Source organism: Uloborus diversus, chromosome 4 (genome assembly GCF_026930045.1).
Source record: "Uloborus diversus isolate 005 chromosome 4, Udiv.v.3.1, whole genome shotgun sequence".
NCBI classification, from domain to species: domain Eukaryota; kingdom Metazoa; phylum Arthropoda; class Arachnida; order Araneae; family Uloboridae; genus Uloborus; species Uloborus diversus.
In genome coordinates, this window is record NC_072734.1 from 14566468 (window position 1) to 14638556 (window position 72089).

The 72089-nt window shown below is 33.0% G+C and overlaps 1 protein-coding gene across 1 annotated transcript; it reads right to left on the reverse strand.

The window, feature by feature from the left end:
- Nucleotides 1-247: 247 nt before the first annotated feature.
- Nucleotides 248-43967, reverse strand: LOC129219844 (proline dehydrogenase 1, mitochondrial-like). Its single transcript, XM_054854153.1, has 13 exons — nt 43652-43967; nt 40887-41082; nt 37930-37967; nt 37698-37841; nt 32229-32293; nt 28093-28283; nt 21729-21810; nt 14031-14123; nt 9061-9207; nt 6022-6117; nt 3981-4177; nt 1935-2023; nt 248-481 (listed from the first exon to the last, which is right to left on the reverse strand). Exons 1-13 carry the CDS (start codon nt 43965-43967, stop codon nt 276-278), a joined length of 1860 nt encoding a protein of 619 aa, XP_054710128.1. The 3' UTR covers nt 248-275.
- Between the last annotated feature and the right edge of the window lie 28122 nt (nt 43968-72089).

Genomic DNA, 72089 nt, shown 5'->3' on the forward strand with positions numbered 1-72089 from the left:
ACATAGTATCTTCCTTTAACAGGCAATTTGCTCATTTAAATTAAGGTATGAAAATGAATCAATAAAAACTAAATGCATGCTCTTAAAAAGGACTCAAAAATATTTCCATCTGCAGTTTTTCAAAAAAAAAAAAAAAAGAATAAATCGAGATATGAGCTGAATTATTCTATTATTACTTCTCTAAAGCTCCTTCATAACATTTAAACGTATTTAACACTATTGATGGCTGGTTTATCTTGGATATCCATTTTAAAGCAGATTTTTTCCTTTTACTTTCATGCAGGCACATAATTTCCCTTAGGCTTGTAAAATATTTGACCTGTCAACATTCTCCGTATCAATTCTTTCCTCAACAGATTCAACTCTTTATCTACTTTCTTCAAGATTCCATGGTTCTCCAAAGCACGTCTTGATAAGTAAGGCAACACTTCATCAATGGGGCCGTAAGGAACATATTTATACACAGAATAACCAGCCTGACCTAGGAAATAAAAATGCCAACAAATTAGCCATTTTTGAGTATTGAAATTTAATAAAACAAAGGGCCAGGGGAGGGGAATATTCTACTTAATAGGATGATGTGATTTAACTCATAACTGGAGAGAAAGTGATCCAACAGACTTTTTTCCACATTTTTATTTCTCTTTAGGTATTAAAAAAAAACTTTTTAAAAATATATCGCCAATCTGTGATACTTTCATATAAACTAAATTTTTAAATCCAACTTTTGATAAAAATATATCTCTCTGATCTTTGGCAGGCCCGTCATTTAGTGTGGGGAGAGGGGGGGGGGGAGGTCAGGAGTCAGTGGGTGCCAGGGGGTACAACTGACCCCCTGGCTTTGCAAAATTAATGTATTTATGTATAAGAGGGCTTGGTTTTTTTTCCAGAAAATTTGCATTGAGTACATACCCTTTGACCCCCACCCCCCCCGGAAAACTTTGAAATGATGAACCTGGATTTAGGAAAGGGGTTCCCAACCCTTCAGGCTTTTTGTCCCAAATTGCACCCTGATGTAAGGTGACCCCTCCCCCCAAATGTGATCAATACAAGTAGCACAATCGGAATTTAAAACTGAAACTGCTCAGGAAAGCTGATAGTGGTGATTTAATTGAAGTGCAGATAATTTCATACACAATATTCAATATTACTACTCTTGTGTCTTGTCTTGTTTCAAGTATCTTTACATCTTGAAGTACGATTATGAAGCCTAATTTTGTTATTATTATGTTTCAGTTCTTATTTCATGTCATTTTTAAACCATGTGACTGTGACTTGTCGAATTAATACAGTAAAACCTGTCTACAACGATACTGTTGAGACCTAAAAAAAATATCGTAATAGACAGGTTATCGTTATAGACATTTTGATTATTCATGCTGACATTTTAATGGGGCCAAAAAAAAAATGTAAAAGACAGGTTATCTGTAAAATACAGGTTATCTTTATGTACAGTATCCTTATACACAGGATTCACTGTAGTTATTTCAGGAATTTCGAGTTATCTAAGTGGTTAAGTCTACATTCACAAAAATAGTGGAAACAACCTTTGAAGTTGCATTTTAAACAAGTAGTACTATTTGGTAGTGTGTGAAAAATCTGTATGTGTATTGAAAAGCACACACCGTTAAAATGATATGATATTTAAAATACCTATTTTTTCAAGTTTAATGTAATACATTGACTAACACGTGTGTAATAGTAGTGACTAAAGGATGTTATTTCATGTCAAGAGGGCTCCAGGCTCTAATAATGTTTAAAAAACGTATTTAAAGTTCATAAGCAAGTTTTTTTACACTCAAATTATGAAAAAAATAATCTTACTTTGTAGAAATATGGTAGAGTTTGGATCTGATTAACTAGGAAAAAAGAGGGTTGACCATAAATTATGTAATTACAAGAAAACAAAGATAATCATGAGTAAAAGTACTTACCAAGCAAAAAACTCACTTGGTCGCACATACCCAACAGTTGACCAAAACATACAACTTTATGCTCTGGTTTAATTCCAAGTTCTTCCATTCTGTTACAGAAAAAAAGGGATTGTTTGAAATTGCTGCACTAAATGCTGAAGGTAGTATTTCAAATATTATTTATAAATGCATTTTTAAACAAATGAAGTAGAATATTACTTAAAGCATAAATACTTAAAAATACATATTGATTCAGTCACAAACTATTTCATCTGAAGTTAAAATTTAACTTTTGAGCTAAGCAAATTTTTAGGAGCTTACTTAACAGTTAAATAAATAAAACATTTTAAGAAAAAGAAAAATGAAAACAAAACAAGTCATGGTTGCTTTTTTGTTGTTTGTTCTATTTATAAACACTGTACATTTAATTAACAGTTTAGACTGATTATTTTATATCTATCACATGTGCTATGCAATTTTTTTTTAGCATAGCTTGATAAAAATTAGTTTAGTTTTGTAAACCTCTTTTGAATGTATTGACGTTTTCAGACCATTTAGCAAAAAATTGTATGAAACAATCTTGACTTTGAAACTTTCATAAAACTTTTTTAAAAAAAGTGAATACGTAATTTTTATTCGCCTCAAAGCAACAGTAAGATATCTAATCCTCGAAATAACACTTAAAATATCTTACTGTTGCTCTGAGACAATGACATCTAGGCATTAAAAATATTTTCCATGCATGTTTTAAACTTTTAAAACCTCGTTTACAATTCAAACTCTTTTCCAGAATTGGAATAACACTCGGTTTAATTTCTTGTGAACAAATATAAACTCGAAACAAGTTCAACCCAATATGTTAGATTAATGGATTCTGTTTGAGCTTTTTTTTGTAGTATTCTGTGTTCTTTATACTTGTTTTTTGTTGTAGATGTTCATAATTGGTAGTTAGGAATAATAATATACAGTCGAGTGCTGACTTACGCGAGGGATGCGTTCCAAGACTCCTTGTGTAAGTAGAAATTTCGTGTTGTGGAAAAATATATGTACAATTGTTTTAGAAGAATACCAAAGTTTTTTAGACACTTATAAACACCCCCTCAAACTGCTTTAAAGCATTCCTCAACTGTACACTACAGTTTCTTACTTAAAAAAACTGAACTTTTATTGTATTTAAAAAATAAAAAACTGTTTTATTCAACATGAAATACTTTAAAATTGGAGGGAAAGACTTAAAATAAAACAATACGGGTGCGTACAGTGTGAAGTAATAATAAAATGCCGCACTAAAACAGTACTGTACGGTATATACAGTAACAATATTTATGAGTTAAAAAAATGAAGATAATGATTTATGCTCCATGATCAGATCGTTCTTCTTATCTAATACATTTTTAAATACGGTTGAATCGCCTTATCTTTTATAACGTTTCAATTTATGGCAACAGCCCCTATTCCTGATCTCTTTAATTCTACAATACAAGAGCAGCTTCCATTTTCATAATATTTACTTTGATAGACTACTCTGCAAGCTTCGATATTGAAAATAAGTTCTGAACTTTTTCGGATATCTTTTTGTTCTGACTTTTAATTGTATGTATGAATAATTCACTCATACTTATTATCGCGCTACCGTCGACGTTTTGTAGTTGTTTAGTCAGAAACTTTCTTTTTCTTCCGATCTTCACAAAATTTAGATGAAGGTGCAACTAAGGTGCCATTATATTTCATCAACTTTCATATTTAGAATGAAAAAAATAAATAAAAGGTTATTTGCTGCACTAACAACACAATGCATAGACTAATTTGGTGTGGGAACTTTTGCTGTCAGTGATGCTTTTTGGGATGTAATAACACTCACGAAATCAATATTTAGTAGCCAATAACGAAGACCATATTTCCTTCCAAAAAAATTGTGTTCTGGACGAAAAATTCGCGTTAACTCTAAAATTCGTTATTCCTGAAAAATTTTGTGTTATAGCCTTTTCGCATAAGTCGAATCACATTGTAGCGGGAGTCGACTGTATTTAAAAATTTTCAGCAAAGTTATTTTTTCAAAAAGCTTACTTTTTAACAGTAAAACGAACAGTATCTTCATTGTGCGAGGCCACCATGACTCCTATTTTCTTCTCTGCTGATGCTGTAAGATCCTCATGGATCTGTCTCAGAACCTCACTGAGAGTTTTGTGGTACATTTCAGATGTAGCTTCATAAGTGGGATTGATTGGGTCGGGATATCCAATCTCTTGAGCTCTTATTCTTTCCTATCAATTAAAATCAATTATTAAAACATTCTTAGATAACTTAAAAGACAACAAACTAACGAATTAAATCAGGGTCAGTTGAAAATAAGAAACTTTCTTCAGTACTTTTCCATTATAGGAAGTAGGTGCATTTTTAATCTTAAAAGACAAGTTATTAAACTGAATTTTCAAAACAAAATCCAACCCCCCACCCCCTAAAGAAAAAAAATAATTCAGAAGAATTTTCTAGTGAATTAAGCAAAGATCTATTGTTAAAATAAATTCCTTTAAGTCTTAGTTTTGCATTTTTATTTATGTGTTTAAGATGGTCCAACTTTTGATGCCTTCAATGCTTTGTTTAACCTTAGCTACTCCATTTTTGAGCAAGAACTGAAATAATCAAAGTTATTTTCAAAGAGATTCGGGCATGAGTCTTATGTTTGAATTTGACAACAATGCTTATTTTTGTTCTTAACTTCATGATACTAAAATTCATTTTACAGGATTATTAAGGAAAATGTAATGATGCAATTTTAAATCAATCCTAATAGCCCCTAAAAGTTTTTATGTATGTAAAATATGACATGTAAGGTATCTTCACAGTATTTACATGAATTCTGTTAATTCTTAATTTTTTTTTTAAAATTAGTTTGCTCAATGGCTTTCTAGACACATATTTGAATTACATAAAATTTTCTTCTAACAATTTATAAAATTTAAATATGTATCAGGTAGTTTAATGCAAGCTGTCACAATGTAAAGCTTCTAAAATGTGACAGGAAATTTATTGAGTTTTCTGATGACGCACACAAAGAGAAAGAAAAAAAAAATCTGCAGGTTTGTTGAGGTTGTGTGGAAAAATTTCAAGAAACTTTTACGATGTCAGAAAGTTTTTTATCTGCTAATTAAAAACTCCCCACATATTTGTTTTGCAATATTTACAAAAAAAAAAAAAAAAAAAACTAATCACAGCTGCAAATAGTTTAAAGTAAGAAAAAGAAAAAAAGCTCTGTCCTTTTCATGCAATTATGTAGATTGTAACAATAAATAAGAAACTAAATGTATACTATATTACTATTTGAAAATATTTTTTGACACTTGCATAAATAAAACAAATGTGTTAGTTTATTAAGTCTGTCCACGAAAAGTTGACACTTGGCTCCTCCTCGCTTCAGAACTTTCCGTTTTCGTGAAGGGGCGATATGAAGAGGAAAGTTCCTTTCTTCCTTCTCTACCTATTTTAAGGAATGGACTCGTTTTCTCATATGATTGACAAGAGTCATTTGTTCGCGGTCGGACTATATTTATTATTCATTATTTTTATGAATTTTGAGTGTGCAGTATACATAAAGGAATATTTAAAAGAGAGTAAGGGGATATGTGTATGTGTGTGTAGGCATGTGTGTTTATGTTTGTGTGCAGGTATGAGTGTGTGGGTAGTTGTGTGTATGAGTGTTTGTGTGTGTGTGGGGGGGAGGGAGTGCGTATGTGTGTGTAGGCAGATGTGTTTGTGTCTGTGTGCAGGCATGAGAGTGTGGGTAGTTGTGTGTAGGTGTGTGTGTGTAGGTGTCTGTATGTATGCGTGTGTGAGTATGTGTTTGTGTGTGTGTATGTGTGTAGGCGTATGTATGTGTGTGTATGTGTTTGTGTGTACGTGCGTGTATGTATGCGTGTAAGTGTAGGATATTGACGCAACCTGGAGATGGCTTTCGCTATAGGAGCAGCATCGTGAGGAGCCAGTCGACGGTGATGCTGCGGAGGGTGCTGGCGTGAAAATAAAATGATAGGACCTCAAAATGGTCAAATGAAAGCAATAAGCAATCGTGATTTCTCAAAAAGATTTATCACATATCTCATTTAATTACCTGCTCCATATAAGCTCCACGGACCAATTTAGCACCAAAATAAAAGCCTTGTCTTTTAGCTAAATTCAAATCAAGAACAACATTGTTGTATGCTTCCTAAAAAAGAGAATAAAATTGTAACAATAATAAATTTAACAGCATTTTATTTCACATTATTACTAAACATACTGAAGTCTGTAAAACGTATGTGATTGCAATTCTAACTGAGAGAAGCATTTTGAATTCCAAATTCAACATGTTTTGAAATGTATGAAATAGTAAGAAACAAAGTACAGTCAGTCGCAATAGAACCAATCCAGCAAAACCCAAGAAAAACTGCGACTCATCGGTAATTTGACCTACCACTAGTTCTTATTTTTAACATTTTAGTAATGGGAGCCGAGAATACTTTCATTAATGTGTAGATAACTGATAAAATTATAGAACATATAAATTATTTTATTGAAAAAATATCCACAATTCAAAAATAAATAAATAAATAAATAAAAATAAAATAAAATAAAAATATAAAAAAATCCTACTTTTTATTTGAATACCATCTTTTACAGATAAGCTGCCATTTTAAGTTGCAACTAAGTTTTGTGATTGGTAAAATAGTAAATCCTCAAACTTTGTGTATAAATGTTTCTTCTTCAGAAATACTTCCATTTTTATCCTCAGACAATCTCTTTGATGGAAAAATCATGGCAAAATTCGATGCTTAAATTAAATTTTATAAAGGCAGAGTATTTGCATCATTCTTTTTTAAACTTCTTAATAACTATTTCTTCAATTTCAATAATCACTTTCTCACTGCGTGTTTCATTCAAGAAGACACACATTTGGACACAGTTAATTACTGACACTTTACTAGCTTTACTACATGCTGCTTCAACAGGTGCTCTTTTGGCTTTTGGAGTCAGTAGTGGAGAAATCACAAGAGAAGTTGAAATAATTTTCCTATTTACTTGTGAGATGTTTTTGTTATTTTAGTAATCTAATTTTGTGTCAGTCATCTTTAAAAAAAAAACTTTGAGTAAAAAGAGGTGAACAAGGAGATATATGGATGATAATCAATATGAACAAGGCGTATCCTGCTCAGAATGGAGGAATTTTTTTTAAAGCAGTTTTTTTTTTTTTAAAATTTGAAATATTTTCCATTTTTCAAGCGAGGCAGTTTTCCTCCCTCTAGATAAGGAGATGAACATGAAGTTGAAGATAAAGACGTCAAGGGATCTGATAAAAAAAATAGAGATGCAGTAACATTCAAGTTTTCTGGCTTAAAATTAACGCGGATTGACTGACCTATACCATCTCAAACTAATTTTAAGATTATGATTACCAGAGTAAGTTTAACTCCAAACATAAAAAAAACCCTATACAGTTTTTTTTTTTTAAAGATTACAACTTATGAACTACATTTGAATTTAGAAAAAAGGTAATAAATCATCTAGAACAGACAACAATCACATATTCATCAATATTTTGCAGGTACTTGAATTAAATGAAAAAAAGCGACACCACAGCTAAAAGTTGGTCTTTTAAGCTGAAATATGTTTATTACAAAAACTAGTATGTTGTGACCATCACGAAACTTTCTTCTATATCTTTCTTATAATTCTGATCCCTCCCTATGCTTGACAAGGAAGCAATATTCCCAACAAAAAGAAAATTACACTTGCCAAAACTTGACGACCATCCCAATCCCCAATTTATCGCAAAGGCAAAGAAAAGAGTGAAAATTGAAAGTTATTTTAAAAGCCTTGCTTGAATTAATTACAAATATTTTATCTGTCAACAAACATAAGATGGCAACAGTTAAAAATTTTAAATCATTGAGATAATATTTCTGATCATTTCCATACAATTAAAATCACGAGAAACAAGCAGACGACAGACTATTACGATTTATTTTTCTTATTGTTGCAATTATAAAACTATTTTTATTCACACAAAAAATTAAAAAAAAATCAGCCCCTCCATTAAGCGATATGTGCCAAAATTGAACCAACATCTGTCTAAATATGGATTCACATCTATTCCAAATTTCATCCAGAACCTAGCATTACTTCTTGAGATAGGGCACTCAAAATGGAAAAAAAGAACGGGTGATTGCGCCATCCCCTTTTCAGCTGTTGACACCAAAATAAAATCAGCTCTTATACCCACTAAGGGCTACTTGTCGACAAATATTTGTTTGATTCCATTCGTTATTTCTTGAGATACAGCAGTCACAATTGAAGACAAAGAACGTTCTATAGCTCAACACCCGTTTGAGCTATTAACACCAAAATTGAATCAGCACCTGTACCTGTTAGGGGCAACATATGGACCAAATTTTGTTTGATTCTGCCAGTTACTTCCTGGGGAATAGCAGGCACGCATAAATCAAGAAATGTCTCATTGCTCCATCCCCCTTAGAGGAATTCGCGCCAAAAACCAATGGACACAAGTCCAAATTTTCGTTCGATTTCATGCGGTAGTTTTTGCTGTAGAGTGGCAACAAAAAACTGGTCACACACACACAGACATAAGACATTTTCCAAAAATGGTCCAAATGAACTCAGCACACTTCAAAACGTTCGAATTTGTCCAAATTTGAAATTCGAAAATTTGCACAAATCAAATATTTTTGTCTATATATTAGATATAGGAGAAAGTAATTAGAAAAAAAAAGAGAGAGAGAAAAAAGGGGAAAGATTTCAGCCCCTGTCAAAGATGATATTAATGAACTGAATAACTCAAGTTCAATTAAAGCATTAGAACTTCAGAGGGAACATATTTCGGTTGTTTACATTTATCAAAATTAAAGATGTTAATGGGTTAAATTTTTGGATGGAAAGCAGGATGAGGTGTCATTGTTTTAAGATATTCATATCTCAGGCTAATCTTGAAATAAGGAAATTTTACTACTGTAGTAGGGTTGTAGAAACTTGGAACAGCTTACCATAAGACGGGATAATGAGCAAGGGGTGGATAGCTTAAAGAGGGCCATTGATCTTCATAGGGGACTTAAGCAATGAAAAAAAAATCTCAAAGCAGAAGACAAAAATTTCTAACCTTTAAGTAGCATTGATAAGTGTTGAAAACAATAGCTTTCTGTTTATTATATTTCCGCATCATTTCCATTGTTATCCTATTGATGGCTGGCTGAAAATATGATTGTTCCGCATCGATCATCACACGCACATCTTTTTCCCGGGCACTCTGTCAAAATATTTCAAGGAATTTATTAATAAATAGGCACATAAAATAACCCAAATGTATCTTTTCATTTCCAAATAACAGTAGATTCATTCCAATTGAAACTGTTTTCAACACTCACAATTGTCAAAAAAGAGCACAGCATTTTATTATTTTCCAAATAAAAATCTGTTTGAGGAAAAAAAAGAAGAGAAAAGTAATATGATCGTGAATCATTTTTCAATCAATTTCAACTGTCAAGAATATTCTTTTTAACATTAAACTATCAAAACAGCAACTATCATCAATATCCTCCATAAAACTATGATACTAGAAAAATGAAACAAAAATAATAATGATCGTTGAATGGCTTTTGTCAGATGTCTGTTCATTCATGAGCTCAATTCTTTTGCTCTGAAAAAGGCTTTCCTTGTAATTCCGAAACATGTGTCTGCAGCAGGGCCGGATTTGGAAGTGTGGAGGCCCCGGGGCAACGAAGGAGTGGAGTTTAAAAATTTTTCATTCAAGTCATTTCGTCAAATAATTTTGAAAATTTTTGAGCTCAAGAAGCGAGAAGTTGTAAGGATGATCTGCAAAGTTAACCATTTTTCGGATTTTTTTTTACTTACTTTATTTCTCTTTAACTCATAGGTACAAATTACAAATTAAATGAATAAAAAAAATATATTGCCACTGAAATGCTTGAACAAATAAAAAATTGATAGTAAATGGATACTTGCAATCAGGGCCTTCTGATACATCGATAATAAAATTATTTTTGTGCAAGCATTCTTTGTAGAAAAAAAAAATGTCTGGGAGAAAAAAACGTAAGATTTGCTGACCCGTGAAAGTTAGGATATTTTGTAAAAATTTTATTGTTGGGGGCCCCTTTGTTGTGGAGGCCCCGAGGCAGTAGCCCCGCCTGCCCTCCCTTAAATCCGGCCCTGGTCTGCAGTAATCTGCAATTTGTAAAATTACACATCAGTGTTTGTTATTTCAATAATATTGAATAAGTACTAGCTACATGATTATGACCAGCAAGTTATTGTTTGAAGTAGTTTAAATTAATGCATACACAGCTGGTTTACTTAAAGTTATTTTCATTTTCTACTTCATTTATTTCCACCAATCTACTTATGATTTCGACTTCTAACACTTAGTACAAAACATTTATTAACAACTTCTCTTACATTACTAATGTAAGAGATTGTGGATATTTTCAGTTCTAATGAACTTTTTATTGCAAGTTTTTTAAAACTGTTTTGTGCATGCGCATGTGCTAAGAACGTATTTTTCACTTCTGTTTCTTGGTCTATAATCTATATCCCAATTTATTTGTCCCAAAAATGTGTTTCAGCACACAATCTAAGAATAATGAGCCTCATCTCATTACTATGCATTACCTGACATGCTGATTGTTGCAATCGAATAAAAACACATTTAACCTAATAAAACACATTTGTATTATTGCTCAGTAGACTTTGAGTACTACTGAGAAAATAACACGGAACATTGTAAACTGAAAGCTGATACTAAAAGCCACACACAAGGCCCCATTAACTCATCAAAAGGCAATAGGCCAAACCCGCTTTTTGGAGGCCCCATTTGTCAAACCTTACAATTTTAGCCAATGGCAGAAACACTTTTAATCCTCTGTGGGCTCCTAAAAATCAGAGGCCCTAGGTTGCAACCTAGTAGGCCAGGGTGGCGACAGGAACTGTGAAAAAAAATTCCTTGACTTTTCCCTGATTAAGTTCACCAAATTTCCCTGATTTACGTTGCCAATGATAATGGCTTTCTTTCTTTGCTATACTTGAAATTCATTGTATGTTTGTATAAAATGCAGTATTTTAAACGTTTTAAGTTGTGTAAAGTTGTTGAACTAAAAATATACTTTAAAAAAATGCTATTTTTTAAATAAAATGGTTAAAAAAAACATATCAAATCAATTTGGGCGGGTGGGGGGGGGGGGGACCTACAAAACAATATATTAAATTTTTCTACAAGGAAAGATTATAGAAAATTTAAAAAAAAAAAATACTTTACTTCCAGAAACCACTTAGCATAAGAATTTTAAGAAACTATTAAAATTACTCTTAAAAACATTTGTGTATTTATGATAGAACTAAAAAGTAATTGAAATTATTTTGAACTAAGTTTTCAAACAGTATAATAATTGTAGCAAGAATAACAAGTAATAGTGAAAGAATAGAATTAATGTAGTTATTCTTATATAACTAATTGACATATTTATGCAAAACAGATGAAACCATTTGACATCCATTCACAGGGAGTTTTTCTCTCATCAAGAACATAGGTTTTAATGAATGAATACAGCATTTTAACAATAAAAAAATTAATACATTTTCTCAAAAAGAATTTTAAAAGAAATAATAACTTTTAAGCTTTTATAGTATTAATTCAAAAACCAAAGATTTCTTCTTGAAATCGTGATTACAGTACGCTAATTACTTCTATACAATGGAATAAAGGCAAAGGAGCTAAGGCATTAATGTAGGCTTCCTCTTTGTCTGTATGGTTGTTTATTTTACGTAGCATTTAAAGCGTAAAAGGAAATTTCAAGCTAGGTAAAATAAACAACCTAACAGACACAGAAGCAATCTTAGGAAGTTCATTCTGTGGTTAATAAGTAAGATTCAATGCTTTGACGTTGAGGAAAAAAGATGCACAAATATGCGACTGTGTATAATCGCACCTCATAAATTTTTTTTTTTTTGAACAGATAATTGGCGGAAAATGTGTAGGGAATTAGAGTACTTAATTTTGTAAAGCAAAAAAAAATTTTTTTCTTCATAAAATCAATTTTCCCTGATTTTTTGTTATTTTTTCAAAATTCCCTGATATTTCCCTGACTTTTCCCTGATTAATAAAGTTCCCTGACTTTTCCCTGATTTCCCTGATCTGTCGCCACCCTGTAGGCTTATTCAGTGATCAGGCACTGGTCATACAATTATAGCAAGATGCTAAAATTAAGCATGACATGTGTCATTAAAGAAACGCAAAAAAAAAAAAAAAAAAAAAAGCCAAGAGCACGAAAAATTCAACATTCAAATGCCCAATGTGAATGGTTTTGGATATATTAATGGAAAAAAAATGCCTTGACCACTGAAAATAAAAGAAATAGCACCATGTTTTTTCATGATGGTGCTGTTTATTGATTTTCTTTATTTGTGGCAGTGCTTGCTTCAAGAACATTTGTTACTTTTTACCAAAATAAAATTTGAACATAAAGAATTAGTTTTACTTATACAATTTTTTAAATAACAATTCAATAAAATTCAATTTAACCATCAACTTGGTTGTATGGGAAGGAACAACATTTTAAACCAGGACATTGTATCCAGCTTGGTTATGGCTATTCTAGATTTATCAGCCCAACAAGGGGGAGACAGCAGCCTCTGGGTATCGTAACCAGACTGTGTTTTAATCCATTTTGAAGTAAATGTCATGAGGTGGATGACATTTGCAGGCTTATTTATTGCTTTTAATAGGCTCTTTAAGTGATTTCAAAACAAAAATGAAAAATATTGATACAAATGAAATTAATGAAGTAGAAAATACATTTGAGATAGCTAAATACAATTTCATTAGTGAAAGTCAAACATTGCATTTTCCTGACTACTTAAAATGATAGACCTGCACTGCCATGGGAAGGTACAGGCAGGGGCGGAAAATAGGGGGGTCGAGAAGGTGCGGTTGCACCCCCAAATGTTTTGAGAAGAATGATAAAAAATGAGCAAATTCAATTTACGTAAATCGCAAATCAATGTTCAAGAAAAACAATCTTGCTGGTTCTCCGTAATGGTTGATGAAACTCAACACATTACTTGCTGTTAGTCAATTATGTGTTTTGTTCCATACTGAGGAAATTCATATTAAAGAAACTCGACCCCCCAGATGAAATGCTGAAATGCCGTCCCTGGGTACAGGGCAGCAGTATCTGCAGAAATGAGCTTTTGAAATGTTTGACGAAACAAGCTTTGGAGTTCATACTAACAATAGAAAAATATTGGAATTTGACGCTTTGCCATGCTTTGCGGAAACTAATTAAGCAAGCTTGGACAATAAAGCTAAGTACCATAAATGATAAAAGGGCAAAAAAAAAAAGAAAGAAATGGAAAATTCGTAGACACTGCCCTTTACCTTTCCAGGTACAAATGCAATACTCTCATTTATAAGAAAAGAAAAAAAAAACAAAAGAGTTAAAAAAAAAAAAATTGAATTCTGAAATTTCGAATTCAAATTATGTTTTCGCAATCATGAGTTGTGGCAGGACCCTACTCATTGGGGTTATTGCTTCTAGAAACGGCTCCTGTTCCGCCAGGCCTGCCCCTCCTCCTGGGCGGTTACTTGTGTACAGTTGTGTGTGTGTGTAGGCCTGTGTGTATGTACATAAGCATGTGTGTATGTGTATAAAGGTGAGCGTGTGTGTAAGACACACACATGGACGAAACCGCCCGTCCAGAAGAAGCAGATTCTAGAGGAAAGTGCTCAGCACTAGAGGAGCCCCACCAGCAGACACCACCGGTCCAAGCTGAAAAAGGAGCCAAACGCCAAGGGCCGTCAAATGAGAACAGTAAGCGATCCTTATTGCTCAAAAAAGGGGGGGAGGGGGGGTGAATGCCAGATTTCAACTTATGAGAGAAGTTGGGAAGTTTCAAAATTCAAGCCTAATTTGGAAAGCATGTTTTCATGAAAAACTAGCAGAAATCTTCGCAGAAGTTACATGATTTAATTTCAATTATTTCTGTTTTGATTCTCTGAGATCTATACAAATTGGTTAAAACTATGTTTTGTTTTGAAGGAGAAAATCAACAAACTCTCACCCTGGCAATATTATGAAGGCGTCTCATCATGTTTCGAAACATTTCCTCTTCTTCATTATTTAAGGCTGCAATTATTAGCTCCATTCTTCCGCTCTGTAAACCAATGAGATCAAAAATGAGTTAATAAATTAATAAACATTCTAAAATGCTTTATTTTTGCAATCTAATAAAGCTTACATTGAAAAATAAACTATTCACTCCATATCTATACCATGCATTTTTTCAAAAAATTTTTTAGAATGTTGCAATTTTTAGTGTTGTTTATCGGCACAGCTTCGTTACACTCTTAAATGTGACAAAGAAGTTTGAAATATTTCTTTAATATTGCTTCCTATAATAAGTAAATGCAGTTTATTGTTGAGAATAATATGTTAGTGATGTTTCAGTTTAATGTTGTGCAATATTTAACAATAATAATTTATGGAATTCCAAGACATTCATGACATTTCCAGGCGGATACAGGAAACCGTTTTAGGGAGGGGGAGGGGCAGACTCAGTAGCATATTAAGGGGGTCTGGCGCCCCTGGCGATCTTCAGAAATTGTACCCCCTCCCAGCATCGTCCCGATGGGAAGTCACTGGAGGTCACTGTGACCACCCAAACATTTCTTTGGGGGGGGGGGACATTTAACTAATTAATTCCCAAATTAGGAGATAATATTGCAACTTTAATGTTCTTTCTTTTTGTTAAAAAATTATTTTCAATGCTGCGCAATTTTCCTTTGCAGTAGATGTTATGTATGTATTCGCGTGCATAATCAAATTTTATCAACTGGTAAAATTGGGATTCTACTCGGCCTATTCAGAATTCCCCCCCTTCCCAAAAATTTCAGGTTTCCCCCCACCATTTCACATAAATTCAATAAAACCAAATATATGTTTTCAATTTGTTAATAAATAGTATAAATAATGTACGTTCTTAAAGCAAAAGAGAATAAAAAAAAAATCGGTTCCATTTTTAACAATGTAGTTATTATTATTTTTTTAACAGGTTAAACTTTTAACAGAATTTGTTTCAAACCATTCGGAAAATGTACAATATACATAATTTACACACTTTCTAAAAGAAAGAAAGAAACCTTAATTTTTTTAAAATAAAAATCAAAGCATTTAAAAAATTATATTGTAATTAGAAAAGCAAAGAAAATGCGAAAAACATTGCTAATCTGAAATTGACTTATAAACACGACCACTTATATGCAGGCAAGATAAAAGTACTACATATTCGCTAATTAAGACCTCCCAATATTTTTTTCAACTGAGACTTTTTACCAGTGGTTGGAAGTAGCGCGCTACAAGTAGCGACGCTACTGTAGTAGCTACATTTTTTAGTAGTTTGTAGTGTAGCGCACTACTTTTGAAAAAAAGTAGAGTAGCGAGTAGTTCACTACAAAAAAAAGTAGTTTGTAGCGATTTCTAAAAACTACTTTTAAATAAAGTTTCCAAAAAAATAAAAATAAAATAAATAAATAAAAAGAAAGAAAGAAAGAAATTAAAAACGAGGATTCAAAAAACCTGACTGATGCAAGCCTTACGCGAGTAAAACTTGCATCAACCAGATTCGTAAGTCTCTGAAAAATACGAGCTGACATCAGACATATTTTGACGCCATATGTTCTATCTGTTAGACGCCATTAGTTTGTTTGGCATCGAAATGTTCACATTTCCCTAATTTTTTCCTTCAGCAGAGCATGGCTTAGAAAGAAAAGAATAATAGATAACTGTCAAGTAGTACTCCGTTTGTGTTTTCTGTCAGAATAGCAGAGAATGTCCCGTGGATGAACATTTTAGATATCAATGAGATTATTGAGCCAATATCCTCCTAATGTGGAAATTACTGTAAATGTTATAGAAGAGGATGACAGGGAACTGCCCTCTGGCCGGCTAACAATAAATATTACAGTGTCATAGAAATGTATAATAACGGAAATGTTTCCGTTTCGTGCAAATATGCCTGTTAAAGAAAAGGTATTAATGTCTTCCACATTTACACTGAAATCTCAACTTACGCTAGGGATGCGACTCCCCACTTAGGTTGAAATTTCGCGTTCAGAAAAAGAGAATTTATACGATTTTTTTTAAAGAACATACCAATTACTGTAGACATTTGTAAACATTCCTCAAACTATTTTAACTCATTTCATAACTTCATTTTTCCCAATTTAAACGTAGAGAACTGAAATTTTATTGTACTAAAAGAAAAAGCTGTGTTATTCAATAAAAATACGGCTAGGGTGCACAAAATCAATAGGAGAGAATGGCATAAAACAGCGTTTCTTAATTTCTTTTATTAGTGGAACCCTTTTTAATGCTCACTTTTTTCGTGGAGCCCCTGGTGTTTCAATAGTTTGCAGCCAGTATTCTGTTTCGGAGAATGCCCCGTTCTTACCTCAAAGAGACTATCACATTAACTATTTGTCATTAAATCGCTAATGAAATACATTTAACTATAGAGCATTTTAATTATTTGAATGATTGCTAATTACTATTTCTTATTGCAAAATACCAGTACACTCCTATTTGTGATTCTGATAAATACTCAGAAATTTTAAAAGGGACAAATATCCTCAGAATTTATGCATGTTGTATGATTGAAATATCTTCTTAATTAGGAAAAGAAATATAGATGTACTTTACCTACAAAAGTGTTAATAATTCACTGAAATGTACGTAGAAAAAGTTTTTAAACTTAAAAATTTTTAAATATCTCTTATTTTTTAACATTTTTTTATTTATTTACAAATTAGAGTTTTTGATGTCACTGTGTGTTCCCTCAGACAGAACTAGAGTAGCTGTATATATAGGGGCCTTAGACAGAACTAAACCATTTAGACCCTCGTGACCAGAACTCCTCCTTAAATTGGTCATCACTCGTTAAATGCTTAAATCGTCCTTTCCACTGCTGCCCTAGATACTTTTCACTCCAGAATCTCCCGTACCTGCCACTATTAGTGGCTTAACCAGTTGCATGGAACCCTGAAGACAGCTCTGAATTTTGGAACCAGACCGGTAACCGAGCAATCTCTGGTCCAGCACCCCCAGAGGTATCGTTTCACTTGGAAGACTTTGTGACACGAGCATATTTAACGTCTCTCAGTCACCTTCACCATTAATGAAGACTGTGGATCTTCGACCAGCGAGTATCGAACCCGGGAACCTCCGGTCACCGATATGCCTTACCGATCAGGCCACCACGGCCTTGCCATAGATACTGGGAGAACGGCTAGTATCAAGGGCAAAATATTTGAAATTGATGTCAAAAATCGTAATTTATGGCAATATTTGGTAATGTTGTAGGAGAGAGATTTGGGGCGCGTTCCAAAAATTTGTTCACCATTGAAGTCACTTTTAAACTATTTTCGGGGATATTAGGGAGTTAATAGCTTCTTCCGAAACTTTTTCAAAATTGAAGATTTTAACACCCAGTTTTATGTTATCTTTGGGGACATTAGCTGAAAAATAGGCGTTTTGGGATTGATCTCGATAAAATTTCGAAGTTAAAACCTTAAAGATACTATTTCATGCTATTTTTGATCAAAAATTTGCATTATTTTAGGCGGGAAATAAACTTGTTCTCATAGTGGCTATTCCAGATGAGTAATAATGCTTAGATTAGTTGCGAAAGTGACAATTAAATGTATTTTTTGAAAAGGCGTTATTTTTAAGTGACAAATTTAAAAGGTGCAGGAAGAAAATATACAAATCTCATGGAACCCCTGAGAGAGCTCCGTGGAACCCTGAGACTCCGCGGAACACAATTTAAGAAACGCTGGCATAAAATAAAACAGTACAGTACGTATTAAAATGAAACACTACAATAGTACAGTACAGTAGACACAGTAATTCGACGCACTTTTCAGTCGTTCAAGAATATCGAATTTTTTTTTTATTTCTTTAGTTGTCCGAAACTTTCTATTATTCCTTTTAAAACGAGAGAAAAACAGCCCGCTTATGTGAAATAATGTTTCATCAACTTCATTTTAAGAATGAAAAAGATGCGGAGTGACGATTTGTAAATTAACAAAGGGATGTTTTGACTAGTGGGGTACTTTTGCTTTCAGTGATGCTAAAAGGAAAGTTGATTCACGAAACTAATATGTAGTACCCACTAAAGAAGGTGATACTTAAGCCTCGCGATTCCCTTCCGAAAATTTTCGTGTTACGGGGTGAGGAATTCGCGTTAGCTCCAAAACTCGTTAGCTCGCTATTCAGCCATTTCGTGGTAGTCGACACTTGCACATTGAAGTAAAATAAGCATTCTTAGTTATGTTTCATATTTTGGATATTTATTAATATTAGATTATAAATACTGGTACTGTTTGGGATATTTTTAGAATTTCTTTTTTTAAACTGATTGAGTGTTGATGTATCAACAAAACAAAAGTCAATCATTAAATATTGTAAGTTTTCAAGATCATTTGGTAAAATTGAAAAATGCTCTTATTTCATTTTATTAGTTACGTAAGAAAGGAGATGGTGTCCAGGTCCGGACCCCTAGCTTGAAACTCAAAATCAATTAACTAGTTTTTACAAAAAATATAAGTGCCTGTAAAATTAACTTCGATAGTGAAAATTTAAGTTTTTCTCATTCGTTTAAAGATGGTTTTAACCGTCTAAATCAATTTTATGTACATATATGTATGTCTATATAAAATTTTAACCAAATTATGACTGCATACTGCATCTATTAAATTTTCAAGTAGCCGAGTTGCACTTCTTAAATGAAATATTCACTGTCAGGAAAGGATTAAAAACTTGAAAGTTGAATTCCTTCAACTTTTTAAATCCTTTCTTGTATCGAATATTTGTCGTAAAAATCGTAAAAAATGTTTGGAATGACCAATTCGCTTGGTAAAGGAATGAAACAATAAATATATAATTATTAGTAATATTTCATTTTCAAACGAGTCAATTTATTAACCTAAACCAGTTTTTTAATTTTTTCGTTCAATCCTCAAACGGTGTGTATGTGTATGCTTTTTATTTATTTATTTTTTAAAAAGTAGCGAAGTAGCGACTACTTTTCAAAAGTAGTTTGTAGTTGCTACATTTTGAAAAAAGTAGTTGTAGTTGTAGTTAACTACATTTGTAGTAAAGTAGTTGTAGTTGTAGTTTGCTACAAAAAAAAAGTAGTTTTTCCAACCACTGCTTTTTACTATTTATTATAATGAGGATAAATACTTGGCTTAAGAAAAACTATACACTTCAAACTATATCCGACACTATATGGCCTCCTCCCCGAAAAAAAAAGTAATAAACCAGCATACAACGCTTTCCACCACCGCTCCCTGGTGTGCAAATTGTGTGTCATAAGTCTTTAGCTAATTCAATGAATCACCATGGGTAACCCCCCCCCCCTTTTTTTTTTGAGGGTTAAGGATTGCTTTATTTTCTCCTCTAGTTTTTTTTCTTGCAAGACTTATTTTTATTGATATTTATAAAAGCATTTCTTTGCTCATATGATCAATTTAAAAAAAAATATATATTTTTTTTTAAAATCAGTCCAAATGCTGCCCTCCTAGCTGCTGCACCCCTGGCACGAGCCACTCTATCCAACTTCTAGTTAGGCTATTGGTCAAGCTGAAGAAAGACCCCCTAAACTAACCTATGGTTTAGGGCACGCAATATTTCTGAAACTGCTTGGGGGTTGATAAAAAGCACCAAATCAGCCAGGAATAAGGTACCTAATTGGGGATAAACATTGCAAATTAGTTTATAAGCAATGTAACCAAACAGTAGTTTAAATATTCACTTTCAAAAATAATTAACAAATTGAAAAGATACTGTCATCGTTTACATTTTATGCATAAAGTGTTTAAACACAAATTTGATGCATACTGCTGTCGATGGCTTAGGAGGGTGGGGGATCATGAGTCCCACGATCCTCCCCTTGTATTCGCCACTGGACATATCATATCACACTCCAGGGTTCCCCGTACCAACCACTAGTTGCGGTTTAACTGGCTGGATGGGGCTCTGAAGACAATTCTGTTTTTTGATTCAGACCAGAAGCCAAACAATCCCTGGTCCAACACCCCAGAGGTGCTGATTCACTTGGAGGACTTTGTGACTATGACATGTTTAATGTGCCTCAGTCACCATTAATGAACACCGAAGATCTTTGACAGACTGGTATTGAACCCGGGACATTTTGGTAACGAGTTTGACGTCTTACCAATAAGGAAAAATGGCCAACATTCATGGCAACAGTTCTATGGATTTTGGCTTTAATTAATTAATTGACTTCCGCAAAGCTTTTATAAATGAAATGTTTCGTTCTGTTTTACTTTTATCCTTCCTTTTTCTTGAACAACCAAGAAGTTTGCTTGTTGATATCACTAAGCCCAAAACCTGGTGTCTATTTCTGACATTACTAATTTCTTTTTTTTTTTTAATGGCTGACAGAAACCAGTCACATAACCCTTTTTAATTCTGCTGACTCACTAATACAAAAGTAATCACTATCTTGATTTTCACACAAAAAATTAAAACTTTTGCCAAGGACTTCAAGGATTTGAAAAAATTAACTATCTTCTAAACTTTGTCATGGGAAAAAAAGCTTACTTCATATCTAAAATGCTATTCTGATACAGGTTAACTTACAAATATTATATCTTTCCGTCATAAAACCATCCAAAACTATATGATAACTCAAAAAAAAAAAAAAAAAATCTAATAAATAGCAGTGATTATTAAAAGATAAAGAAGTATTGCAAATTGTGTTACAAAGTTTAGGAAAGGAAAGAAATAGATAGGGCTTTTTAAATGAAAGACATTTCAGACTATGAGAAGATTTATGGAAGGACGAAATAAATAAATGCCGTCAAATTCGCTTATAACGATCACAAAGGGACTGCTGCATTTGCTCGTTATAATTAAGTGCTCATAAAAAAATGGTTTATTGAAGAATCTTAAAACTTCACCCACACTTGCTTAATCTATTTATTATTATTATTATTATTTCTGTACATTTTCAAAGAAGTTGGTTTATTTGCTTTGAATTATCTCATTTTCTTTTTCTTGAGTCATTTTTATTCAAGAGTTTTTCATGGTCTAGAAAACATAGTCATTTGCACCCCTGGTTTCGAAAAGGTTCAAAGCTTTTATACAGATCAAAAGCCATTAAGTTTGCTAAGAGTAGTTCTGCTTCAAATTCTTCACATTTCTTGTTACTTTCCCTTTTTTTTCATCTGAAAGAGCATGAATTTGAGCTAAAATATACTGACCCAAAAAAAAGTTGAATGGATCAATGAGGTTGGAACAGGCATATTGCCTAATCCTAGGAGCTGATGATAATGATGATATCCTGAGAAAAGTAAGTATTTTAGAAATGATAGCATTGGCCCGTCAGCAAACAGATCATTTTTAAAAGATTCTTTCTTCCACAGACTAAATAAAACGGTCATCATTATATTTTCTCGTCGGCTGAGTAATATTAAGGGAATTTTTCTAAGAAAGGATAAACTGAGCTGGAAGTCAATAGATATTTTAAGAATCATAAGAATATTGCTGGCTTTAAGCGGGTTTGTTTTGAAAAGTAAGCTATGCTGTCATAGATTTAGCATTGTACAAATCAAAATTTCTCATTTCCTTGCTAAATCTGGGCTCTTGTTAAATCAGGGTTGTTTATAAGCGAATTTGATTGCAATAAAACACTTAACACAGGTATTACAATTTATTAAATGTATAACTTGCTGACCTGCAGATTAGGAACCTTGAACAAGTCGGACATAACATAGTTCATATCAACCAGACCGCTCCAGGAAAACATATTCATGAGCCTATCAATAATAAAGTACACATATTTAAAAATTAAAGCGGAAAAATAAAAGAACAATTTATTAGATCAGGGATTCCTAAACTTTTCCAATTCACGGCACCCTTTGAAGAATTAGCATTTTCTTTTGAGGTTTTAATCTTGTTGTAAAAACCTTCACTATTTTTGAAGGTTTTTTTTAGGGCTTTAATCTTGTTGTAAAAATCTTCACAAGCTAATACAATATTAATTTAGCTTGTCAATGTTAGAAATGACAATGCAGTTATCCCCTAAATAATCCTTCACAGTTAATTACTCCTAGACTGTTTTGGTCATCTGTGATCAAATTTATCTTTTAGCGGGACGAGAAATAAACCGGACAGGAAACCAGTATTTTGTCTGAAAACCGGGTCTCCTGGCAAGCCTACTGTTACATTATATACATTGATACCATGGACATTTCGCGACTATCTTCGCTTTTATTTTGAGAGGATAATTGGAGTAAAATATTTGATAATATTATTTCTAAAGTGTATCTGAAGTCATCACCATAAAGAAGCAGAATTGAAACTTATACAGCTACTGAGTTTGTTGTAAGTCTTTCACAAATAAGGAAATAATGATTTTAATTAATAAGTTTTAGTTTTGATACTGACCCCAGTAATAACATATTTATAACAATCAAACATTAATAATTTCATGAAACATTTAAAGTTATACTTTTTCTCATAATTTATTGAAAAATTAAAGCAAGAAAGTAACAGTGAAAATGCAATGAATACAAACTTTAACTTGTCAGCTGGGCTACGGTAACTTTGCTGCTTTAACTTGACAATAAAAAATAAAGTTAGTGGATTATTTTGAACTTCAAGTGAACTCTTAATGTTATTTGATGGTTTGTTTTATTACAGATTAATTTAAGTTTTAATGGAGTTTTACCAGCATAATATTAATACGAACATTGGTTCACAAAACTAGATAAGAGAAGGATAGAAAAAGATTTCCATGGAGAATGTATTTGATGATGAATATGAATAGTTTTAAACACATATGCAACTTTTTCTTTTTTCTCAGTTTGTTAGTTCAACGCCTCCTAAATACTAAATGCCTAACCACTTCTAGCTTTTATCATAGAGCAAAGTGTGTCCATTCGGTACCTTCGCTGCTGCATCTATGGAAGATATTAGAAATTAATAGCTAAATATTTAACAATTTAAATCTGCGTTTGTCAACAGTTTTTTACCCGCGGATCGGAAAAATATTCTCGGATCGGTAAGATTTTAATTTATATATATTTGATAAAATAAAGAAAAAAAGAAAGAGCAATTAAGAAAGAAGTAATTTATTTACTAGCAATGATATTTAAATGTAAAGAACAATTACTGCAATTATTATGCGTTATTAAGTAAACCTTTAAGAAAAAAAAACTATAAAAAGCAATCAAAAAATCAATATAGAATTATTGTAAAAGTTATAATTTCTATTGATTCATTTATTTTTAAAAAATAATTAGAGTATGTATGATAGATTTTTATAAATTTTAATAAGCATTTTTGTTCAAATTATCGTGGACAGGTCTTTGAGCAAGAGCGGACTGGCCCGCCGGCCTGCAGGCCGATGCGTCCTTCCACCTGTGCGCCCTCGAAAGCCCACTGTGTGCCTCTTTGTTTCGTTGCTATTTTTTTTTTTTTAATTTTTCATTAGAACTTTTTTAATTAATTTATTTCTTTATTTTTACGCTCACAAATTTGTGTGACTTCGTTCCTTTTTTTTTTCTTTCATTTTTTTACGATCTTGAACCTGTGCATCTCCGTTTTTTACGCCCTCGAACCGGTGCGTCTTCTGTTGTTTTTTTTTTCCACCATCGAACTTTTTTTTCTGCATTTTATTTTATTTGTGCCTTAGAACGTGTGAGCCTTCGTTTTATTTTTTCCCCCTTTCTTTCTTCTCTTCATTTTCTTGAGCCCTTGAACCTGTGTGCATTTTCGTTTTTTTTGCCCCCTTAAAACCTGTACGCTTCCGGGGATTTTTTTTTGAGCAATCACGATTGCTTATTGCTTTTATTTGAGCGTCCTTGATGTCCTATTCCTTTTTCAGAATAGACCAGGGGCCTCTGCAGCACCGCCGTCCACCGGAGGACGGAGCTGCTCCTCTGATCCTAGCCTCCACTAGCAGCACTGTCCACCGAAATCCCCTCCTCCATGACCTGCATACACACACTCCTACATACACGCACATCTACACACAAACAAGTCCTAACACACATACACACACGTAACCGCCCAGGAGGAGGAGCAGGCTTGGGGGGACATGAGCCGTTTCCAGAAACAATAGCCTCCAATGAGTAAGGTCCTGTCGCAACTCGTAATTGCGGAAAACATAATTCGAATTCAAAGTGTCAGAATTCAAATTAGATACACACACACACACACACACACATATATATATATATATATATATATATATATTGTACCCTTGAACTTGTGCTCCTTCTCTCATTTTCATTTTCTTGCACTCTCGAACCTGTTTTTTAAATTTCATTTTATTTTATTGAATATTCGAGAGCGCGAAGCCTCGCCCTGAAACCTGTGCGACTTTCTTTTCTTTTCTTTTTTTTTTTTTCGCCCTTTGGTAGTCAAGGCTGTCGCCCTCTTGGGGGACCCAGTCCGCCCCTCAGGGCCTGATTACTGAATAAGCCAACTAGGTCCTTGCCCAGGGCCCCGAATATTTACGGGCCCCCAAATGGCTGAAATTACTTTAGTCTATGGCTAAAATTTTTTGAGCCTACGGCTGAAGTTATAAAGTTTGAATACAGGGGGCCCCCAAAAAATATTTGGCCTGGAGATCCTCGATATCTTAATCGGGCCCTGCCGCTGCTGTCTTTAAAGTGCAGTAAATTTTATTTATAGGTCCGGTTACTGAAAATCCTAGAAAGTTAAATCACTAATAACCTTTCCAGAATTATTTTTTTGGTAGTCTTGAAGCCTTGACTAAAATTCTAAAACAAAGAAACGTAAAAAAAGCCTCTGATCCGTGAATTAAGCTTTTTTTTTTTTTTTTAAATTTTCTTTCTTTTGAAAAAAAAAAAAAACTTATATTTGAAGACCGTTAAAACATGCTATTTTTTACAAACCGGTGAGGTTTTCCCTCCTCTCCCCCCCCCCCTTTTTTGCGGGGAAAATATTTCATCTCGGGGTCTTGTGAAAATTTTTTGTGAACGGCTGAAATGTTTTTCCCTTTTTTGCAAAATAATAACTATTATAAATGAATTAATAAATATACAAATAAAATTTTATTATTAAAACTTTATAAAACTTATTTTTATATCTAGAAGTGCAAAGAGGTATACAACAGGCATTATTGGAATGATTACATTTCAAAAAAAAAAAAGAAAGAAAACCGTACGAATCTTGAAAACGCTTTGATATTCTAAAGAAAAAAACCCACAGAGACAAAAGTTTCACAAGAGATTTAATTCGAGCAAACGATTATAACCAAAAAGCAAAAGATAAAAACAATTCTAAATATCAGACAACATAAGCGAAGCAAATGTTTGAATTGTTTGGATTCATCGTCATAGCAACGCCATCCTTGTAATTGCCGCCAGGTAGCGTAGTTTGTGTACCGGTGGGGACACTCTTTTTGAGGCAAAGTGGTTAGGCATTTAGTATATAGGAGGCGTTGGTTAGTTAAAGTTTTTTATTATTTTTTTTACACCAGACTATATTATATCACTACAACATTTGACAGAAAGAGGAAAATACAAGATGTGTTTACTAAAGATAGTGATTTTTATGCACCCGGATTTCACTAATTACACTATCCAACAATAAAAATGCATTTGGCTCAAAATGCTATTTCTAAAGTATTTTGTCTTGCTAAACACGAAAATCACCATAAAAAGTTGAGAATAGCTCTAGTTCTCAAGATACAGAACCAATTGTAGTAGTGAAAGCTCACTAATGCTCTTTTTTCCCGGCAGATAGACATACCTCTCATAGGACTCATCGTCTTCTAAACTTCAACCCCAGGTTGAGATATGAACCTCACAACATAAAGCCTGAACGATCTTCAAGAAATTAAAATTCTGGGGAGAGAAATGTCCAAAACGAGCCTCTAGTAGATCCACCCATTTTTGTTTCTACCCATGCTCATTCTGCTGAGAACAATGAAGAACTTTGTGAAAGTTGTGAACAAAGATGGTTTTCTAATACCTTAGAGGGAAATTTCCAAGATATATTGAAGCTAAAGCTAAGAAGAGAATTTTGAACAGCTCTTCAAATACGTGCAATGGGGTTGTTTCCTTCAGTCAAAAGAAGTACTTTTAGTCACTGAAATTGATAGAATAAACGAAAAAAAAAAAAAAAAAACCCATGGACCCAGAAAATTCTTTCATTTTCCCAACAGTTATTTTTTAATTAATTTTTTAAAATGTCCGACTTTTGAAACAATGCGTGGTCTTGATGACGTCACAAATGATGCACTTTGCTGCATCTTTCTACTACGTTTCCACGTTATGATAATCAAGCAGCGAATCAAATATTGCGCTCTATGCTTGCTATCAACCATATTGTTGCCAATACATGTGAGTAAAGATGCGAATTAAATATTTTGCTCTGTGAATGACAACACAGAATGGCATTTCATCATTTGTGATGTCATCGGCAAGAAATATAAACAATAAAAGATCACCGATTTAAGTAATTTTTTAAAAATATTAAACTTAAACAATTTTTTTAAGAAATGGTTAGATTTTATGTTTTCAAGCAAGTTTTTTCAGAAAAAAAACAACTTTTAAAATATTGAAAACGACCCCATTACGAAGATCAGTTTTTGATAAAATTTTGAAGGAGAGGAGAAAAACACCTAAAAAGCCTTTAAGGGTAAATTACAAGTATTAATAAATAACAGAGAAGATAAGAACTAAAAAAGTTGGTCAAAAAATCCCTACAGAAGTTCTGTGACCATCGATGAAATATATGTCTCTGAAACTCTATTTAGTTCACTTCCTCTGGGACATTTTGCTTATTAACTGTAGAGCGATGAGCATAGGTTTCACCAAGATATCTTTACAATGGAACGTAGATATCAAGGTCACTGGGCTGAGATAATGCTTGCCAAATGCTGCAGAACTATTACAAGAGCTGATCCTTCTTTGACGTACAAGAAGCAATAAAAAATGAAGCGTTTACAGCAATAGGCCAAAAGCAAATGCTGCTATATTAAAGAAAAAAAAATTAACATTGTTTAATGAAACAGGATCTATTTAATAACATTTATTGCACAGGAATATTTTGCTTTTAACTTTACCTTCAAATCAATGTGTGGTTGCGGTTCATTTTTCTCCAACAGGCTTTTGTGTATTTTGAAAAGAAAGGAACTACTAACATATTTGTTTTCATAAACCCAAAATTAGTAGGAATTGATTAGTTAAAACTAGGATGCAGGTAACAAGTTCTTTTTTTGGTATTTTTGTTACTTTGCTATATTACTTTTAACTAGAAAGTTGCCCGTCAAGGTATGACAGGTGAAAATTGCTTCAACTCTTCTACATTTGAATGAAGCATTTGCCTGTTTGGTGATATTTTGATCCTTGAAATTTTAAGCCTAACACCAGTAAATTAATCCAAAACTTCAGTAGATAGCGTTAATAGTTTTCGTTTCTTCATTCCCCTGAAATGACACAGTCTTCCCAGTAAAACTGTTAAGTTATCGGATCGAGTTCAGCCTTGTCACACTAAAGCCTTTCCATGAATATTAAACATTACCAAAACATATCAAATTATCATGCCGCGGAGCGAGTTTCATTGTTGAAACACGCGGTTTCTTGATCATCAGCTATAATTTATATGAGGATTATCATCAATCTAAAACAAATCTGTTTTACTTGATTTACATTTTCATCACTCTAAACTAGACTTTTAGGTTATTGATTATAGAAAAGGCATACATACAAATAATATATATATATATATATATATATATATATATATATATATATATATATATTTATTTACTTTCAGTGGCAAAATGAAACATATTTAAATTGAGGTAATGATCCTACTTATGCTTAGATTAGTCATCATAATTCTTGCAGAATTTGGTTTATTTATGAATGAAATAAACACTTTTTATTGCAGCCTGATATGTTTCATAAGTGGGACTTATGCCCTTTCTGAAATAATGGATTCAACTTCATTTTTTATTCTCCCCTTCCCCTAACGAGAAATCTTAAGAATAATCATAGATGTCTAAGAATCATTACATTTTCTGTCATGAAGATGATGTAAAGGAGAAAGAGAATTACCCCTTGCGATCATAATCCATATTTTGAAGCCAGTTTTTGACTTCTTCATTGTCTACTTTGATATTATGATACTCGAGTTTGCTGGCAATTACGGTGGGGCTCACACTTGCTGCAACCATATTCTCTGTTTGGGCTCCAGTGACTTCTTTGAAGTATTGGCGGGTACGAGCGATAACTTCAGACAGTTGCATCTGGAGAAAGATAAGAATAAAAATGTTGAACAATCACTGCAATTAATTCCCTCTGATATGCAAAACCAATAATCCACAATTTTTAATAATATTTTATGGTTTTTGTATGGAACACAGTGAAGTAGCAATTACAAATCGGTTCAGTTGCTGTTAAAATCAATTGCAACTGTAATTTTTGTTATCATTCAAAACTGTAAAATAATTGATGAAAAATTCTTAAAAGATTAAATTTAAAAGCAATAAAAATAAATTCATATACTCAATGGCGGATCTATAACTTGAACGAGGGGTGGGGGTAACCTAGGTTTAATTGAGGGGTCACTGTGTTTTAAAGTCTATTTCTTCGTTTTTGATGGAACTCTCATTCCAAGGGAGGGGGGGGGGGGTGAGCCATCGCTCTTACACCTATCTATTTAAACAATATGAAATTTTCTCTAAAAGGAATGTCGTTTGTCCCTCTCCTGAATTAGGAGATCAAATGCTCCTTCCAGAAATTTGCAAAAATAAAAGTTAAAAAAAAAATTTAAAAAAAATTAGGCTATCTGTAATGACGTTAAGGTGATGATGAAGGTTCAGGGGCTCTCTTCGGAAGTTTTTCGGTATGGAACTCGGTAAATCTTTGGGAACGTTAGGAGAGAAAGGCATTGGTAATTCACTTTAGAAAATTTTCAAAATTAGTCTTTAAGAATCAAGTTTATGCAATCTCTGGTGAAATTACAATACCAGGTTGCTCACCTCTGGAATTTTTTTGACATTGAACATGCAATTTTAAGTATAATTAGTGAAGTTTAGGAAATTGGGAGAGTCCAAAGGCACAACTTTAATCTTTGTTTGGAAAAGAAATGGAAAAGTTTGGAGGTTCTCTATGAAAATATTTCAACAATTAAATCTTAAAAAGGCTGTCTTTGGGGGCGTTTGGAAAATGGGAATGTTTACGGGCCCTCTGGAAGTTATTTGGCCCTGAAGTTCAAAAGAAACTAAACTGTATGCTTTCTTTGTAGACCTTAAGGGGTGTTCTATCGTCACGAAAGTGGAAACAGAAGCAGGGGCGGCAAATAGGGGGGTCAAGAGGGGGCGGTCGCACCCCCAAATTTTTTAAGCAGAATGATAGAAAATGGGTGAATTCAATTTATGTAAGTCGGAAATCAATGTTAATTAAAAAAATCTCGCTGGTTCTCAGTAACTATTTGTTGAAACTCGACACATTCCCAGACTAGAAAAAGTGTTTTTCGTTATTTGGATGATGACTCAGAAATTCACGAAATATTTTTTGGCCTTTTCACGGCTAAATATTAACCCAGTGTAACAATGGTATGTCCAATATGAGAGGCTCGTGCAAAGTGGTGTGGCTGCATGGTTTTCTCAAGAAAATTCCTTGATATTTTACATTCACTTTTACGCTCATTTTTTAAGTGTATATTTATTTAATGAGTGTTCATCGCTTTCTTTTGCTAGAAAGACGTTTCAGCTGCCCAATGCATTATCTGCTTTCATAGAAACTTCTTAAAAATGCATGTGCTTATTGAATAAAGACAAAATACCCTTTATGGGGCTCTATAGTTATGCAATCTCGAAGTGACACAAGATGGTCTTCAAGAGTTAAAACCATAAAAACCTTTCTGTATAACTTTAAAGCAGTGATTTGACGACTGTGAGAATTATTGCAAAACGATTCTTTCAATGGTGAAAAAGCTCATGCCCTTCAGCATGTATGACTTCGTTTGAATTTGTATTCAATTTGTTTCTATTGCGGAAAGTGTTTAAAAAATGCTTTACTCTATCAAAACATCTTCAATCCGCCACACTTAATTTTCGGACTATTCAAGCCACAGTTCAATCTACAATTGATCTGTGTGTTCATACTACCATAGTTCAATCTGCAATTGAAATTGAAAATAGATTTTACATAGATGCATATTTCAATCAATGGTGAAACGTTTTCAAAAAAATTTTTCTTCTGAGCCAATTTAAAAAAGGCGCTAAAAAAAGAAAAATCCACATGATGATGTGAAGTCACACTGATTTTTTAATATTTTGTATGAAGTAATAGATTGTTTTTCGAATAAAATTAACACAAGATTTGATGATAATTATTTTTCTGCATGGTTGGCTCTATATTATCTGGATTGGATTTTTTGAAAACGAAAAATAAAATGTTTCAATTATGAGTAAAATTTTTATCACTAGGCAAGAAAAATTATGGGCAATATACCGACAGACCGGTTATCACATCCAGAGACTGCAGTTCCGTCCTTGTTGTGGACTCTTCAGCCTGGAATAGTGAATAACAGAGCTGGTGGTAGATGACATCTCATTGAAGCTGAGAGCGCCGACGAGACTAGATTATTCCATGATGAAAAATTAAGCTCCTCGCAATTTTTGAAGTTGCCTGTGTGATTTTGAAGAGCAAGACATAAAAAGGTGTTTTCATACATAGCTTTGTTACTTCAATTATTTTTTAACTATTCCTTCAGCTCAGCTGGTAGAGAAATTTTTTTGTTAGGTTAGAGAAATATTTTCAAAGCACAATGGGCAAAAGAAAAAAGAAAAGAAAGAAAAAACCTTTTCTATTTAGCTGTACAGGCAAAACAGCACGACACTGGGCACTGATAGTAAGACGATTCCCTGCTCTTCTGAATTCCAAAAAACATGCATTAAAACTTTTCCAAAAGGTATAAAAACTTCAATATCGAGATGTTTTGTATGATAACTTATTAGAAAATGAATCAAAATTTTAATTGCTTCTAAGCACTAATTTTTATTCATATTAAACCGATTTTATGACCACTTTCTGTTAGCTAATGTGTGTTTGTTACCGCACTGTGGTAATACATATTTAAGAAACTCGACCCCCGAAATTAAAGGCTGAAATGCCGCCCCTGAACAGAAGGCTTTATTTCAGAATTTTTTCAAAATAGAGGTCTTAAAGATGCTTTTTTAAGCTTAAGTTTGGCAGAGATGGAGGAAAGAGGATGTTGTATGAAGAGAAGAAAGATTCAAGGATTCTCCAGCGGAATTTTCTGAAAACGAAATTTAAAGCTATCTATCTGTGTTGATATTAGCTGGGAGGGACTCCTCCAGAAGTTTATCTAAATAGAAGTCCCAGAAGCTTGTTTTTCAGCTATGTTTAAAGATGTTAGGCATGTAGAGGAGAATTTAGGTATCTTCTTCAAATAAATTTGGAAATTGAAATCTTTAAGACACAATTTCTACTGTTTTGGTATTAATGTTGGGAAAAGAGTGAGGGTTTGGAGATGTTTTCCAGAACTGTTTCGAAGCCTTTAAAAACGCATTTTAAGCTCTCTTTGACGATACTAGGATAGACGTCAGGGTTCTGAGACTGTCTTAAGAAATTTTTTGATATTGAAATTATGAAAGCATAATTTTAGGCCATATTTTGATGGAATGGGTCCCAAGGAAAAAACACATCCCAAGGAAATGTGTCAAGCTAGAAGGCCTAAAAATATGCCTTTTTTAGTCACTGGAACTAGGGGCTTTCCCTACGAATTCTCCACATTAAGGCTCTAGACTAGAAAATCAATATTAAGCATTTTTTATGATAATGTTAAGGGAAGGAGTTGGAGATTCGAGAGATCTTCCCCCTCCTGAAAACGCATTTTAAATCCCACTGAGGCGACTATAAAAATAGATAGGGAAAGAAGTTCCCCACCAGAAGTAGTTTGAAATTGAAGTGCAAAAAGCACCATTTTTCTAAAAAATGTATAATAAAGTTAAGAGTGAGTAAGTTGGGGAAAAACTGGAAAATTCCCTTCAGGAAATTATCAAAATTTGAGTACTAAAAATGAAGCTTCGACATTGTAGCAAATTTTTATCAACACTTAGAAACGTTAGTCAAACAAAAATAGCATAATAATACTAGTGCTGAAAAGAAGTTGAATTTTCTGAACTCTCATGTGAACATCTGATAAAAGCGTGGATACATACCAAAAGTTGTGGACGGCCTAAGGCAGTTAATTTTATGGCAGCAAAACCAGTTGACTGTGTAGTACCTAGAAAAATATTTCTGTAAATACCCTGAAAGTACTTATAACTTTAAAGCACCAAAGCAAGGATGTATCAATATGAAACAGCTAAAAAGAAGACAAATATAAGAATAAACAACGTTTGAAAATGCAAAAAAAAAAAAAGTGGAAGCATATTTTGAGAGTTCGTTGAAAAAAGGTTTTCACTCCTGTTTTTTTTTTTCAAAAATAAAATTTTTCACGTACAATTCAGTATTTTGTAAAAAGTGGAAAATGGAACATATTCTTTTTAAGCACTTTTTTTCTACCATACAAGAATTCAGCAAAAGTAGAAATTTTTTACCAAGCTATTACTTCTTTTTTTCTGGCTGTTTCAGATGGAAACATTCTTCCCTTAGGTGAAACGACAAAGCAATCTGACACTGTCTAACAACAAATTAATTCAAATAAAAAAAATCATATCAAGTTTTTTTATGATGGCACTAGGTATTGACGGCGGTTAGTATGTGACGGTGGTTGTTTCAAGAAATTACTTTTTAATAAATAAAAATAGAGTTAGCTTTAACAAGAAAACTGGTTAAATAACAATTCAATAAAATTTGATTCAGCTGTATTTACTTGCTTGCATGAGAAAAAACCAAAGTTCGAAAATATTGAAAATATTGGATATTTTCAATAAACAAAAACTAAAGTCTTCAAACTAGTAAATGCATCGTTAAATCACTCTTTATTTTCTCATATTATAATTACAATATGTAGACTTAAAATTGAAGTTTCTTTCATTATTTATATCTAATATTTCATTTTACATTTCTATCAATTTTAATGGAGTTCATTTAGCATTAGCTGTTTTACTCATTTTCCTTTTGTCAGCTACTTTTAGTTATATGATTCAGAAATAAATGATATGCATTAGTGCCGGTGCACAGTCATAAAACATTTTTTTTTCTGTGCAGTGTTTAATGTTTAAGTAGGCACTTTTAATATGAATTAAAATTCTTACATTACTAATAACTTTATGAATACACAATACAAGTAAAAAAGAAATATTATATTACTTTGTTATATTAATGATGTATTAATACATCATAAAAATATAGTACATAACTTTTTGGTAATTTTTAATAATAAATGAACAATATTATCACGATTAATACACTTTTTATATTGAAAATACCATAGATGAAAAAATAAATATCGAAAATATCAAAATATCATGATATTTTCAAAATAAGTATCGGATATATATCATGATATATATCAAATGATACATATCGGCAAAACCTGGAAAGAACAACATTTTAACCTAGGACATTCACTCCAGCTTGGTTATGGTGCTTCTAGGCTGATGAGCCCAAAACAAGGGCAAAACTGTAGCCTCTGGGTATCATAACCAGGCTGTTGATATATGCTTGTTTTAATACATTTTAAAGTTTCGAAGAATTCATATATCAATATCATTAATTACATTAGTCTACAAAAAAAAAAAAAAACTTTTTTTCTGTTACACTAAGAAAAATATCTGATCTTAATGTAAAATGATGTGCTGAATTCAAATATGCAAACAGTTTTTCTCCATCACCCACAGATTTTTTGTAACACTAGACAGAAGTTTCAAGAAATGCGCAAAATCACATTCATGACTAACACTAAAATAATGACCTAAAACTTAGCTATTGTTCTTTTCTTTCTGTTTTTGGCATCAGGAACATCCCTCTTAAGTGTATTATTACTCAGAGCAAGAATTTATTCATTTTGAAAATCCAAAGATGCAATTTTTTAACTTAACTTTAATAATACGTAGAAACTCTGGTTTTAATTGTATTCAAATTCAGAACTAGTGTTACAAAGTCTTAAAATAGTTTTAAAGAGACCTAATTTAATATGAAAGGCCAGTAGAATAACAGGTCCAGTTTTTATTTTTTTTAAATTTTTCTTGCCATTACTATCGCATTTGCATAGGAGAAAACAGCATTGTAATAATAAAATTTAGCAGCAAGTAAAATTTGTTTAATTTAATTTTAGGGAAGAAATAATTGTCCCATGATATGTCTTGTTCAAAATTTTATCTAAACGAGCTGATGTGTGCATCACATGACTTCCTCTTACACCAATTTAAAGTAACTTCCCCATTATTGGCAATTTTAATGTGATTCAATAGTTAACTCTTTAACTATCATCAACAATGGCCAAATGGAAATCCGATGTAAAAAAAAAGAAAAAAAAATCGCCAGATTTGTCGCTGGCGACAAAACTTGGCGACCAAAAGCTTGGTGATATATTGCAAAGTGTTTGCATAAATTATAACACCACTTGAGTTTGCATTGAAATTAACATTGAGTATAGTTTTTCGAAAGAGTTAATACCAAGTCTTATCTGTTTGATATTAAAATACAAACACATCTATTACAGAGTCAAAACTATTTCAGCATACTAAATCATGTTCCTTAGAGTAAAATATATGATGTTCTTTATGTTTGCATTCAAATTTAAAAACACAGAAAATGGTTCAATTCAGGTAGCTTATACCCCAAAAATGGGGTGCCATTAAGACAGACTGCCATGTTGACACTGCAGCACCAGCAAACCTGACTATCTATCTCCACATTTCTTGTCTTGATCACAAAATTTTCATTGATAATTATGACTTTTTATCAATAAGTGATAATAAGTGCCCTAGAAAAGCCCTAAATGTTTCATTTAACAAAGTCTTTGTTCACCAGTCTATTAGTTTTTATCATTAAGTGTTATTGGAAAATATGGGAAAAATAAATAACTTAAAACATATAATTACACAAAACCTGTGGGTGATGGAAAAAATCTAAGTAGATATTTGAAATCGGCATCAAAAACTATTCTAAAAAGACTATAAATGTTTCATGTAACAAAACCTTTGTTTAAGTGTTACTGGTGATGTTTTAGTAAAAACTTCAATATATTTTCATTTAATGGATGCATATGTGCAAAATGTACAAAAGTATACACAAATGTATGTAACTCTAAAATAATTAAAAAAAAAAAAATTCTCTTTAGAATCTTACCACTGAAAAAAAAAAAGAAAAAAAAAGAACAATTTCTATCATTAAAAATTCTTTGAACTACTTTCAAAAATTACATTGCATTGAAAATTAACAGCTGAATGATGATTAGAATAATTTAGATCAATTTTGTTGCTTTGCACAAAGAGAGCAACATGCAAATTTTTAAAGTGGGTTTAAGTGTTCTGTTAAAAAGAAAAAAATAATATGAATTGCAAATAAATTTTTAAATACTGTACATTTTTTACGTTATCTAAGAAAATACAGGGTTAGTATAAAAGTATATCCCGGTTTTAAAAATTTATATTTCATAAACTATTACACTTTGCACTATAAATGATACATAAAAATAGAGATGAACTGTCCAAGTTTCTTTTCACTCACAAATGTTTGATGTGTGCACCTTTCGTAAAGCGACACACATTTATAACATACATTTTGGAGGGTTTCAATATCAAATTTTCGTAATGCTACACATATGCGATCTAAAAAAACTACTACATTAAGTACTCAACTCAACTCAGCACAAATTACACTTCCCTATTATGCACAAAAGAGGTAAACATTGTCAACGTCATAGCTTAACTTGTCAGAGCAACACTATAAATTATATTTTTGTTTTCATCAATTTGAATAGTAAATAAGTTACCATGTGCCATTTAAATCACTATTGTAACTTATATGCAAAAGAGTACTAGTTTTTCAAAATATAACAAATGGAAATTCAATTCAAAAATTACTATAAATAAATATTTTATACGTTAAAATAAGTAAAAAAATACAATAAAAATAAAATAACTACAATAAAAATTCTACAAATTTTATTTTAGTGTATTTCTTGAATTGTGTATTTGACATTGCTTCATTTTACAATAATAAATAATCTTTTCATTGATAAACTGCATGTGCAACATAAAATCTTTCACTCTGCCTTACATTATGTTGACAAGCATTTGCATGAATTTAAAAATATAAACTTGATTTCAAATAAGTAAGTATTGCACTGAACAGTAGTAGGACTTATTACTTGCAATTACTCAGGGCCGGATTTGGAAGTGTGGAGGCCCCTAATCACTGTTCGAAAAGATCATCATATTTTCGAAAATATTCGATACTTTGATATATATCCAAATAATTTGGATATACAGTACAACCTCGATATCTCAAATCTCTTGGGACGAGGAAAAATTTCGAGATATCGAGTTTTCAAGTTATCAAGGTTTTTAAAAAATTACACTAGTAACTCTCAGATTTACACACACGTACGCTATATGCATTTATATATTTTATATTTCTAATTGTCGAAAGTGCACAGGATAAGATTTTGAAATGAACAACAATTTCAACTTGGTTTTTTCGCCTAAAAATTTAAAAATTCTAATTTTATCTTTACCCAGTAACCTCACATTCAAAAAGTTCTCAGCAGCCATTTTGTAGAAGTTAAAAAAGTTGAATGATGAAAATGAGGAACTCATTTTCCGTTTTTGCTTGAAGACTGACGGACGAAAAATCGAACCCTTTTCCTCAAAGTGGACATGTTCGAGAGAAATGTACAAAGATTCTAAACTCTGGGGAAAACACTGCACCCCTTTCATGCCAACACTCCCCTATTATCTTGCCCCAATTCCCTATTCACAATATTTCGAAAAAAAAAAGGGATGAAAAACGTTAAGCAATTGTCTCTGGAACTGGTTTTACTACAAAAATTGCCAAAGCAAAACGACAATTGAAACTTGCTTCTGTGCAAAAATTTCGACATATCAAGGGTTTCGAAAAATAAATTTCGAGATAACTATGGAAAATACATATGAGTTTTTATAGAAAATGCTGGGGAAAATTTTTGTTTCGAGACATCAAGGGTTTCGAGATAAGGAGGTTCGAGATATCAAGGTTTGACTGTATATGTATATATCCGATATTTTCAATCAGAACTTTAATAGTAAATACATCCTGAAGTTACTGCTGTTTATTTTTTTATATTATTATTGTTATAATCTATATTGGATAAAAAACGTAAAATTTGCTGACCTGTGAAAATTAGGATATTTTGTAAAAATTTTATTGTGGGGGCCCCTTTGTTGTGGAGGCCCCAGGGCAGTAGCCCTGCCTGCCCTCTCTTAAATCCGGCCCTGCAATTACTAATAGCGTGGACTTGATTAACATCTAATAAAAATAACACTGACTTACAGAAGAAAAAAAAACAATACGAGCATCAAATTTTGGAAATGGTTTGTATTGCCCTATAGTTTAGTTCACACAGGTGACTATTCACTGAGAATATGAAAGCAAAATTTCCTGCTCAACTAAAATGAGAATAAAATTGAAAGTCTTACAAAATAATTGCAAAATACATTAGCAACCAAGTTAAAAAGACAAATTTAAAATTGCCATACCAGCTACTGCATCTATACACCTGAGAAAAGTATCCATATTCTTTTCACACTGAGCCTCACTTAGGTAAAAATATGTGCGTGCTTTTGCTTTATATTTTCTACGATCAGCAAATTCTTTATAGGGCTTGTATTGCTTTAAATCTCCTGTCATTAAAAAAAAATTATTACTTTCAAAATTTTTATAAACAATATGCTCAGGATCAAGAAATAAATATTGAATTGCATTGCTTACCACTTTCTGATTTTTCTATTTTATGCGCTATAGTAGCCCTGAAAAAAGAGAAAACTAATTATTATGAACAGAAGAACATGGAACCAATAACGTAAAACATAAAAACTCCATTGAGTGAATTAAATAAAAATAAAACTTTTCACCCCATTGCAAGTGACAGCTGCTTCCAATACACAACTCCAAATGCCTACAGCGGTTGAAGCAGTAATGTTTCTCAATTTCAAGATTAGCTCGGGATTTGAGGAGCTTAAAACAATGATTTTAGGTTCTGTCATTTGTGCAGAAATTTAGCCAATCAAAAATCTTCATTTTAATAAATTTTAATAACTGGTTCATATCCCTTTTGACTCTATCCACTCCAGAATTATATACATGCATTAGCAGTACCCACACCGCTTTTCCTGTAGTGGAAATTAAAAGGTCATTTGTTTCGCCTGTATATCTAAAAATAATAAATGATGGATTTCTTGCCAATTTGCTAGCCCTTGTTATGGTAATTTGCTCATTCACGTTATGGTAATTTGCTCGTCCGTGTTATGATAATTTGCTCGCTAAAATGTTCTTAAAAATGGAATAGAAAAAGAACAAAATCGAACATTCGAAAAATCGCTTCGAGATTCGCACACTCCCATAGTACAAACTAATTTTGTGCCAAATTTCATGAAAATTGGCTGAACTGTTTAAGCGCCATGTGCGTCACAGACATCCAGACATCTAGATATCCAAACAGAGATCTAGTTTTTCAGCTTTTGGTAAAGATAAAGAAAATACCAACAGCCCTGGTTATAACATCCAGAGACTGCAGTTCTGTCCATGTTGATTCATCAGTCGGGAGGCAGATGTTCTCTCATTGAAATTAAAATTACCAACAAACTGGTAGCTAAAATTACTTTAGCACACCAGCAAGAGACTGCAAGAAATGATACACTACAACTCGAAAACTAAGGCAAAAGCTTTGATAATAAGAAGTAAGTTGCCCCCCTTTAAACAAGGGCTAAGGCAGAACTACATGCAGAATACCAACAGCCCGGTTGTGCCATCCAGACAGATTTGTCCTTGCTTAGGACTTAGCAGTTTGTTGGTAATTTTAGCTTCAATGAAAGAACATCTGTCTCCAACTCAGTTAATGATTCCAGATTGATGAGTCCATAACAAGGATGAAATTGCAGTCTCTGGATCACATAATTGGGCTGTCAGTATTTTGCATGTAGTTCTGCCTTAGCCCTGTCTTAAACTACTTATTCCATACATTTTAAGCTTTTTAATCCAGGAATTATAAGTCCAGTTACCAAGCTAGTAGCTCTCCTTTAAGCCCTTTCTAATAAGTAAATTTCTTATCACAAGATAAAGAGACCAGTCTCATTTTTAGAGGGTGTTATTATACCCATCAAATTAAATCAGGTGATTAAGGGCGGGCGCCAGATCAAGGTTAATTATCCATAAATATAATTTGAAGAGTTTATCACAATTGATTTTATCTTAATGCTATACTGCAGCCATGACGAGTTTTACTTTTTTATGCTTATCTTTTAGTTTACAATTTAGGACTTTACCATTTTACACTTATTTCAACATTAAGATTTTATGTGTTCAAATGTCCATTATTGGAACTCAATAAGACTAAAAAAAAAATGAACACAAGATCATTTGCAAAAGTTTCCCAAACAAAAAACTTGGCATGTTCACATGATTACAAAAGAATCCACTAAGATAGGATTTTTCGAAATATAAATTAGTTCGGGAGAAATTAATTAAAACCATTTAATACCTGTGAAATTAAAATCTGTCATTGAAATTTAAATCCCTTATTTTCAGAGGCGTTCCTCCATTCAAATCATTATTCAGTACTTCATCTCAACTTTTGGTCGATAGTGAATTTTAAATTTGATATTGTTTTTGTTTCTTACATGATTCTTCAAGGCTTTTCTCAAGTCAAATAAAAATGTTTCTGTCTTTTGCTTTCATTTTTTCAAAAATAGAAACGAAGTTTTTAAGAACATCATCACAGGCAGACTATCTTTTTGAATTTAGAAGAGTGTAGTTTCCTGTAAACGTTTGCTTTGCATTAACCGTTAATAAGTCACAAGGACAGACATTAAAAGTAGCAGGGATCAATTTAAGCGAACACTTTTTTTTACACGGCCAATTTTATGTAGCTTGCTCGAAAGTCAGTTCATCAAGCAGCTTAAAAATTTTAGAACCAGAAAAAAAACTACAAATGTTGTATACAAAGAAGTTCTTGCTTAAACATAGGTATAAGAATAAAATGTGGATGACCTGTGTTTGCAAAGATAATCAATACTTTAAAAGGATCATTAATAACAGTTAAAGATCGGTTAAGGACAAGGGTATATATATATATAAGGAGTTCAAAGGCCCTGGGATCCGCCCAAAATTAAAAAAAAATAATAGATGATAAGTAATTATTACAGGGGATTTTAGAAACTAAGTGCACCAAGCACTGTTAATCTCCGCTAATTTCATTACTCGATCAATGCCGGACATGGGAATGCTAGTCTGATAAAAAAAAAACACTTTTGCTACACCTTTTTATACCGTCTTACTCTTATACATAAGCAGCTTTCTTCCCTTCGGAAAATACTGGAGACAATTTGGCAATGCAACATAATATTTGCAACCATATTCATGACCTGACATCCACAAAACTTTATAATCCACAACACTTGATAATCCAGACTAGAGAGAATAAAAAACACATATTTTTGCAAACCATAAATACAGCGGCCGCCGCTTATATGAATCACGTTTGTTCTAAACAGTTTTGATTTCATAAAGCGGCTGATCCAATAAAAAGGCTTATTCAATAAAGCTGGATTTCATTCTGTTTCGTACAGTTTGATTCATTAAAGCGGTTGATTCAATTAACTGGCATCCACTGAACTGTAATAGGAAAGAATTGAAATGATGAAAAGAATTTGCATGAAGAAAAAACTGACCGTTGCATGGCCTCCTTTGCCTGATCTTCGCTCATGTCTTCTTCGGCACTGTAATCAAGAATGCTTTTCACCCCAAAGGAACGCAGCCTTTCCAGTGTAGGACGAATTGATTTCGTATTTTCACCAGCCACGAAATGCCCATAGAATGTGTGCCGCATCATCCAGTTGAAAAGCTTCGACCCCAAAACTGCTTTGCCTTTCTTAATAAGCTGTGGGGGAAAAAATATGAATACTGACACACACAATAATACACTTGAATAGTAAAAAAGTAGTCACTTAAAAGTAACAAATCCTAAAAAGGAAAAAAAAATACTCATTTGTTGAAAAACATTTATGCAACAGAAGTGGAAAATATGTTTAAAGAAATGTTTGGGGGGAAGGGGATTATCATAACATAGAACATTAGAACATTTTCAAAGTAGTCTGACCACCAATTATATGGAATTGGCAAACATCCAGTTAAGACGAGTCTATCTGAATGAGGGGGGAAAATTTAAATTTGATGAGAATGTTCCCCTCATTTGAATGTGACTCTGCTTAATTTAGTAACATACCATCTGCAAGAGCTGACATCTCTGAAAGCTAATATACGCGTCCATATTCTGCCTGTAAACCAAATAAATGTAAACTTCTCCATCTAATTGGTGGTCAGACTGTATTTTGCTGAACTAATCAAAGCAAAACATTCATGCTTATCAAATGTCACCAAAATCAATGAAGCTAAAGTCTAGAATTAAAATCAGGGGCAGTGAGAGGGTATGTCACCCTATTCAGAAACTAGGGAACCGTCCTTAGAAGGGGGCGTAGCTCAGAATTAAGAGTATAGTGCAGAGTAAAATCAGCATAATGGGCAGAAGCCCCAGTGACAAAACTGATAACTGGGTTTTTCATGGCTGCAAGTGGAGTTGAATTAAATGTTTAATTTTTAAACAAACAAGCTAGCAGACAAATAGATAGGTATGGGAGTAATATTGGGCAAACCTAATCTAGTAGCATTGTGAAGGTCAGGCAGATCCTAATTACAGCATTACGACGGTGCCAGGTTGGGTTTGCTTCAACTATAATAAACAAACATGCAAAGTTCATTAGCAGAAAATTTTGCAGATGATTTCTATTTAAAAACATTTTGCCATAGGCAAGTGGCAAATATAAAATGCCAATTTTGAGGAGTCCTCAATTAATAATAACGAAAAGAAGTAAATACAATTTAAAAACAAGCTGCACAGGGCACAATTTTACATACTGGGGTTGCAAAATAAGACTTGAGAGAAGTTGTGATTTTTTGTAGAAATTTTTTTTAAAAAATTGTTTACAGACAGTTTTGAATTTTATATAGGTCTGCAAGTCAGTAAACAAGACTGAAATGAAAAAAAATCTGCTAAAAAAAAAACAATTGAGGTTCCACGGGGTTCCCATTTGACGGAAAAAAATGGTAAGAAAATCTTTCTCTATTGATTTGAGTGATCTCCTTTAAAATTGAGAGAAAATTTTTTTTCTTAATCTTTATTCCACAAAAGATTACAACGTTTAAAGCAAAAGCATTACTATTCTCTCTTTTTGCACAAATGAAATTTATTACAAGGTTCATATTCAAAATATAACAGAAAAAGTCTCTGGTTCCTTCATGGAATTCACTCACTTTGAATTAGGTATTAAGCTTTTATCTATTAAGCTAATGAACAAAGAAAAAATTTTATTGAAAATTTTTTTGATGAAAAGTTAACTGAAGCTAATTAGGTTCTAAATTAAGAACACTTTTTGTGTTCAAATGGTTGTATTGATTCATTCAGAGCTTATCATACGAATCCTTTAAATGCAATATGATGCAAGTTTTACTTTTCCAGTTTTTTAAAAATTTATTCCTTTGGTCATTTTTGTTTGAACTTGTAAAATCAAAAGATTCATCAGTTACAGTATTACAGTGAAGCACCGTTTATACGTTTCTCTTTTATACATTTTTATTGATTACATGTTTTTCAAATTGGTCCCTGCAGAGTCTAATACACATTAACGTTTACCTATTATGTGTTTTTTCCCTTTATATGCTCTTTTCATACAGTCCCTTCAAAAATGTATAAATGATGCTTTACTGTATATCAAATTGGAAAAAAAAAACATTGCAATAAATTATTCTTATTTTTCATTTTTAACTAAAATATATCTAACGTTGTATGCATACTTATTTGATCTAAAAATGTTTCCTCAATGAGAAGAATCAATGTATTTAATTATTATTGTTAAGTTATCCCTTTTTAGTTTAGAACTTTTAATTTGCCGAAAAAAGGAGACAAAACAGTATCTCGTCCTGGAAATTTTTTTGCGGTATGGCACAACCCCAATACGTATGTGTGTGTAACACTTAAAAACAACTTTGCTTGAAAAAAGACCTGGAAACATCCATGATGTAATATCATAACTAGTCATCTGAAAACTATGCTCATAAATTAGTTTTTTTTTTTTTTAATCTCAAGATACGATTGATGTTTTATCAATACCATTCAAGTATAATGTTGACCTAGATCATGTCTTTTCTATAAAACTTGCGATTTTTAGGAATGATTTTTAAGAAGGGGAAAAGGAATGACTAAAATATCAAAAATACAAATTAAAAACAGTTGCCATGGTAACTAAAAGAAACATGAGTTAAGAGACGAATTTCCACGGATACATTAATATTCCTATGGTGAATAAGAAATTAATAGAAAATATAGCAAAAACATGCAGCGGAAAAGCCACTAGCATCTACTTCGTTAAACCTATGAAACATAAACTTGCCATTTGATGATTTTCAACGAGGAAATCAATGGTACTCAATTTAAGCACAACAATAGCCCTGAATATTTCCCACGTGGTTTTACTTTTGTATGCATCTTTCGAGTTTTCGAATGTTAAGTCCAAAGGATCAGTCTGTCGAGGTGGATTAGGTTGAGCTGCTCCATTCTGAGCAGAATTCACAGACGAGTCAGGATGTAGAGTCGTGGATTTTAAACGACAATGAAAGGGTTTTGGCAGCGCATAAGAAGCTGAAATGTAATGCTTCGTATCAATGACGGATCGCCTTGCAATCCATATCACTGCCATAACACTTAGGAAGTCACTTTTAATGAAAATCTAGAACTACGAAATTGAATGTTTACACTTTCCGGCTCGAATTGTGTGTTTTCAAAAATCTGTCAAAATATCAACGTTGCCAGTTTGAATATACAAAATGTACGCGTGAAACGAGTGTAAAGTATAGGTTATATGGAGTGAAAATGCAACGGTATGAAAATATTTGATATAAGTTAAATATTCAATATGAAATATTTAAATCAATTATGTCAGTGTAAACAAGTAGAAAATATCAGGTAGCCATTGGATCCTTCTAAATGGGAACGTGAAAGGCCGTTCCTACAATTTTTTTAACATACTAAGGGGCTTAGCTCCTTTTTCGCTGACGCTCACCAAACCCCGAAGATGGCTTCGCAATCTTATTTGATTCGCGAGGATTTAAACTATCAATTAGAAAAAACAGATTAAAAACGCATCATGAGTTCCCTTTGGAACAAAAAGCACCCCTTCCCAGGATTTCAAAATTCTTTGCTTGTACTGAGTTGAGGGGCTCCTGAGCATTGCGAAACCGCAGTTTAGTACGTTTTAAAAGTCGCTTTCATATTCGTGGTCTCTAATATATTTTGCTCTTTAGCTCGGAGCTTGAATTGAGTTAAGAATAATATTTTCCGCTAAAATCAAAACTCTTAAAATTTTTTAATAAGAAAAAAGAAACGAACGAATCTAAAGACGTAACTATGGTAACGCCAAATAAAACATCAATAATTTGAATGGAGATGAGATTTTTCAAACTTGATTAAAGCGACTTGTAACTTCTTTTCCTTTGGAGATAGAAGCTTAGGTTTTTGACCAAAGGTCGAGTTAGATCTGGATTAAAAAAAGAAAAAGTCGCTCTTTCCAGTTACGTCAAAAAAAAAAAAAAAAAAAAAAAACTGTGGGACCATTTCTCCATTTTTTATTGATAGATTTAATGAAGAAAGTAATGCCTAAATTTCAGCTAAGCCTAAAAAAGTTCGAGCTATAAACGCAAATTCCTTTGCTATAATTAAGTTAGAGCATTGAAACAAATTGCGTAGAACGCGGGAAATTCCATCCTTTCCAAAGATATATAATATTAATATGAACAAGTAATTTTCACCCCTTTAAGAGGCAATTAACGCAAAATTTGAGCTTAAAAAATTAATTTTAAAAAATTAATTTGATCCATTCCAACGATATATAACATTAATATGTACAAGTAATTTTCACCCCTTTAAGAGGCAATTAACGCAAAATTTGAGTTTAAAAAATTAATTAAAAAAAATAATTTAAAATTAAAAAATCAAAACCCCAGGTGCAAACCACCTGGGCTCGAAGTAATTTTGCACAAAATTTCAAGGCTGTAGGTGCTATGGGGTCTCCTGGACGAATTCCCGCCACAGACTTCTTTTCAGAATTTTTTCGACCTTACTTTTTTTTAATATAAAGAGATCATTTTTTTTGTAATCAAGTAAACGGGTAATTATACAGGGTTCAGTGCCGTAGTTTGAAGGGAGAATACATCCAGAAGGACAAGAAAGCCAAGAAAAGAGGTTTGATTTCGCAAAGCAATTTCAATTTTTTTATGTGACTGGGGCCTCTATTTTGCAAGGATTAAGGTGTCGTGCTTTTGTCTCTTTTGTTCTAATGATAAGCGGGAATAAAACTTGGAAACACACATTAAGACTGAAAATAAATAAATAAAACGTAATTTCCACATGCAACATTGCTACATCGATAACAAAAACTTAGTGCCTCTCTTCTGGGTACGCCAACCCTGTCAAACGCAAAACCGACACCTAATTTGAATTCCGAAACTTTCAATTCAAATTATGTTTTTCGCAATCACGAGTTGCGACAAGACCCTACTGATCAGAGTTATTGTTTCTAGAAACGGCTCCCCCCCCAAGCATGTCCCTCCTCCTGGGTGGTTACGTGTGTATAGTTGTGTGTGTAGGCTTTCGTGTGTGCACGTAGGCGTGTGTATGTGTGTAAAGGCGTGCGCGCGTAGGGTAGTGTGTATGAGCATGCGTGTGCAGGACATGGACGCCACCGCCCAGCAAAAGTGGATTCCGGTGGACAGTGCTCAGGACCAGCCGTGCCGCCGCCGGTGGACGGTGGTGCTGCAGCCCTGGCCGAAGCTGAAAAAGGAACCGTAACGTCAAGGACTGTCAAATGAGAACAATAAGCAATCGTGATTGCTCAAAAAAAAACTAATTTTCAAATGAAGTATTACATCGATAACGAAAATTTCGTGCCCCCCCTCCCGACTATGCCACTGCTGTTTCACAGACTTGCAAAGATTAAAAGTACAAATCCTGACCATGGCACTGAAGTGACACACAAATAAAAACTTAAAAAAAAAAAAGACATTTTTACAGGGAATATTACAACATCGATGACGAAATCAGGGTTCATACACTTTTGGTTAAAAAAAGTTCCCTGACTTTTCCAGGTTTTCCAGGTTGTTTTTTAGAAAATTCCAGGTTACTCGCTTCATTCAAAATTTCAGTTTAAATAGTAATATTTTCAGAATAATTAAAATTGTTTAAAGTAGCGATGCAGAAGAACTGAAACTTCTCCCCTTAGATTAAAAAAAAAAAACTTGTTTTTTTTTTCGTTTGTTTTCTCTGTCAAAATTTTAAGTTTTTTTTCAACATTTTGTTCAAAATTGTTTTAATTTGTTTACTATTTGTTGAAAACGGAGTACTTTCAACTTATTTTAAAGTTTCTTTGATGTCACGCGTAATATTATAGCATTTTGCTGTAGTCCTGCAGCAACCTTTTAGCATCCGCTTTTGGTTTACAATACTTTTTATTTTCTTATAAGTAGGTTACACGAAACATATTGAGCAAAATGCAATGCTAAATTTCAGTATAAATATGATTAACTTGTTGCATCAATCGGCATACCATGTAATGCATAGTAACAAAAATCAACATCCGCCAAACATAGGCCAATGCCAATAATCTTTTTTTTTTTTTTTTCCACATATTAAAGGACGCTTACATTAAAATTTCAAACTTTCTTTTCCAGAAAGTAATAGTTAATTTTCAAAAATTCATAACTTTTTGCACATTTAATGTTATTTTCAATATTACACATCGATATAAACGTCCAATTCTGTTTCTGGAAGTTTAAGTCTACTTCCATTGTGCAAACGATCAAATATGGCGACAAAGTGAAAAATTTAAAATAATAAGTAGATTTTTGGATTTGTAGTATAAAGTAGTAATAAATAATTAATAGTCCTTAAAAAACTACAATAAAAGCAAAATAGTCAGTATTTAGCACATAAGAGTCTAAATCAATTAAAACAAAAAAAAATGTTATGAAGATTAAATTTTGCATTTTTCCAGAAAATAATTACAAATTATCCGAAAAAAAGGCACAATTTGTGTTGTTTTCAATAGTTTGCATTGCAATTAACATCCAATGCCGTTTTCGGGAACTTAGGCACTTAGAAAGTTTTGTGTACTTCCATCTTGGGAATGACCAAATATGGCGGCTATGCCCAAAAATAAGAAATAACTTTTTTTTAATTTGTTGCATGAAGACAGTTAAAAAATAATAAATCTTCATGATACTACAATTCATTGAAAAGTTTCTATCTCATTTGCGTCCGAGGCAGTGAGGATAAGATTAAGTTTTAAGAACAAAATTTTTCATTTCTCAAGAAAATTATTTCAAATAATAATACAAAAACAATTTGCAGACCATTTTTTGTTGTTTTCATCAGTTTTCAATTAAAGAAAACATCCAATTCTGCTTTGTTTTTAGAAACTTAGGCATTTTTGGATCGTATCTACTTCCATCTTGTGAATGACCAAAGATGGCGACTACGTTTAACACGTAGCTGAAATGATTTTCCGATCAACAAAAAAAAAAAAAACCATTTTCCCCGATCGACCCTCCCATCTACAGGTTGTGCTTCCGAAGCAGTAAATTGTCTTCTTTCCTGTTGAGTTTGTGCATAATTGCTGTTCACCTGATTTTTTTTCCCTTGGGAACTACTGAGAGCCAAAAATGGCGGCTGCTGAAGATTTTTTGGGTCGCCACTTTTTCATTGCTTTAAAATTGTTACAATTTTTTTTAAATACATCGATAAAAATGAAGATTAGATCTTATAAAACGAAATTCCCTGGGAAAAATTGGGAAAAGAAAAATTTTGGGGACACATTTGGAAAATTCCTTGACATTTTTGACTAAGTCATTTTCCCTGATAATTCCAAGTTTTCCCGGAGCGTACGAACCCTGCCCCCCTGTGCTCGGCTAGTGGAGTAGAGAAACGATTATTCCCCATTTTCTAACAACCAGTTTTGAAGGAGTGGTTTACTTTTCCACCTGAGGTGTGCCCGGCTGGCAGTGGAGTGGAGATCTAGGAAGTTGGACCTAGCCCATATTTTTCTTTAGGAGGGGAAGGGTGTTGACCAATCGTGGTCGCTGAAAGTGATGTCATTCTTTTTGGAGCGCGAAAATATCCGAATCCTTTAGCGTCGCATTTTTCATTGCATTGGAATTGGAAGTTGCAACTGTTTTTTGTGAAGGGGAAATGGCAGAAACGAAGCGCGTTTCAAAAGAGCAACTCTGCATAATGCTGGATTGGATGGAAGACAATAATAAGTTATTTACTAACCAATTAACAAATGACTTCACCAATCAGGACAAAAAAAAGATGTGGACTGCATTAACCGCCACTTTGAATGCACAAGGAGGGTGCAAAAAGAGCACAGACAAGTGGATGAGGGTAAGTACCTTAATTGTTTTCTTTTCGTTAAATTAATTGAAAATATATGTAATAGAGATTCACTGAATATTCGGCAGACAAGGCCGAATGAAAATTACAATACAGTACCACAGTAAAAAATTAATTTAAACAGTTGCTTATTAATTTTATCACATTAAAAGTAATTCTCATGTAAAAAAAAAAAACTCCAAAAGTTTAAAACTTGTTAAGAAACAACCTAATTTAAATTCACCATTGACTTCAAAGTTTAATAATCCTTGAATTTCATTTTTCAAAATGATGATACACATATTTATCAGTTACCAAAGAGATTAACACAGCAGAAAACCTATTGAATAATTTGCATTTTGCAAGGTCCTTCATCTATGATATAGCATGTTTTGACCATGATTATCAGATATCAAATCATCTCTCCCGAAAGAAATTATTGTTCTACTTATGCAGCCATATTCCAAACTTAGGACAAACGTAAACTGAATTATATTTACTATGTGCATTTACTTTTTATTTTGGATGAATTTGGTTTGTGTATAACAACTACAGCAAAATTCCTCTAATGCGGACACTAACGGGACAATATTTTTTGTCCGCAATAGAGAGGTGTCCGCAGGACAGGGGCTTAATAATGTTATTTGCATTAGAATTAAAAATTGTCTGCATAAGAGAGGTTTCACTGTATATGTAATCTACTTGAAATACACCGCTAAAATTATGAAGTTTAATAAAAAAATGTATGTATTTTTTTTTAAAGTAGCCAAATAATTTATGTTTTAAATTTGGAGAAAATTCAAATATTAGTTTGAAAAAAAATTAAACAAGTGTTTGGCCAAATATTCAGTTTGAATTTTACTGGAATATTCGATGTTCACTGAATCTCTACTCTGTAATAGAAATTAATCACATTATTTTTAATCACATAATAAGCTTCTATTGTTCTACATAGTCAATCATTATGTTAAAAGCTTAATAATCCTTAAATTTTATTCTTAGATTTTTAAAATGATGATACACGTACAGTGAAACCTGTGAAAAACGATAATATCTAACAAAAATCTGTCTATAACAATATTTTTTTTTGGCCCAAGCAAAATGTCAGCATGAATAATCTAACTGTCTATAACGATAACCTGTCGATTGATAACCTGTCTATTACGATATTTTATTTAGGTCCCAACAGTATCATTGTAGACATTTTACTGTATTTATCAGTTTCCAAAGAGATTAACATAGCAGAGAACCACTTGAATAATTTGCATTCTGCAAGGTTCTTGATCTATGATATAGCATGTTTTGACCATGATTATCAGTTATCAAATCATCTATCAGGAAAGAAATTATTGTTCTGTTTATGCAACCATATTCCAAACTTACAACAAACATAAACCAAATTCTTATACAGTAGAACCTCGATTAACCGAGGTTTTTATACCAAGTTTCTATTAACCGAGATTTCCAACATCCAAGGCAGTAGTGTAGCTTGGATAATCGAGGTTCTACTGTATTTACTATGTGAATTTACTTTTGATTTCGGATGAATTTGGTTTTAATATTGTAACTATACACAATCTAGATAACATTTAATAAAAAATATATTCTTTTTTCTTAAAATAGATAAATATTTTCTATTTTAAATTTGGAAAAAATTTAAACATTAGTTTCGAAAACATTCAAACAAGTAAAGTAAGCATAAACAGTGTTGATATTGTTGACGTTGTTTATACTTTCTTTACTATTCTGCGCAAAGGTATTTATCTTATTTAAACAAGTATTAGGCCAAATATTCAGTTTGAATTTTACCTGAATATTTGGTATTTAGTGAATCTCTAATCTGTAAAAAAAATTATTTTCACATTTATTTAAATTTATTTCACATAAATAGCTTCTATTGTTCTAAGTAGCTATTGAAAGTTGATCAGACTTAACTTCTGCTGTGCAAATGTCGACCAACAAATTTTTCAAGGCGACTTTTTTGAAACAGCTTTTACCAGCCCCCATCATATCATCAGCAACATTTTTTTTTTTTTTTTTCAATTTCACTTGTGATAAAAAAAAATTGTATGAAGTATGAAGTACTAAAGGGACTGAGATTGCAGAAAATCACTTGAATTAAAAGTTTATGATGATATCTTCTGCAACTCTGATTTGTATTTTGTATGCGAAATCAATTCAAGATTCTTTATATCATGTAGAGACGTACCGAATAGCATTTCGGCCAAGTACCAATCATGTTTTAAGAACCAACGACACACACATGATGAATTTTAAACTTATTGGAGTACTAGTATAGACCTCCATTACCATATAATAGATTTTAAAACAAAATTCCAGATGAAATTTAACTACACTATTTAAAAAATTTAGTTTGTCAAAAACAAAGCAAAAGTTATTTTAAACATTAACAATAAACAATGAAATAAAAGGTATGATTTATCAAGTTGTAATTAAAACAAATTGTATCAATCTAATACAGTTCTAGTCAAATTTTGTGCAATAATTTCTATTATTAAAATATTTTTATAGCATCCCCCCCCCCAAGTATTTTTTTACCCAAAGTCACAATCTTTTTCTTACTCCTAAAAAATGATTCAATTTTATTTCTTTTCATTGTTATAATTATGGTAAAATTTGAATCTGCAAAAACTAAGGTTTTAAAAATTTGCAATCAAGTTTTCAAGTGATTAGGTTACGATATGTATGTATATTCTTTCACCTGCAAGCGCTTGCCGTTGATAGTAATGCATTAGCACTTGCACAGGAACGGAAAAAGCCATTTCTCTGAGGCAGTCGGCAAGTGTAGCGACTAAAAGCAGTTCGGCCGCAAGCGCGAAACAACCAATGGAAGAGGAGCACACCCCAAGTCGAGAGAGAACTGGTTAGCAGGGAAAAATAGGGAAAATTTCTCCCTTTCGGCCGATTTCTCCACTGGCCGTCCCGACTCCACTAGCCGAGCACAGGGGGGCTGAACCGAACAGAATGTTGTGGCAACCCATCTAAAACTTAAGGCAGTAGAAAGAAATGCGTTCCCCTCACTGACTCCATGCAAGAAAATCTTCGCTCTTTTGGCGCATTTTTCGTTGTGAAAAAAAAAAACGTTCATTTTTCGATTGCAGTTTTTAAGTGCCAGCGTCGGTTTAGATAAAAATTTACAATTTTTTTCGTGAAATCACAATAAAAACGAAGACTAGATCTCATAGTACTTAATTTCTTGGGAAAAAAAATTTTTGGAGGACAAAATTTGAAAACTCCCTGACTTTTCCCTGACATTTTTGACAGTGTCATTTTCCCTGACAATTCCCGGTTTTCCCGGAATTCCCGGAGCGTACGAACCCTGGAAATTTTCAGGAGAGGGGTGGGGTAAGAAGGGGGGCGCTGGGCCCCCTGGCCACGCCAGCGGTTCGGGACTCTTAAGACTTCACAGTTACTTTGAAGTCTTAAGAGTCCCCGGATTGGCTCCTTCTGATGTGGTCGGTTAGGTACAGAAAAGTGGCTCGCCAATGTGTGGGTTCTGGGCGCCCTTCCCCCGAAAATATAAGAATATTATAGTTTCAAAAACTGCTTTTTGCTTTTTCTGTTTGGATAAGTTAAGTAATAAAATTAAAGTTAATTTTATGCATAAAAAACACGTGTGTTAAAGTTTTACTTGACTTACCCTTTCATCAGAACGAAATTTCATACTATTTTTGTAAAATCTATTTTAAAGGTGCGTTTTTAAATTTTTTTTTTCAATCATTTGTTCTGAATTCAAGTTTTTTTTATTGACCATGTGAGTGGAGGGAGGGGGGGGGGAGGATTGTGATATAGGGCCACCTCTTTCAGTGGAGTCTGGAGCAGTGGTTGGAAAAACTACATTTTTTTTGTAGCGAACTACAACTACAACTACTTTGTTACAAATGTAGTTAACTACAACTACAACTACTTTTTTCAAAATGTAGCAACTACAAACTACTTTTGATATGTAGTCGCTACTTCGCTACTTTCCAAAAAATAAGTAAATAAAAAGCATACACAATAGGTTGTTCCTCAAAAAATGTAAGTCAATTTTTCAAGTCGCATACACTCTTGTATTTTTCCTCTTGTGTCAAAACAATAGTGAGAAAAAGTTTCATATAATTTGCACAACGGCAACACGTGCCGACTTGCACCTAAAAGTGTAAAACTACTTGTATGCTAAGCCAAATCAAAAAAAAAAACTTCTTTTAGAAGCTTGAAATTTCTGTGGATAAAACGTTGCCCCTGTACCCAACACCCCACATGTACCACAAGAACATGCATCAAATTAAAAAACATTTAGATATGCCACACTTGACCTAAAATTAATAATTTTATTTAAAAATTAATTTTTTTCCAGTTATCTTTTAAAAAATTACATATAAAATTAAATAGAATATCAAGTTCAAAAATTACTGGCGAATACATTTGCAGTTCAACAAGTACAAACGAATAATTAAAAAAATATATATTTTAAATGAAAAATTTAACTCAACCTGAAAAAACCCCCAGATCTTTGAGTACTATGTGGGAGACTTAAAAATTGCAGGAAAACAAAAGTTTCTATTTAACGCTAATTAACTACTTTTCTACTTTACTGTTTATTTTTCAGCTTGTTCATTTCGTAAAATCTTACATTTCTGAAAATATGTATCAAAAACTTAATTTTTTGAAAAAAATTATAAATGTTAGGCACGTGTGGGATATTTAAATGGTTTTTAATTTGAATAAATGTTTTTGTGGTGCATATGTCAACTATAGGAGCAACGTTTTATCATAAGAAATTTTGAGTTTTTAAAAAACATTTTATTTTAATTTGGCCTAGCATTACACAAGTGCTGGTTCACATTTTCAGACATAATCGGCACTTGTTGCCGTTGATCAAGTTATACGATTTTTTTTTTTTTTTGACGTAAAAGGATAAAATATAAAAGAGTGTGCGACTTGAAAAATCAACTTTCGATTTTTTTCGGGGTGGGGGGGGGGGTACACCCTAATACGCACACGCACGCACACCGTAAGAGGATTGAACAAAAAAAGATTGATAAATTAGCTCATCAGAAGACATTAAGAAAAATGTCCGTTATCATACTCTCACACACTGTAATGCTCGTATTTATTGTAAGTCCTCCAGAACAGTTCAATTTCATCCTTTTCTATAACATTTTCAGTAGCTTCTTTTTATTTGGTGAATACTGTCGAAAATTTAAGCCTCGCTAAAATATTTTTGTTTTTCAATCTTCGGTCTGTTCATATAAAATTCACCAAATTTTCAACTCGCGAAATCACCGATATCTTCGTTTTCGTGAAAAAAAAGTGCTTTTTGCAATATAAATATTGGTGAAATATGAAAATTACGACGGCAAAAAAACTACTGGCGTCAAACAGGTAGAACTTATGGCGTCAAAATGAAATGCCTGAGGTCAGCTCGTACTTTTATGAGTCTAATTTCTCATTGCATCCGCTGATGTACTTGTGTAAAATTTGCTCCAGTCAAATTCGTTTGAACCTTTTTTTTTCAGTTTATTTAAAAGTAGTTTCCAAAAATCGCTACAAACTACTATTTTTTTGTAGTGAACTACTCACTACACTACTTTTTTAAAAAAGTAGTGCGCTACACTACAAACCACTCAAAAATGTAGCTACTACAGTAGCGTCGCTACTTGTAGCGCGCTACTTCCAACCACTGGTATAGAATATCCCAATTTTAGGGGCCGGGGTTTTCTCCCCCGGAGAAAATTTTGAAAAACAGATATAAAATTCTGAATATTTAGGCCTTATATGGAGGGGGGGGGCTTAATCTCTGAGAGAGCTTAGCCCCTTAACCCCCTCCATGAGTGAGCCATTGTTACACTGTTAAAAAAAACCTGAAAGTTCAGGTAGTTTTCTGACTGATTTTAACAGAATATTTCCGTAATGCTTCAAAACGTATTTTTTCCTTCCAAAACCAGAAATATCACGAAAGGAAGTAACGAAAGCAGAATTTTTCCATTTCTAGGGTTGCCGCTGTGCTGTACTTTGTTAGTATCCTGATTAGCCTTCAAGTTATGATAAACATCGCTTTTTGATAGTGCTTATTAAATCGCACTGTTACATTTTTTAATTAAAAGCTTATTTAGAATAACAACTCAGATGTCGAAGACAAAATAGATAGCTTGCTATTTCATGCCTGGAAAGTAATATACTCGTATGTCGAAATTGTTTTTACGCCTTTGGACTTTGTAAGTTTGGAAAAATGTTTGCGCCATTTTCAGACAGGCAGCTGTGTTTTGATCGCCCTGGTGATTTGATGTGAGTTTTACTGAGTCAGTATTAGAATATTATTGCGGTGTATTATTTTGCTCAATACTTCGAACAATTCTGTTCGTTAGTCATATTGTGTGTTCTAGCGGTGAGAATAGTTTTAGAATCTCGTGTTATCCATTTAAAATAAAGGCTATTGGATTACTTGTGTACAGACGCAATGGAGACACTTAAACTTAGCACCGCTGGTCACATGTAAGTATTGTAGAATATCTTTGAACATGTTAATATACAAATGTATTTTTCTTGTTAATATGCATTTGATAGAATTCCGATGGTAGCTGATTTAGAATTTATAGAACTATTATAAAGTTACTGTTTTTGCTCTAACGCGGAAATCACCGGGGGGGGGGGGGTATACATCATCTGAGCGAAAAATTCTTCACGTGTATGTCAATGATTCTGTTTTTAAACACAGTAAATTGGTATGCGGTACCCTCCATCAGGTATATTATTCCAAGATAAAGTCAACCGGTTTTTAATGGTATTTTATTTGACTCATTCTGCAAAAAAAATATTCTATTTTTCATGTATGCTTTTCCATGCCATGCCAGAATATGTACGAGGAGATGTGGAAGAAAATATCGAGCAGTATCAGCATCAAAAATTGGTGTTATATTCAAATCCACTAATTTCCTTGCTGGTACTTTTCGATTATTTTTATTCATCTGAAGGTGCAAATTTCAAGATAGATGCTTGAAAGGTAAGTTATCAAGCAAAAATTTCACTTAAAATATATTTAAGTAATTAATACAAATTAAAAAAATAATAGTTTTTGAATGGTTAACTATTTTTATAATATATATTATTTTAAACATAGGATAGAAAAACGAGAGTGAAATTTCAGTAAAATATGTAAAAATGAGAAACGAAAAAATAGCGCAACGAAAAATCAAGAACTGAAAGTTCTGTAAAGATACAGAAAATTTAAAAACGGAAAAATAGATGAACGAAAAATTAAAAACGGAAAAATAGATCAACGGAAAGAAGAGAAATGGAATTTTCGTTAAATCACGGAAAATTTATAAATGGAAGAACAGAACTAAACGGAGAAATGAGAAATGGAACTTCTGTTAATTCACGGAAAATAATTTAACGGAAACGTAATATTTACGGCAACTTTGCTACCGGTACTTTATCCGTTATTTTCAGGAAATATTTTTAACAGTGTAGATAGAAAATTATGATACCTTTTTGCTTCATCTTGTTATTATTTTGTCTCAATATATCTTTCTTTTAAGCGTTACAATAAAAATTATAGTTGGCTTGCATTAAATCAACTAGACAGTGGCTTAGGGCCCCTCTATTTGGGGGGTCCCAAATGGCTGAAACTGCATTAGCAAATGGCGAAAATTGTGCTGTTTGACTACAAGAACGCTCCGAAAACACGTTCGGCCTAGGGCCTCGATCTCTTAATTAGGCTCTATCTCTTATATTGGAAAGAAGTGCAAAGTTTTGGTACACTAGAACCAATATAAGCTTTTCAAACTAAGTTTGGTTGACGGAAAAATGTAATAAAATTGAATAAAAACAGAGCTTAAAATTTTTTGGATCCCTTCCGACTTCGGTTTCTTCCCGCGTTGCGGGTCGTGCGGTACGTAGTAACGCCATTGGGGGAGGGTTAATTCAGTGAGCGGTTAGGGGGCCTTATTATTTTTTGCAGGGATGCCGAACATTTCTGTCGGGGCCTGTAGGAGACTGCCTAAGTTGCCTATTTGATAATCCGGTCTTGTTTACAGACCAAATTCAGAGATATAGAAACCCTAGGGGTTCCTAAAATTAATGTTTACTCCGGGGCTCTACTTAGCTTTAATTAGGCCCAGTGTGCTATTTGTACAAAACTAGTAAGAGTGTGATCTAAAGCATCCTGGAAAGGGCTTGATTAAGATATAGTAAGATTCTAAGCAAAGATTTTTTGGGGCCACTATGCAGTGAAATCTTACACTTTTAGTCATTAGCTAAAACAACTTTAGCCATTTGAGGGCTCCTAAAAAGTAAGGGCCCTAAATCACAGCCTAGTTGGCCTATTCAGTAACGGGCCTTGATCCTGGCAAAAAGTATAAGGAATAGAAAGAGTTACAAGGAAATCAAAGAATTGTAAAATCATTTTTTGTTACAACTTTTTTTCCGCTTCATTTGGGGGCCCTCCCTATCTCGGTGGCCCTCGGCGATCGCCGACTAGCCAGTCCAGACCTGACTGTGTATAACAAACATTCAATTTTGTTTAACATAATGTTGGAAATAAGGGGGGGGGGGGTACGCTCACTTTCAGCTCCACTCCGTAGGTATCGCAGCTTGGCGCGTAAAAGTAGGCTTCAGTTACTGGTTTTTCAAAAGGTATTCCTTCTATGGGTAGAATGTCTCTGTAAGATATTTTTCTATTCATGGGCCGATGTGCAACAATTAAATATTCTTCATAGTAATCCAGAGGAGGTTATATTTTTTAGTTTTTTCCTCCTGAATTTGTGATGAGTCAACTCGATTGCTGACCATCAGGACTCGATTATGGTTCTGGTTTTGTCCTTCAGAGATTTTCTGAACTCCATTAAAAGGATCTATTTACTTCATCATTTTTACACTTTTGCGCACCAAAAAGAAAATTTATATAAAATTAATTTTCAAAAAATTCTCTATGAATAAATTTGTTCAATACTGTATTTTTTATATTGAAAAATGGTTGCGTTAACTCTTTTGGTGACAGGACCACACCCCTTTAATGGCAGTAGCTGCACCCATAGGCCAGCTGGAGTACATTTGGACTTCGCACCAAAACGGATGATTGTTTAGAAAATTTAATCATCAACGCAACCATTTTTTGACATTCTTTTTGACACACATAAAAAAGAAATTAATTACAATTAAAATAATAATAATAATAATTTTATTGAATACATATACCAATTTTAAACTAGATTGATCCAGAGCTGCAACCCTACTACAAGTGTAGCAAGTTGTTTTGTAGTTGTTTTTGCGGAATCCTTGCTTGATATGCTGGAATATTTTTAGCTACCAGTATGAAGACATGCTCCACTATTTATGATGATTTAAGCCTTCAGCTCTCTTATGGCAGTTATAAATTGTTGAGCCCAAGCAAGGGCTAAACTGCAGCCACTGGATGCTGCAACGAGCAGGGGCGCCGACTTTCAAAAATTATATGTGGGGGGCTAAACGTCTTCGGGAGTCTAAGGGGATATTTGATCCTGAGGGGCCGCCGCCCCCTTAAAAATAGGATTAAATTTTTGTTCCTTCAAAATGCCAGCTTATATATTTTCTTTTCTTTTTTTTCGAAAGTGTAGTTTCAAAAATGCAGTTTAGCACCATGTTCGATGATATTAAGGAAGAGACACTCTCTCCTGGAAATTTTTTTGAATCAATGCTATTGAAATCGCAAATGTCTCCCATCTGTAATGATCTGAGGGGAAGGAATGAGATTCGGAACTCTCCTTTATAATTTTCGAGACAGAAGTTCAAAAATACAATTCAAGACAATCTTTGGCAATGTTAGGGAGAGGGGAGGTTTGGGGGATTTCCCATGGAAATGCTTCGAAACATTAATGTTAACAAGAAGTTCTGTCCAGAACTAAACGACCCTACTTTCCCGTATACCAATATCCAGGGCCGTCGCTAGGTCGAAAAACTGGGGGGAGGGAATAAAAGGGGTACGCATTTGGAGGCCCCTTAATTGGAACATGCGTTTGAAACAATATGCAGAGAGAGAGAGAGAGATTTCGCTTTTGATTTAGTAGGGATAGTCATATCACAAGACCTTAGTACTAGCAATATAAATTTAATTGTAAGGATAATATTCAATTAGAAATAGGCGGTGTCGGAGGGCGATGTCATGGCATTTTTTTCGAAATTGCAGATAAAAAAAAACGCCGTTTTAGACTATATTTTGAGTTGGAGAGGAAGGGGAGAGGAGGTCCAGGATAGCCTCTCTCGATAGTTTTTAGGTTCCCAAAGCTTAATCGTACGTTATATTTGATTATGTTCAAAAGAGAGAGCTTGGGAGTTTCTCCCCCGGGAATTTTTCAAGACTGTTTATTTGAGAAACTGTTTTAGACGATCTATGGTGATGTTAAGGGAAGAAGAAACTCGGAGTCACCCCGATTGTTTTTCAAATTTTAAACTAAAAGCACGCAATTGTGAATTATTTCTGATTGTGACAGGTAACGTGGGGTCCGGGGCTCCCCCGCCAGGACAAAATTTGAAAATAGTTGTTCGAAAAATGCAGTTTTAGACGATTTATGGTGATATTAAGGCTTAAGGGGAAGAGAGATGCGGGAGTCATCCTCCAGAAATTTTTTGAAATTGAAGCCTTAAAAACGCAATTATAGGCTTTTTTCGTTAAAATTGAGTGCCCCGCCAGTTTCTTGAAATTAAAGCTCCGAAAACATAATTTAAGCCAACCTTTGATGAAAGGGGAGGGAGTAGGCGTTGAAGGGATTCGCGCATAGAAATGCTTCGTAATTGAAGCACTAAAAGCGAGACGTAAGACGTTTTTCGATGATGTTGTCGAGATGGAGAGGGGCTTTCTCTCGAAAAAATTTCGATGTGTAGAAAACGCAGTTTTAGAAGATTTTTGGTAAGGTTAGTGGGTGAAGATATTCGGAATCCTCCCCTGGCAAATTTTCAGAATTGAAATTTACTTAACGCAATGGTAGGCGCTTTTCAATACTGTTCGAGAGGTAGGAGGTTTGGGAGATTTCCCGCGAAAATTTTTCTGAATTGAAGCCTTAACAACGAAATTTTAAAGGATCTTTGGCATAACATTAGGACCTCAGGGAGTCTCATGGAGTTTTTCAAAAGTAAAGTCCAATAGACGAAATTTATTCGACCGTGAATGATGATGAATGATTAATTGAGAAGACGTTTTTTGGGGGTTACGTTGGGAGCACTGTCATGGTTTTTAGAAATTGCAATCTTAAATAATCATGTGTAGGACATCTTTAATGACATTAGGGCAAGGGATGGAGTGTGAGAACATTTTCCTGGAATATTTTCAAAACCTAAGTTTTTAAAAAACTCACTTCCAGGCCAGCTATGGGAACGTAAAAAAAAGAGTTTGAAGTTTCCCACTCTTCCCTCAGTTTGGCGACGGCCTTATTTTCATTTTAAACTTTAATTATTAATAAACATATTGTGGTAATACTGTCTTCAATTTTCCTTTGTCAAACACGATTATTTGCTTGGATTTTCCATAGTAAAATTTTCAATTTCCAGTCTAATATTTTTGTTTTCTTGAACAAGCGTCTGCGGCCCCAGAAAAAAGAACTTTTAACATTTTGAACGGATGTAATAGTTTTCTGTTATACCTTAGGTCTTATATATTCCACTTTTATTTTAATTGTGCTTTCTGCATCTCTTGATCAAGCTTAAATTTACTTACGATTTTTCCTTTCAAACATTTACTGGTGTAAGTATTCATCATCATACTTTGAAACTCTCTTCGTATTATACTTTTTTTCCCCTCTCTCAATTTGAAATATATTTCGGCGACCCATGCATTTTTCTCCACTTAGGAATGATTTTCAGGACAATATTTTTCATCAAAAACATTACATGTGAGAATGTTTAGGCGGCCCCCGATGAAGCCTTCCTATTTATTTATCTATTTTATCTATTTTTTTTTTTTAAACTGAAGAGTTATGAAGCATGGTTTTGTATAACCAGGGCCGCTAAGAGATAAGTCGTGCTCCATGTTCGGACCGGTCCTCCCTCTCATTATGCTAATTTTACTCTATGCACAATACTTGGAACCGGGCCCATCGTTTCCGATCATGCAGACATACCCACTCTGCGGCCTAGTAAACAGTGTACTGAATACTTTTTTTTTTTTTTGCTTTAAAAAAAGTTTGAAGCGTACATTTCCGCTGCCCTTACTTAGATAATCTTAATAAAAGATAATCATGGATGTTCCTAAATTTTATTTTAAGATTACATTTTCTATTCAAATTTTACAGAAAAGATACTTTTTGTCATTATTATTTCAATTGCTCATTTATAATTACAATTTGAATTTCTTAAACAACGAAAAGTTTGCCCTTTTCTTTGTTTGATGCATCGCTAAAATGAAATTGGCGACCCCACTTCTGAAAAACTGGGGGAAGTGTAGCACCCCCCCTCAACTTTTAAATTCCGCTAAACTCCCTCCTCGTATTTGACACACCGCAAAGCCGTCTTCTTAAATCCTGAAAAGATAAGTCTAGGCGGACGAGAACATCTTTTAGTATATTAAATAAAGTCTATACCTTAATATTAATTTCACAAAGGCATGCAAATTTCTCAAATGCCACAATTCTCAATGACACATGTTAAGCAAAAAGAAATTTGTCTTCCCATAAAGTACTCCTCAAGCAAAAACACTCGCCATTCCCTCTTAAAAATGACATGACACTCACAAACAGAAATTATTCAGGGGGAAGGGGAGCGAATCCCTCCTTCCCAAACCCAATGAAGTCGGCGCTAGTGGTAAAGAGGTGTTCGGTTATTGCTTGAGATTCTGCCTTAGCTCCGGATATGGGACGGTTATTTGCGGTTTCGTACCTCAATGTATTTTTTTCTATTAAAATTCTTTTGCATGACAAATTCAAGGATTTTTTAAAAATAATTTTCAATTTTCATTCTTTGCTCTGCTTTTGAGATAAATCGGGAATGGGGATGGTCGTCAAGTTTTGGCTCGTATAATTTTTTTTTTCGTTGGGAATATTGCTTCCTCGTCAAGCATGGGGAGGGATCAGAACTATAAGAAAGATATAGAAGAAAGTTTCGTGATGGCCACAACATGCTAGTTTTTAAAGCTGCAGCCGTTCGATATAGTTTGCTTGTTACGAATTATGCTTATTAATCTAATTGTATCTAAATTTACGTTAATGTTTACCCACAACGTTTCATTCCAATTATCTGTGCTACGTAACATTTAGAACTTTCAAATTCCCTCCTGAGTTTTTAACTAGACGTTAAATCCCGGTTATCACAAAGTTGCCATTTCAACTGCGCTTGCGCGCGGAATAGTTTTCGGCTTTCTATTTTAAGATTTCGTGTTGCTTGTTTATATTTAGGCTGAGCTAGAGTCCCAACAAATTAATGAATAAGATTAGAATATTTCCACAGCGATTTCGTGATATTTTTTATGAAACTCCGGATATGAATAACTGATAATCTTTATAATGTTAAGAGAAAAATGTCACTTTTTTATTGGTTTGGAAAAATTTATTTAACATAAATGTAAAACACGTTGTGTACTTCAAAAATGATCAGAATTTTACAAATATCCGTCTTTTGCAGATATTTTACGTTAGGCGTAAACCAGCTTAGTATTATACATTTTTATTTAGGTTGGGGGTTCGGCTTTGTATTAGAAGTGATGCTGCAATACTTGTACGCTCTTCAGAGGTTAAAAATTTGATAGAAAAATCAGACACCGAATCCATTAGTAATTAAGACTCAAAACTCAGTCTTTACCGAGGCCTAAAAACTAAATCAGAGAAAGCTTTGGGATTTCTAATTTTTATCTGTTGCTATCTCATATTTATTAACAAATTTAAAATGTTTGTAATTAATTTTAGCAAGATTTCTGAAATCAGCTAAGTCCACGCAAGCGCAGTTGAAATGGCAAATTTGTGATAACCGGGATTTAACGTCGAGTGAGCTTTTGACTATCAAATCCGCTTTGTCCTGTGTAAACAGAATGTCTTCAGTCGCGAAGCAATTTCGGCGTCGTTCAATATAAACCCCCACCTACATGTGAAATTATTGGCTTACAAGCGAACCCGAATTAGTCTTCAAGTCAATTTCGCCTTACTTGATTAAAGAGGCTAATCTGCTTTCAACAGACGCCAATTTCAGAGATAATAGCAAGAATCTAAGGATCGGAGGAGAGTTCTACACATTTGATTTGCTGGCAGGATCGTTTTGAGGAAAAGGATACTTAGTGACTTGTTTTCGCTTGTTACCACCATTTCTAATTATAGATGATTCTGTTAGAGATGATTGCGGCAGAATTAGGATTTAAGGGGTTACAGTACCTCAAAAATAATGAAACGATCAAAAAAAATTTTTTTTTCGCTCATTTCAAAACTAAAAACTATTCTGAACACAGGGGAAAAGTTTCATTGCTTTAGTTCAAATATTTAAACAGTTGTGCGTGGTTTTAGGCCATGCTCGCTATGTGTTCTTATGCAAAAGAAAAACTTGAAATTGCTTCTTCTCGATGATGGTTTTTTTTGTGTTTTCATGTCATTAGAATCCCTAAGGATTTTTTTCTATTAAAGATACAGCTTTAAAGTAATACTTTTTGCAATTGGGATAACATATTTGACAAAACTGTGCATTGGATAAGCATTTTATAAATTACTCTAATGTTTAGAGCATGTTAAACCTTTAAAAACCAAATTAAAAAAAAAAATTGATTTTTTACATAATTAATCACAGAAAGTTTTCTAATAAACTCATAAGCAAACAAATGCACAGATTTTTAGAGATGATTATATTGATCGTTTAGCAAAAAACTTTTTTTAAATTAGTGCAAAAATAAAAAAGCCTCAGGGATTTTAAAAAATTGAAATTTTCCTCAATTTTTTGAATTAGAAAAAAAGTAGGCATTACTTTTAAATTTTGAAAATAAATAATTAAGAAATAAGTATGCATGTTATGGTTTCAAAAAAATATAAAAGTTACTTAAATTAAAAAAAAAAATGTTTGAAAGGTACTGTGAACCCTTAAAATCGATTGGAAAATATCAGGTTGAGAAACCAAAGTCAAAAAATTCGAGTATTCCCAAAACTTTAATAGTTTGAACCAAGCTACTGGTACAAGGGAGGAGGGAGGTCAGTAAACCCTTAAAACTGTAATATGGGGTTTCCCACAAATGATGTCGCTTTTTTTCAACATTTTTGACCCCTCCCTCCTTTGTCACAAAGTGTCACACTTCACAATACTCACCTCCCCCTCCCCTGCCGCAGATTACACTATTTTTCATTGACATATTCTTGTAGAAAGATCGTGATGCCACACTTCTTTTTTCCCCTTTCTCATCCTTGTCACAAACTGTCACAATTTCACTAACCCTCTCAAAGCGTGACATCATTTGTAGACAGTCCTTACAGGATTGTTTCTTGCTTACCAGGGAACTACATGAGCAATGTAATAGTGAAAAAAAATTTAAATAGGTAGCAATCGAAAGAGCACATTGAGACATTTTTTGACGCAAAAAATATTTGCCCTCATCTCCCTTCCCCCTGTTTATCGAGATATAAGATCTTAAAGTTGGCGGAAATTTCAAGAAAAATCGCTAAATTTAAAGACTTGACCAGAAGTAAAAGTTTTCACGCGATTTCACCGTCTGCATGTAGCAGGACATCCATTTGCAAAGCCCTTGAAAATGTCTTCCGTTAGCAACCGAAACTTGCTAATTTTGGCGACTTTTCATTATATTTCGGCAAATTATTTTAAATTAAGACCTCAAATTTCGATAACGCGGACACGAGGGCAAATAATTGATGCGTTCCAAAAGGTGCTTTGCTATGCTCTTTAGGAAGCTAAGGTAAACGCACTATAGTAGTGGCCACAGTTAAGCATATTTTGTGTCTTTTTTAAACTGTGGGTCTACAATATTAATTCCAATTTTAAAACGGAATGAGCGTATTGTATCCCAACTCTTCCTTAATCGTCCCATTTTTCTAAAAATTCCAGAATTTCAATTTTTTTAATTTTTTATCCATTTTTTCCCAAACTTAAAATTTGATCCATTAGTGGCCACTCCAAAATCTTAAATCTTCAGTAGTGGCCACATGCATTGAGTCAGTAGTGGCCATCTGACATCCCTTCCCTAGAATTTACATTACTTTAAATTCAAATAACTGATGAATAAAATTGATTCAATATGACAGTTACATTAAGTACCTATACATCAATCACATTTTATTGTACATTTCTTTATTCAAATTACATAAGTACTTAGGTTAAAATTAGAAGTTTTTAGTAGAAAAGTTATGTTTGTATTTTTTTCATACGCTAATGTAATGAAATAAAGTAAAAGAAAATGTATGAACTAATATAAGTATTATACATATAAGCTTTGGTAAGTATGAATTGAATAATCACTATCGCTTCAAAATCATTCATAATAAAATAGTAAGGTAAGCACACAATTCAATGTAATTCTAGGATATTTTGTTTCCTACAACTTACCATTGCACATCAATGGGTATAGGAAATTGCTAGCGTAAGTTTTCAACACAACTAAAGGCAAAGTGTCCGTGCACCTGGAAAATCAGGGAAAGTCATGGAAAATCATGGATTTCGGCTATGATCGAAAATGGTCATGGAAAGTCATGATTTTCGTCAAAAAATGCTCAAAAATCATGAAAATTGACAATTGATCTAGTTTTTGAGTTTAAGAACATGCATATTTGTCGAATTCTACAGATTAGATCAAAAATTCGCATCTTGGCCATTTTTTTACGCTATTACGCGTCAATCCCGATTTTTCACACATTTCGAAATCCGATTGCATCCGCTTCTTTAATACTCGCTCGTTTTTCTTTTCTATGTGATTTTACCATTTGGACTTTTATAATTATGTATTTAGCATTATTTTAACTCTCCTTATATGTTAACTTTGTAGTTGAGGACTTTTAGACTACTAATTTTACCGATCTCATTCAACTCGAAAATTTTAAGTCATCCGTGTTGAATCAAGAGACTCATAAAAACTATCATTAATTCTCAGCTGAATTTTAGGAAATGAAATTGGTTTGAGGAAATGATTACGGACGTTTTGGACATCGATAAAATACTGAAATCAGGGAATTTTCAAAGTCAAAACTTTTAAAAAGTTCGTAAATGTTCCTTATTTCACAAATTCGGAAATTTTGCAATATTTGTAATCTATTCTAAAACTTTGGCCGTTAATATCTGGAATATATGGTAAATTAATTATTAAGAACTTTAATTTAATATTTTCCCTGATTATTTATGTTATTTATTGTAGACATAATTTTAGTAACTAAATTATTGCTAGTCACAGATATTTTAGAACACTACCAGTAGCACAATGCTTGCATTTTGACGTTCGGTAAACTTTGAAGTTTTATTCGGTAAACTGATAATTTGTCCCAAAAATTTGAACCATGGGCTTCCCCTGACGATTTTCAGTCATAAATAAATATGAACCAACAGATTATTAATTGCAAAACACATACTAACATAGTTTAAAGACTTCAAGAGAAAAATTGTTCCAAAAACAAGTTTCGTAACTGAAAATTGTATATATCATGGCTAATACTAATTTTACTGTGTGTGCCTTCTAATACGTTTTTTACCTTCCTACCTAGTTATTTCCAACAAAATTTGTTTAAAGTAAATCCACCTTCAAGTACGGAAACTGCATTGACTTTCAGTTTCCTTGTAGGCGCTAAAGTTAAGGCATTTGAACCGTTCAAAATTGAACGGAAAAATTATTCAAATCAAAAAGATATTTTATATACAAGTTTTTCATCAAAAGCTTTTTCCTACAAAGTTTGAAGCAAATTCGCCTCACAGTTTGGAATTGCCTTGAATTTCCCCGTTGGTGCTAATGTTTAAGTTTTTTTGAACTGTTCAAAATCGAACAAAAAATAGTTCAAATCAAAAAATGAAATATAGGAATAAGGTGTCCTCGCCGAGATCTTTCGAAAAAAAAAAAAAAAAGATCGAATTGGACTGTTCATTCAAAAGTTATTCGGGGGGGGGGGGCAGACTGACAGACCGACAGACATTTTTCCCCATCTGAATACCCTACTTTCCAATTTTTAATTTTTTGATTTTATTTAATTATTTTTTTTTATTTTCGACTTTTTTTTGTTTTTTTGTAATATTTTCAAGATGAATTAAGCCTTCTTTCATGCTTTTTTCTTCTTTCTCTGACTTTTACTGGGAAAGTGAGCTAAACATTAGCCTCAAACGCATTTTTTGGGGGAAATGAAAAGTTTTTTTTCGCAATTTCTCTTTGTTAAAGGTATTTTGGTCAAATATAACCAATGCTTTCTTACGTGGTGAAAGGTCAGGCAGCTTACCCATTTCATAAAATTTACCAAAATTGATGTTCGAAGGGGAAAACATGAAAACGAACACTAAAACTGTTCCATGAAATCAGTGTGCAACACAAAATCACTTATAAACACGTTAAAACTACAGGTTGCATTCGGCACCTTTCAGGGGCGAAACAGTTGTTCACCAGCGGCACCTAATACGGAGCCGAAATTGCACCTCTAACTAGGGTGAAAAACAGGCACCTTTTAAAAAATAGGCAGCCGGGGTGAAAAGAATGAACCTTCGGAGAGAGAAATGGCACCCTTACTGTAGATCCTCTTCCCCCCTCCCCAATATTGTGTGCGTTTTTGAATACAGTTGTGTATTTTTTTTTTTTAATAGTTTTGTTTTGATTCATGATAGTTTACGTTTTGCACACTTTTCACATTGCATGAATTCAGTATTGGAAATGATTAAAACTTGTAATTACAGCATTTGATCATATTTCAGAGTTTTCAACATAGTTAAGAAGTGCTCATTGCTTTAATTCATATGATCATTCTCTACATCAGTGTTTCTCAACCTCTTTTGACCCACGGGTCGGTAAAAACAAATGAAAAACATTGCGAACCTGTGAAATTTTTATCCTTTTCTTAAAAATAAATAAAATAAATAATAATAATTATAATAACTCTCGGGGCGCTAAAAAAAACTTGTGAAAAAATTCTGCGTACTGATTTTTTTTAATATAAAGTAATATTAAAAATGAATAAAACAATAAATATCTACAGACTTTATTTGGTATCAAAGAGTTGTCACAAATATATTAAAAGTTAAAGACGCGTAATTATTTAAATAATCATAGTTAAGTTGATGATCATTTGTGAGAAATAACCGCACCGAAAGTGAAGTGTAGAGGTACTTATGAATTATTTACATGAAGAGTCAAAATATTCTGGGATGTTAAAGTTACGGAAAAACAAAATCGTTTCTCAAACGTAAAAATTTCAATCAAAATAACAAGAAAATAAAATGCGCATGAAATTTTTCGACAGTTTAAAAATTTAAAGAAATTCCTAACGCTATCGAAATATTAACCGCTAATAGGAAATGATTCAAACACTTGAACGAAAAAGCAAAAGAAAAAGCTAGACCGAGAGAGATTTCTTTTTTATTTTTTGCACTCGCTGTTCTGTAGTAATCTACGAAGCACAAGAATCATTTTTATTTAGGTTCTCACTTATTGATATAATCTTATTGCGGTTATTATTTTACTGATTAAATGTTGCTTATCGAGTACTCAAGAAAATAATGATATATATATTGAGTAGCGTTTTGAATGATGGAAATTTCACGACAGTAACGGTAAACCGAAAATCAACAACTAACGATACTACGGTATCGTAACGGACTAACGGTAACTGAAAAGCATTAAACGTACTTTTAACTATGTTTGAAAGCCATAAAAGCTACAAAGTGATCAAAAGCTGTACTTGTTATTTTAAAGAATTATCCTAGAAAAGTTGAGATTAAATCCAATACTGCACTTCATTCAATGTGAAAGACATAGAAGCCACCCATTAATGCAACCTATCATTCGTCCGCCATATTGAAGTGGTTGAATGGTGAATGCATGCCGGAAGCGCATGCGCCAGCAAGTCATTTTGCGATTGCTTGCTGTTTTGGCACCCCCTGTCTACGATTATCTGCTGTTTTCGCACTCCTGCTCTACTTCCTAGCCAGTACGGCACCCTTGGGCACCATGCTTTCACCTTAGGGGAAATATATTCACTTGTCTGGAACCTCTGGTTATAACAGTGTATGTTGGTCCCCTATCACAAAAACACAAGAAAAATTATTCATGCCACTCACAGCTGCAGAAAGTTTTGGAAACAACAACAGCACATTAATGGCGGGTGATATCAGATAAGACTTAGTGTTGGTAAGAAAGGTAAACTCAAGTAAAACAGGAAATTTTGAGGGGAAATAATTTATATAGTACTTTGACTAATCTGGAGAAATATAATTAGGCTTTTAGAAATAATCTAGAGGTTATTTTTAAACTGGAATATTCGATTTTCCTGTTTTTCGCTCTTTAAGTCTAATAATTTTCACACCTCTGTGTTATCAAATTAAAAAAAAAAATGTTTTCAGCTTGCAAGCTTCCTGCTGGTCGGAAAAAATCTGCTCGCGGGCCGGATTTGACCCACGGGCCGTAGGTTGGAGAGCCCTGTACAAAGAGGCCCCCAAAATATGTAAATCCGCCATGGTGTGATGAAGAACTTGGCATTTTGGGAAATCGGTACATTTTTGGGGGGAAGGGGGGGGGCGAAGTCGAAACAATATCCAAAATTAATTCCTGGATACGGAACTAATCTGCTTTTTTGATGAATTGCCCTGAAAGATTGCAGGTAAATGTTGCAAATTTGTGAACGACCCCTAACGATTCCCCGAATATCAAAGAATTATTGAAATTCGGTTCATTAAGTTGCTGATATCTTTCTGAATTTTTACGAACTGTAGTTTTATTATGAGTTGAGAGATTTACTGAGTTCTAAATTATGAAAGTTATAACATGCTATATTTCGCGCATGCGCAGTGAAAAATTAATAGCTTCAAACATTCGTATTTCCTCAAATTTTCATTATTTTAATTTCGAATTTTAGTGTTATACTTCTTTTGTATGTTGGCAAGTCTTCTGAAAGTGTTAAGGTATGAGGGAAAACTTTGAGTGCTATGTAAACCTTCAAATAAAATTCGCAGTTTTGAAAGAAATACTTCTTCATATCTTCGTGAACATCAGTGATACTTTCTCCAAAGTTTGTAAAATAATGGGGTTGTTTCCTTCAGTCAAAAGTTCTACTTTCAGTCACTGAAATTAATAGAATAAGCAGGAAAAAAAAAAAAAAACATGGAGCGAGAAAAAGCTTTCATTTTTCTAACACTTAATCTTTAATTAAGCTTAATCCGATTTTGAAAATAGGGCATGATCTTTATGACGTCACGAATGATGTACTTTGGCACATCTGTCTACCGCGTTTCCACGTTATGATAATCAAGAAGCGAATTAAATACTGCGCTCTACGCTTGCTATCAACTATATCGTTGTAAACACACGTGAGTAAAGCAGGGAATTAAATATTGTGCTCTGTAAATGGCATTTCATCATTTGTGATGTCATCGGCAGAAGCGTAAACAATAAAAGCATGCCGATTAAAGTAATTTTTTTTAAAAATATTAAACTTAGTCAAATTATTTAAAAAAAATGGTTAGATCCTATGTTTTTAAGCATGCTTTTTCAGAAAAAAATAACTTTTAAAATTTCGGAAACGATCCCATTGTGCATAGTAAGCAAATTAGTTTCTGCAATTTTCAGCTTATTTCTCGCTATTTACGATGAAGGAAAATTAAAAATAGTTTTTGTTTCCCTCAATTTGTTGCTGACCCCTTAAATGCATGGGTGATTTTCTTCTTGAAAGAAAATGAAAGCTGGAGCATACCTTTTAAGTGATAAAAGTTACAGAACAATTGGTCTTTTATTTCTCGAGAAATCCGTAAAAATATGAATCTTTTAAAGTGTCTCAATACTTTTAAGGTTGGAATTTTGTACGTAAGATCTCTATAGGATCTCCTCTTTTTGGTTGCAATCCGATGTTCCAAAAGGACTCTTTTCAATGTTCTTTCTTCCTTCGATTTTCTAATCTTTATTATTAAAATAATCATTTTTGCACAAATTTCAGTCTGTCGTATCAGGTTTTTTAAGTATACTATCACACAAAGAAAAACCCATCATATTTAAAATTAAGCTATCATCAATAATTTAGCTATGCAGTAAATATAAAAGCTTGTAACATTCAAAAAACAAGAGGCATTGTTGACAAAATTGCAAGGTTAAAAAGAAAAAAGACAGCTTTAAAGCAGACAAATGAAAATGAAAAACACATTTTTATGAAATTTCTTTAATATTTTTGGCATAAGAAATTCTTTCGTTAGGTGTGAGAAAAGAATAATCACGTAATCATTTAAGATTACTGTGTCTACATTATCTATTATCGTAGGTTCAATATCTGTTATACAATCGTAGCAAGTGGTCATCTTCGAGCGCTAATGTTTATGTTACTTTGATACTTTGAGATACGAGCTCTGCTCAATATTCACCAACCAGATGACTGAAAGATATCATCGATATCTTTGAGTTCAATTCGATACGATGCATAAACAAAAGAAGGAAAACTTTACTTTAGCTTCGATTTTGTGAGGGAAGGAAAAAGAAACTCAACTGAGCCAATTGAAGTTCAAAGTTATCACAGTTACAGAAAATTTTACGAAACTCACTGAAGGCCGAAAGTTTGTTTAAAAAAACCAAGCAAACAACAACAACAAAAAAAAAAAAACTTTACTACTAAGCTGACCGAAGTCTAAAAGTTTGTTACAATAGCAAAAACTTTTCTGAACTAACTGAAATGCAAAAATTCTTACACTATCGTTGATGATAAAATTTTCTTCCAAACGACAATTCGATTTCATAAAATTCTCTTTTTTATCTGTCCCGTGTTGATTCGTAACATCATTCCCAAAGCAACACTTTCTCCGATAAAAATAAAGAACGCCAGCGGTTTGCTTTCGCCCGGCGAAAGCGCGCACATGCGCTTCTTTTCCCAAGAACCGGTCGCGATCCCGCTCCCAACAGATCGTCTGCAAGAGGCGCGCACTTCGGATCGTCTGCTTGGTACCTTCATAGAACGGCATGACATTTTTCATTGATTCGGAAATACATGGACATCTTAAAGTTGCTTAATTAGATTGCCGTTCTAAGAATAAATTTAGTAAAGTGTTCTTTCGTAATATTGACGTGATTTAGACGTTGCATTAGCAAATTTATTTTGTTTGACTAATTCGAAAATAGTTTTGAAATAGTTTCAATTATGATTAAAATAAATCCCATTTTTCGTCTTCAAAGTGTTGTGTTGAGACTATGCATAGTGACTTCTTGAAAATGAACAGTTTATTTATTGGAATTATGCACATTTCCTGTCTCTGGGAAATGCTCCTCAGTTTGATTCACGTCTGATATTGCTGGCTG

What these genes read in the sequence shown, in the direction of transcription:
- LOC129219844 (XM_054854153.1), bottom strand. Translation starts at nt 43,967, where the DNA reads ATGGCAGTGATATGGATTGCAAGGCGATCCGTCATTGATACGAAGCAT. An exon ending in AATAGAAAAATCAGAAAGTG is followed by an intron (nt 37,842 to 37,929) that starts GTAAGCAATGCA and finishes TTTTAATGACAG; the next exon opens with GAGATTTAAAGCAATACAAG. An exon ending in CCAAGTGAGTTTTTTGCTTG is followed by an intron (nt 482 to 1,934) that starts GTAAGTACTTTT and finishes TTTATTTCCTAG; the next exon opens with GTCAGGCTGGTTATTCTGTG.